Source organism: Crocodylus siamensis, chromosome 3, assembly GCF_052110815.1.
Source record: "Crocodylus siamensis isolate JL-2025a chromosome 3, ASM5211081v1, whole genome shotgun sequence".
Lineage (NCBI taxonomy): Eukaryota > Metazoa > Chordata > Crocodylia > Crocodylidae > Crocodylus > Crocodylus siamensis.
Window position 1 is genome coordinate 70,395,399 of NC_143397.1, and position 72,089 is coordinate 70,467,487.

Consider the following 72,089-nt stretch of genomic DNA (forward strand, 5'->3'; position numbering starts at 1 on the left):
CTGGTGGGCTGGGGAATAGGGGGATCCCCAGAGGGGAGAGGGAAAGGGAGGTGTGGACAGATAGCTCTTATTCCAGTCCTCAGGGCCTGAAGCACAACCCACTTCCTCACACTCACCTGCTATGCCTTGTTGGAAAAGAAATGAGAAGTCATTGGTTTGTAATCGTATGATGAGGACTTCAGCTTTGTCACCTGATGGGTCCTCTTCAAAGGGCTCTGACCACCCCTTTATCCTGTCCTCACAACCCCCATCAGTGCAATCAGAATCTTTCACCCATAATCCTCAAAGCAAGGGTCACAAGGTATTCCCAGAAATCTGACCTGTGTGTTCCATGTCTCATCCCCTTTTCTTCTTTCAGTTATCTAAGGGTGACTCCTCATCCAAACCCAGGTGAGGGTACTGCCCCTTCCCTCCACCTCTCTCTGAATATTTATTAAAGTCCATAAACAATCTTACCTAGGGCAGGTTAGGATCTCTGTCCCATGAATCCAGGTTTCCTACAGTGGTCTAGTGCTGTCAGCTGACTGTAGTCCTTTGGTGGCTACATCTCACTGACCCATCTCACTGTACCATTTGCCTTAGGTCCTCTTAAGCCTTCTGTTCAACTGTTTTGTCTTCTTGCTGTCACGCTCCAGCTGGACTCTGCCAGCTTTGCCCAGCAACAGATGCTGTCAGCACTCTCCTCACAATCTGGAAACCCCCTATTTGGCTTGCTGCATCACCCTGGCCATGTGCTCGGGAAGCCCCGTCCCCTGTGAAAAAAACCGCGAACATTTTAGTGCGAATATGTGACCAATTGGGGCTTGAAATTGTGCTTGTCATCTGGCCTATAAAAGCTTGGGTTGAGTTTCCGCCCAGAGAGAAGCCCGAGCATCCATTGCTCAGTGGGTAGGCCTGGCCAGCTTCCCACGGCTTCTCCTGCCTCCGGAACCATAGGCAATCATTTGTGCACTCATTCGTATCTCGTCACCAGTCGTATCTCGCATATCGACCGTTCGTATCTTTTGTTCATCGTTGGTTTTTTTGTTCATCGTCGTTTTCGGTCTCGGATTCAGATCCAAGTGTAACCGCCTGCGCAGCCACATCAACACCGGTGGTGCATAAGTAAGAGATCAAATAAAAATGTTCTGGAACCATTACGAGTCTACCTCTCCCTCTCGCAAACTAACATCAGGGGATAGAATCCACCGGGGCAACAGTCACAACCTGGCCCACACCCTGCACACTTGCCACTCAGTCTATTCCTGTGCCTCCGCATAGGCATGCACCACTCAGATTCTGGAGAACTGAATCCCTGAGGTTCTAATTTAAATGGACCCATATCGATATGGTCTAATCAGGCCCTGCTCCTGACACCACATGGTCTGCTGTAGCTTCTGGAGTTTAGTCACTTCCAGCTTCACTCCTGACTGCCTACTCTGACAGCCAGGTGGAGCTAGGGGTCTTCCTTGCCCTGATGGGTCTGCTTTACTTTGGAACCCCGGCTGGCTTCCCTGGAGAAGACCTGACTCCCACCAGCTTGAGGTAGGTCTTCCAGTGGGGTGTGGACTCTGCATGGGGCTCAGTATTGGGAAGCAGCAAGCCTAGCAAACACCATGTTCCTGCACATAACAGGGATTGGCTCCCTGTTACGGGGCGGACCCTGGAATAGGGGCGGTTAAGGATTCTTACCTTTCAGTCCTCAAAGCCCCTGCTTGCCTGAACATGTATCTACTCTAGACTTAAGTTAGCACTAACACTGATCAACATTTGAGATGTAAAGTTTAACAAAGCCCTTAGACACTGTGCAAGCTAAAACTTGGTAAGAAAGGTGTGTAAAGCAGTTTGATGACAAGAACTGCATTTTTGCAGTCAGGTCTTTTCTATACAAAAAAAATTAGTTAAATTTATGACATGACTCAAACCTGGTTGCTTAAATAATGAGCTCTTGGAATTCAAATGAAGGTTAATAGCATAAACTAAAAACATCTGCCCCTCCAGTTCTGTCAGTTTGGCTCCAGAACTGACGGGGCAAGTTGATGGTTCTGATGGTTCAGTTTCACAGAAACAAAGGCCCAAGATTCCAGCTATCTTATACCTCAGCGGTTCTTGGCCCTTTTTTGTCTGCAACCCACAATGTGTCTGAAACATCATCATATCTCAGTTGAGCCACAGGAAAATTTTTGGCAATTTTGTGAGTTGTAGATGGGGACTAGAACCCTGGCTGAATGATAGAAACTTTGATCTTAGTGACCACCATAAATTGGTCCCAGGCGATTCCAGCCATCTTTCAAGTGATAATATGTTTCTGTGTCAAGAGGTCACAGGCAGTTTCTATCCTCTGAAACTGTCATTTCAGTCTGTCTGCAGGCTCAGCCATACATCAGTAACACTAAAGTCTTGCTTTCATACCTTTATTCACATACATGAGATCTAGGAACACTTTTCAAAAATGAAAGCTCTCATTCTGATGGTGTGAGCTGGGGCCGGCATCTTAGGTAGAGACAGAAGTGCAGCTCCCAGCTGTAACACAGAACATTTTCTAAGAAGTATTACGAATTACAACCTTACCTCAGATCAAACAGAAGTTCACTGTTGAAGAATGTAGCTGTGGGCTGGGAGCCTGCAGCCAGGTTCCCACAGCAATGGCCAGGGCTCTCTGCCAGTGCTCACTGTTTTCAGAATGGGACAGGGGGAAGGCAGTGGAGGGAGCTCATCCTTGGGGCTCCCCAGCTGATGCTGAAGGATGGGTTGGGTGACTTGGAGCTCCCCCATCTCACAAAAAAACCCAGCCCAGACTGAACTCCCTCACTCCTGTTCCCCACTCCCATTCTGAAAACAGCAACCGACTGGTAGCTCCATGCAGAAGACGCTACATTTTGAAATGTCTTCATCTGATACCTTACACAATGAAGGGTCATATTTTCACCTGATTGGCCATTTTTAAAACTGTCTGCAGCTGTGCACTTCTGTTTGGTCACAGCTATAAACTGCTTTCTGTGGCCAGATCAGGTGAAAATCGTCACTTCCATCTGTGCTCTAGGTATCAATGCCTCAATTAATCTGTATGTGTGGGTGGGGAGATGAGGAGGAGCTTATGTTAGAGTGTTTTCTGGAAAGTTATGGACTATGGGAGGCTACTTCTATATAGTGGCTTGTGCTAAAGATGGAGCTACTAGGTTTCTGTCTCCTCTACAAGGCCTTCACTACCTTCCTCATCTTTGGTTGACCAGGAGTGGGTAATTAAATGACTTCCCTTTTCCTCCTCTAATTGTTCCTTGGAAACCATCACTACCTCCTCTTCTGTCCAGCTAGCAGGAGGAAAGTTAAGATTTTGCCTATCTCCAAATGTTAGCAGAGTCTGCTGCTGCCTGTGTTTCCCTCTCTGCCGCTGATTAGAACTCCACCTTCAGAGACTATTTGATCCAACAACAAAAAAGGGAAGCAAGAAAAAGAAAGAGGAAATATTGTAAGTAATAAAAAGGCTACATATATACACATATTTAAGAAGGAATTATATGTAATTAACTAAAATTCAGTAACTAAATTTGCAAATGTTCAGTACATTTTCTAAAGACTGATTGCTGTAACTTTGGAGGAAATGCACTTTTATTTATGCACAACAAAGAGCTTTAATACCTACTTAAATCTCAAATCTCAATGCAACTATAATGATAGAGCTATCTTGGAACCTCCATAATTTGCAAAGCATTTTGAGATCTTCAGATGAAAGGTCTTATATAAAAGGAAACTATTATTATCTATATAGTAGACAGATCTTGGCTCCATGGCAATACTCTTGTTCTCCCCAGGGGCTTGATCATGCAAACTGCTAAGCACTCTTCATTCCCATTAAATTCAGTTGGAGCTCAGAGCTCTCAGTACCTCCAAGACTAATGTCAGAAACAGAAAGTTACACGAAGATCCAAACCTTGCTGTTCTCAAATAGAGAACAAGTTCTCATTAGCACCGTAGTACTTTGGTGTTGGGGGTGAGGGGAAGTAATGAAGAAAGGGACAGCAGTAGTATTAAGAAAAGCAAAATATGATATAAACACTAAAGATGTAAATGAGTTAAACCATTAAAATGCTCATTTCTATTTGAGGACTAGATTACTGAAATTACTATCCTCCCATCAGATGCCTAAATAATGCATCACATGAACAAGAAACACTGTATTGGCCATAAGCCTCATATAAAATCATTAGAAACATATATTTATTAAATGGTACGTAAAATCAAATAATAATAACATTACAGTTAGATGTAAAAATAAGAAAGAATTTCTAACGTAGATGCGCAACACTTGCTTTTTTTTAACCAGAACAACAAAACCACAATGCATTTCATACACTGACAGTTTTGGGGTTTTCTTCTTTTTTTTTGCCCACTGGGAACAGCACAATTTTGAATCCTCAATATTTCCACCTCTAATTGCTAGAAGGGTTCATTATCAGCTGTCTAAAGTGCAATACATCAACCTCGCAAAGCTGATATACAAAAGACTTTCACACATCTGATGGGCTGCTGTGCTAAATACATCTTAATTTGTGCTGCATCTGCTGTTTTCTAATTTGTTTGTCATGCTGTGATTGCTACAGACTTTGCTACAGCAGCTCCCTGATTTTTTATTTGTAAAAATGCAGCAGTTACTCAGAAAAAAAATGGCTGAGTGCCATCATTGTTCCTCTGATCCATGGAATGACATCAGTTCTCTTATATGCAGGATATAACCCTTGATTATTTGCACACACTTAAATATTTCTGTATATATGCTCTCTGTCTATGTATGGGAAGTATATGTACATATAATATACATCTTTCTTGGACAAATACATTTTTAGCTCTATCTGTCATATTAGCATTCCCATCATAAACATTTTCAAGACAGTTTTCTTTCTCTTTAAAGAAATATTCCATTTACAGCATTAAATGCTTTATGTACATGCTGAATTTGCTGGCAATCCGTACTTTTTTTCCCCACAATCTCCAGGGAGGAGTACTGCCAAAAACCTGAATTTCTTACCAATTCTTTTATGCAGATAAAGACCAGTGGCTTTTTCACTTCCTGGAGTATATGTGTGACTCCATGTGTAGTCTGTGATGAAATGAGTTTAGGGTTCTCTGTTCAGTCCACAGTGAGCCACAAACCAAATGCACATGTAATTCAGCATGATTTACAGTGGATCAGAGCTTCTTTTCATGAGAATCCTAAACTTGGGCTGGCAGAAATATTAAGTTCCTGCTATCCCCTCTCAAAGGGAATAGCTTTTTCCAGGTACAGTAAGTGTTAAGGACACTGGTGAGATTTGCAGCGTAACAGCCTGTGCTGTCAGATCATTAACCTTCATGATCACAAAAAATCCCCCTTGCAATAATAAAGCAAGAAGGGGAAAAATACCTGTGCAGTGTACTTACGTGTTCCTGCAACTTTATGGGGCGTGAGGTTAAGAAGGCATCCATCTGACAATGATTTACGTTACTACCAAGTCCAAGGCTTGTTTGATCACTGGGAATCCTTCCCCTCAGGGGTCTATGATCAACCACTACCACCCAAATCAGTTTTCAAAGAAATGTAAGAGTTTTAAAAAACACGTAATAGGTACAAAACAGAATTCCGTTGTCAGTCTTTTGTGTTGTGTACACAAAATTATGTGTCTTATAACCCAAGCTATAAACGTTGTTACAAATAATTGACCCTTAGGTATTTGTTTATATTTAGCTACCCATCTTCCTCATCTAGGCAAAAAAAAAAGTGTCTCGTGCACAGTGGGTGAGATATATAAAGAGGATAACTCTCTTTGTTTATGCTCAGACTGGGCTTTACATGAGCAGCTGGAATGCAGATTTATTCCCCTTGTTTTTGCAGTGTGACTCCCTCAGCTCCAGACATGGAGAGCTATTTACATAATGCCAATCAGTCTCCAGTGTCAAGTTCTCATAAGAACACGCATCAGCTATTACTAAGGCAGGCTTTATGACTGGTGAAGTCATAGACAAATCAGAGCTACCGTAAAGGAGTATGTTTAATCAATAAGGCATATTGTTCAACTAGTGTTGAAAAAAACCTCGTAAAGTAACAGCATTTGTAAAGGTTAATCAATTCAGCTAATTGTAAATGCTCTCAATTGTCAGTCCCTAAACAGTTCCTTCTCTTTGTAGCTAGTAATTCACTGTGGGATGCAGAAACACTAAGCTGGAAAGCTAGGGAAGGAATAGAAAGCAGTCAAATTTCTCATTACTCTCCATGTTGTTCTCTGCCTGTGTCTGTAAACATCAATATATTTACCACAGGGAGATAGTCTTTTCTTTCCACTAGCACCACCTTACCTCCCCCATTACATACACAACAAAGTAAAAGGCCTAATTATCATGGTCCAGGCAGATGAAAAGGAAATCGGAGTATTGATCTTTTTGTTCAGTATCTTAAAGGCCGTGTGTATGACTAATCAGTGAGTAGTTGCTGCAGTGTTCCTTAATTCACAACAGCAAGGAAAATAGAATCGCTTTCTGTATACTGCATTGTCAAAGAAGGGAGGGCAAGCAAACCATTCTTGAGGGTGTCTCACCCATAAAGATGGGCTGCAGTGCAACAAATCAGATCCAAATAATAAAGTTTACCTATCACAAAAGTTCAGGGGCATTCAGTTATAGGACTCTTGGTCACTCTGCACTGAAGGAGTAGAGAATTGTGAAATTCAGTGGGGGACTCAGAATCTTTTTAAAGTTGCGGGCAGTCCTCCATATGTAAGGTTCTGGGGTCATACCTACTTCCATAACTACCCCCAAGTTCATATGAAAATGTATGGGGCAGATCATCAGCAAGTGTCAATGCACGACTTCAATGTACGTTCACCCATTTAACGAGATAAGAATTTGACTCATTCTGTTTCATTCATGTGAAATCTTCTCAGGGGATTCTAAAAGTCAAAACAAACGAGGCATTGGCTATTGTCATAGTGGCTTAAATAAGGAACAATACCATCAAAGTCAACCAATTTAAAACTGACATTAGACAGCAGAATCAGACCTATAGGCTAAGTACAGACAATCAAAAAAACCAAGGTTGTATTAATTCAACCTTTGCAGGTTAGTCTAAGCTGTGTAGATTGAACTGATAAGCAAATTAACAGACATTCACTTTTGATTTCCAACATGCAGCCACCTGCCTGCAGAAGCACCAGAGCACGCTTCCCCACTCAGCTGGAGCAGACTGCCAGGGCCAAAGCTAGCCTGCCCACCCTGTGGGGGAAGGGGGTTGCAGGAGAGGTGCAAAGCATCTTGGGATGCTGGGGGCCTGTGGTTTGCCTTGAATCTGGAGGGGATCTGGGACAGCAGTTCAGTAAACCAATTTAATCCAAATCACTTAAGTCTGATACTACATCCATCCAGGTTTATTTTAAACCAGTTTCAGCCATTTTGAAAGCAGTTTATGTTCACTAAACTTCTTTTGCTTTACAGATTTGAACCGGTTTCCGATCACTTATACTGGTTTATGTGTAATTTGTCCTTAACTGTAAAGGCAGACAGCATTTTGGTAAAAGATTTGCATTTTTCTCAATGCTTACATCACCTGATTCTAGCTCCATGCACCAGATTTTGGCTTCAAGATGTACCACATGGCATTCCACTCAGTTTGGCCTTCTATTAACAGCAATGTTGTTACAGGAGTTTGAAATCACTATTTGTTTTCTAGGCATCCCCAGTGTCAACAACACTAAAGAATACAAGAGCTTATTTGGCAAATTTTTGATGTCTTTGACTTCCCAAAGTCAACTAGAATTGAGGAAGCTCAGGTTCTCAGAGATTTGCCTCCATATATATTTAAATCCAAAGTAGTTTGTTTTAATTTCCAATACACATTGAAAATTAAATGTACATTCCTAACACACTCCATCACTTGAGGAACTTTTCTTTGTGGTTGACTTCCTATGAATTCAATAAAATACAGGACTACAGATTTGCTATTTGTTTTTTTAAGGTGCATGTTTGCCACAATGCCCTGCCTTCCCCTCTTCAATTGCTTCTTTTTGATTTCCATAAATTGTAGGAGAGACCTATTCCTCTCCAATATACCATTAATTTTCTAGCCTCTGATCCCAAAGCATGTGACAAAAGATGCAAAACAAAAAGTACAGCACCAATACAGGACAGGTTTCAAATGAAGCTTCTTCTCCTTAATGATAATGAAGGTTTCAAGATACTTTAACTACTGATTTTGCATGTTGAGTTATTTCATAACAGTAATGCATAATCTAACTAGGTTTGCATAAGAATAAGGTAACATTCCTTTTAGTGGGGAATGTGTGTTAGGTATATTCAAAATAATACTTGATTTTAAGTGCATTAGGGGTTTTGTTTTTGTGGGGTTTTTAACTTGACACTACACACCAAGACTGTCCAGCATATGGACAATACAGAAGAAGACACATACCAGCGTATCAATTGGATATCAGTACAGAGTAGCCTGAGAGACAGTTTCTTCATCAACTATGATGTTCTCAAGCTGTACAGATTCCTTTGATCTCCCACTGTCATATTGCTATAACTTTAAGGGAAACTTCTGGGACACATTTAAGCTACTGCTGTGAGGTGAGGATTTCTATTAACCCACTTCTTACAGAACAAAGAAAACTAGGAGCCTGTTACCCTTATGAGGTTTGGGGATATATTTCTCGTCTTTTTCTTCTTTTCCCTCCTCCCAACTCCCATTGTTACCCTCATATCTTCTCTCTCTCTCCCTCTCTTTTTAAGAATCAGTTTAATTTTCTTTCCAGATGGTAAATTTTTACATCAGTTTAATAATCTCTTGAAGTTATACTGGAGTATTGCTCAACTCACTTCTAAATTAAAGTACTTATTAAAAAACTTTGAAGCACTTTAACAATTTTAAATCACTCTGCACATTGCAATTTAAAATTATTGGAGCAGTTTTATAAGCACTTGAATTTGGAGGTGATCAGAGACCTGAAAATGTGCAATATAGAGTAATTTAAAATTATTAGAGTACTTCACTTTTTTTATAAGCTCTTCAGTTTGGAAGTGATCAGGTTCTGACTTCAGAGCTTGCGCAGTGTAATGTGAAGTGCTCCTTGGTCTCGAGGAGATTCAGTCTATTAAATCAAACTACTTCAATAATTTCAAATTGATGTACACCAAGCATGCTCAGAACCTTAACTTCACTTTTTAAATTAAAAATATTTTTCACTCCAAAACTATAAAAAGGCACCTATATGACAACAGCAATTTACCCTTTCAATTTTAGGCATAAAAAAAAGAGGGTTGTTCGAAGTTCTCCCTGCGTAAAAACAAACCAAAAAGCCCACACAAAAACTTACTTGTCTTGCTTCCTATTTTTTATATACTTATGGCATAAATCAGCAACAATGCCTCCTAAACTACATTCCCCATCTACATATTTATAAGGCAAATACACAAGCAAACATATTCTTTAATTTACAACAGTTTTATGAGTACAAGTTCTTGGATTTAAATAGAACCATATTATTAGAGCTTGTTAAACCCTTCCAAAAGGTCATTTATTCACAACAAAAGATTTTACAGTTTAGCAGTGCTGGTGTTCAAAACTTTAATTTCATGAGAAAGGGTTTTCAGAACAAAGTCACCAAGTAACACAAATCAAAAAAGAATTAAGTTACTAGAGGACAAAGTTCAGGTTATTTCATTGTTAAGCAAACAAATGCGAAGTCTATGGGTGGGTGTTAATGAATGGTGTATGGAACTGATGACTTATATATTTTCTAGAGCTTGAGTAAGTTAAAAATAGAATTTAATATATTGGTGTCATACTTCTCAGTTTTAACTAATGAAGTATTTTGTTTGGGAACATGGTTTTAAATCTAAAGCCACACAAGAACCCTGCCCTTGTAAGACAAGGTAGGTGTACAGGATTGCAGAAAACATTACTTTACTGGTACAAAAACTAAAAGTAATGACAAGTTCATATTATACAGGAAAGTGTTGAATTCTCAGGACCCAAAAACACTACTAACCACACATTGCATCCCTCTGAAAAAAGCAAATAAAATCATGTGACTCTTCATAAAATGAAACATTTAAATGCTAACTAAAAGGGTAATGGTAACAAAAGTACAACGCATTCTGGTAAATGAAAGCATTAGATCAGTAATTTAAGAGTGTTTGCATAGGTCTTTATATTTGCTGGCTTGTGTTGCTCTAGTACATATTAACATGTAAAAATAAAATGCTGAGGTTGATTGCTCCCATGAATAATAAAGATTTCAAACAGACAGGCAGGGATTAAATACTAATCCCAAAATAGCACAAAGATTAATTGTAATTATCAATTGAACAAGAGCACTAAATGCTCTAAATATCTATATCTACCTATCTATCTATCTACAAAGCAAGACAGGCCAGCCTAATGGGTCAGGCAAATGACAGTCTGTCAGAATTCCCCTGGGTTGCATTTAGCAAATGTATACATCTTTCCTTAGCTCTTAGGAATACAGGAACTGCCACTCAATTGTCCACCTCAAACATTGCCCTATATCTGAAAGTGAACAGAACCACAAACTTGCAAAAAAGGTGCAAGTTATTGCATAATGGACAACAATAGAATAACCTGTTAATGGGGAAGCTTCTTCCTCATCCCTGTATCAGTGGTCTCATATTCATATCATTTCCTAAAACCATCCTAATATAATGGGAAAATCTAGTTCACAAAATGTCTTCTTTAGAACCCCACTAAGCTATCTGAATCAATGATAACTTGGCACTGACTTACACAACTTATTCCCTGTATAAAAAACATTTATATTTATCAGTTTTAAAGAAAGACCATTCTACAGTAATTAATTAACCATCCTTTCTCCGCTATTTTTTTGTTCACCATCTTCATGTGTTGCCCTGAGGGGTCAGGCCAACACTTAGGATCTCAATATTGTGCTGTTAGACAGGAGGGTGTGGCACAATGTCAAATTGGTTCCCTTCCACACACACACACACACACACACACACACACACACACACAGCAGCAGGGGTCAGAGATGCTTGGTGCAGGGGCTGAAGTCCACTGAAGTCCAGGAGGAGAGAGAGAGAATGAGAAAGAGAGAGAGAGTCCAAATTGTAGGAGGAGGTGTGCAGGTAATATCTACCTATCCAGGCTGGAAAGGGGTTCTTGTCCAGTAGACATTGTCCAGAGGGGTGCCTCTGGGTGGATAAATGGTGTGGCATGGTACTGGCCCAGATGGAGAGGGCATCCAACTGGGTCTGACTTCACTGCCCCTTTTTATAGGGGCAGACCTTGTGTGACCTTAGTGACAGGAGGCATACACAGGAAAGGGTCAGTCCCTGGCATACTGAGCATGTGCACTCCATGCAGGGATGTGCAGTTTCGGGTGTCTGTAATGGTGAGAGTTGCTGGTTCTGCAGGGTCTTTTGTCTTTCAAATGCTGGTCTTGTCTCTGTTCCTGGGTGAGGTCCATGGTTCCTGGATGAATCAATGTGAGGTGATGACCCAGTCATTACAGGCCATTCAGTAGAGGCCTGCTACCATTGTATTTCAATTATTTCCAATCACACTTATTCATTGGGGAACCAATTTACCTGGGAGGGATGCGTGACTCATACAGTTGGGACACACAGGGGATGCCCATGTAGAGGACACAAGATGGAGACTTGACATATAAAATGGAAACTTGACATGACTTTGGTTCACTTACAAACACAGGCCTAAACCATACAATATCCATATGAAACAATAAAAATCAATAAAAATGATATGAATACAATATACAACAGTAAAATTAATACAAACCTAATAATAGTACAATATAAAACAGTGGATATCCAAAACCAAAAACATGCTACCAAAATAAAGATGTTTAAAGCTTATCCTACATTTTAGCTTACTTATACTTATTTATAGGGACTAGAGAGGGAGAGAAACAGTCAGAAATGGTTGGGGAAGGGAAGTGAATGCAATTTAAAAAAAAAAAACCTAGGGGTTTTGCTACACGTGAATGGCTGTCACACTATTCATGATGTGACACTGGACAGAACTTTATTCTCTCTAGTCGGCCTCAAAGTACAAACTGAGAGCATTCCAGGAAAATTTACACTGAGGCCCAGTACTTTTTCATAGAATCCTATTTTTAATGTCAAGAATTTCTCTCCTATTTTTTCTCCACATCTTTAGTGCCATGTACCAAGACTGCCTCCTCAGTGTTTACCAAAAAAAGTGTGAAGATGTTTCAGAAGATTAATTACTTTCCTATCCAGTAAAGAATGAATGACCAAACAGTTTTTAAACTCATCACAACTACAGCTACCAATATTTATCAGAATATACTTACCATCACCACAACCTTTCTGCCTTTGTTTCATACCAGTAATGTTCTATAATGACCTCTAATATTAGGGTAGCCAACCCAAGAAACAATTTTTTACTGATAACCTGCAAACTGTTTTTTACAGATAACCAAATGCTTTTACTGACATTAATTTTGTATTATGTAAATACCATATTTACGTCAATATAAAATATCCCTGACTATAAGACAAGCCCCAGTAATTAGATTCTATATGTGGAAAATGTATACATTTGAATATTTTTCCAGGTATTGAATCTAATTATTGGATGCTCACCTTGAATTTATCCCCCTCCCACTGCAACAGAAAGAAAAATAAATTGGGGGGGAAGACAGGGAGACCCTTTGCCCTCTACCCCGTACCACCTCAACTTCTTCCGCTGTAGCCCCTTCTCTCTCCTTCCTCCCAGACCCAGCTGTCCCCAAGTATATGGAAGTGAGGAACAATTTTGAAAAAACTGACCTTGAAATAAACATAACTACAGCAATTTTCACATAGCGCCCATAGACTTAGTTCACCCACAAATTATGCATTTTACCTTTAAAAAATGCTGCCAGCTTTAGCACAGGTATTCCATAAACACACTTTTAAGCAGCACTTTAGCACCTATTTAAGAGAAAATACAAACTATGCATGCTATTAGTCTAAAGTCAAAAGGCTCATAATTTACCATTTAGTTCACTGGGCTGGGCCCCAGCAGAGAAAGCAGCATTTTAAGCCATGGTGAAACAACAATGGATCGATGTCTAGCTAGCAGCTGGTGTCAAGTGGAGTGCCCCAGGGATCAGTCCTAGGGCTGGTTTTGTTAAATATCTTCATCAATGAGCTGGAAGATGGGATGGAGTACACCCTCAGCAAGCTGAGGTTGTCAAGCATGGATGACACCAAGCTGGGAGGAGTAGTGGATACACTGCAAGGTAGGACTGGGATTCAGAGAGACCTTGATAAATTGGAGGATTGAGCCAAAAGAAGTCTTATGAGGTTCAATAAGGACAAGTGCTAAATCCTGCACCTGTGCAAGCTGGGGAATGATTGGCTAAGCAGCAGTTCTAGAGAAAATGTCCTGGGGGTTACATTGGACAATAAGCTAAATATGAGCCAGCAGCGTGCCCTTGTTGCCAAGAATGGTAATGGCATACTGGGATGCACTGGTATGAGTGGTATGAGCCAGCAGATCAAGGAAAGTGATTATTCCCCTCTATTCAACACTGATGAGGCCACATCTGGAGTAGTGTGTCCAATTTGGGGCCCCCCACTACTGAAAGGACGTATACAAATTAGATAGTCCAGTGGAGGGCAACAAAAATGGTTATGGGGCTGAGGCACATGACTTCTGAGAAAAGGCTGAGAAGCTGCTGCCTATGGTTCTGGCCACACAGCTTCCCACCACCCAAGAAGGATCTCCCCTCCCCATCCCTTCTCATGCTGGAGGGGCAGGTATCTCTGAGTGTGCCCCACTGGGAACAACACTGACCTGAGCTCACTGGCAGCACCGAGCACTGTCTCAGAGCCCCCTGGCCCACTGGAGCCCCAGGACTTGGATTCCTTCCCCCAGCACCATCAGGTACCCGCAGGCACACAGACTCCCCCCCTCCCCCAGCACACACACATATCCCCTCCACATACCCCTGCCACACACAAACACATATACACACTCAAACATCCCACAAACAGCCCCCTGGACAGACCCCAAGCCCTGGCCTCCCAGCCTCTCTATACCATAGACTTACCTGTATCCAGCTGCCAGTGCTGCTCATGTCTCCCTGCCTGGCTGTATGCTGGCCACATGTGTATGCACACTGATGCTATGGTAGCCTCTGCCTCTAATCACCCTCCTGCCACTCCCCTGAGTCCCAAGAAGCACCTTGCAGGCTAGAACGCTGACAACCTGCAGGGGAAACCCACAGTTTCCCACTTCAAAGAGGAAAATCTGTGTTTTTCTCTTTCAAAGGGGAAAAATCTGTGATTTTTTCCTTTAAAAGATGAAATCTGTGTTTTTCCACAGGGAACAGAAAATCCAGATATCTGGGAATCACTAAGGGGGACTGCACTCAATGGGCACTACTGTATGACCTATTCAGAGGGGCAGCACTAATTTATTCTTGTGGTAGGTTCCCACCAGCATGTTTGTCCCCTATGGGCCGTATTGTTTATAATCATGCTCAGCATTGGCTGAATGTAATCAGCTTCATGGTTGGTTTCCATTACTGAGCACATGCTGCTTTTAGCAGTGGTTCAAAGACAGGTAATGCATTTAATGGGGGGGAGGGGGTTGTATACAAACAGAAAATGAGGTGCTTTCCCACTACATTGTCTTTGTCTTATATTCAAGAAAATACAGTATAACCTTCTTCCAGACCCTAGAAGGGCTAGTGGGATATAGCCTCAGCAAGTGGCTGAGGTGCAAAAGGCTTGCAGGGTACCAAGCTGCACTCCCACTGAGACACAAGGTGGTACATCTCTGTTTTGTCTGTCCATGAACACTTGCATGCAATCTCATTCCAATGATGGATCTTCAATCAAGCCTACAATTTTTTTAGCTTTTTACTGACAGCGCATTTTTTTCAGGTACTTTGGGGACAAGTGTTTTTAGAGGTTTTTTAAAATGAACTGTAAATTTATGGGCAACAGCAACCCTTTCTAATGTGAAAAATGAACTTCCTCAGCCCTTATAGAAGGTGAGTCCCAGCTAAGACTGCTTATTCTTCCATTTTTCCATGTTCACATCTTTATAAGACTACATTCTGTAACTGAAAGATCAGGTAAAACAATTTTAAATCACCAAACCCGTTTATGTTCCTTCATTTCAACAACTTTGGCTTCAATGCACTTGTTATGTACATATGTATGCCACAGGTATGTGCACACATATCAGGGAGGAGGCTGCCTCTGGTCTTCAACTGTGACTCTGACTAGGTTCTACCTTGTAGCAGTTTCTGCTTAATTCTTTAAAAATGGTTTATTAAACATATTTCTTTAAATTTATTTAACGTATTTTATCTATGTTCTACTAAACTGACCAATCTAATCCTTTGGAATCAAACATTTACTCAGTCCCAGTCCTATTTGTTCATACTCAGTCTCATCAGCTATTTTATTTTCTAAGAAAATCTGTACTGACTAGTATATATATATATAACGCACATGTGAATTGGAGCAGTTCCCGAAAGCCATTTATCCCCTGAGGAAACCACTCTTTAATTGTTTGTTATGCCCTTTCAGCAGGGAGCAGGACCTACACTGTACATGTGCACCGTTTTATTTAAATGACATCCTGGCTTGCTATGAAAACTGCCGGAGCTACTTGATCTTATTCTACTGATGCTGCCTACTAAAGAAAGTCTCCTGAGAACAAAGCAGCAGATGAAAAGAAAGTGCTGTTGGTAGAGGCTAGTCCTTTTAGTCAGAGCTGTGCAAGCAACAGTCTACAGCAGGAAAGTACACGTTTCATGGGTAATTACAGCTGCTGCTGCTTTACTTCAGTTAGGCACACTAGGCTCAATGCTGGCCATTTGACAGAGCTGAAAGTTCAAGTTGCTTAAGTTGCAAGGTGTTGCTGTGACCCAGAATTAACTCTCCTGAGAGTTCAGGTGGAATCTGAACAATCACCCCACCTCAAGTCAGGAAGGGCAACTCATTGTTGAGTGTCCATACAAGTGCCATCTGTAAGCTCAAAGGAGTATATTGAATCACCTGGGTTGGTATATTGAACCACCCTAGCCAGTAGACAGTGCTCCTTGAGGTGGCATTGGCTGGTATCCTCTATGTCATGACTAGTCACGACTTTTTTCCAGTTGAATTTTCAGCCATCTGGTCTTGATGCCCAAAGTTATACTACAGAAGTCAGTGGGAAAGAGGGTCAAATTAAATAATTCTTGTGCACGGTAAACTGAACAACACAACTCTTAAAAGCATATCCACTATAGAAAATTATGCAAGTTGGGTGGCTGTTTTGGTTCACTTTGGTTCACAGGAACCTTTTCCTCATTTTTAGTACTCATTATGTTCCCTGAGTTTTGCCTGATTTTCAGGTTTAAATGACATATAAATAAAAAGTCAAAGCAAAACTCAGATTTTCACTGACTCAACCATAAAATCAGCCCAAGTTTCCTCAAAAAGATTTATTAAAAACTTTCATTGAACCTAGGTTGAGTTTCAAATTTGTAAAGAAACACATAAGGTGGGTTTTTGGGTTTCATAATAAACTCTAGTTCCTGGGTCAGATACCACTGTAATATAATCAGCAAACACATCAGCTTGCATTGTGATCCTACACTGTGTATGATAAAAAAAAAAACTTATAGCTATCAAAAAGTTCACAGAGTTTTGATTTCAGCATCTTCAAAGGTAATGCAGAATCTTTAACAACTACTGTCTACTTTTCAGAGTCTGAAAGTAAAAATGCACAGATTTAGTATTAAAGGATTTAAGGGCATTCCCTACAGATTCAAGATCAAGCAAAACAAAACTCCTCTTGAGAATCCAAATTGAGCTTTATAGTAAATATGATGAATAGCGGGACAGAAATTTGGGAGTTCGGTCTACCACTGTGCTGTCTCAGTGCAGACACAATCAATCAATCGAGGTCATACCTATGTATCGCAATCTCCAATCTCAATAGGTTGGCTGAAGGAGCTTCTTGTATCCTGGAAAAAAGTAATAGTCAGCAGTCCTAACGCATTTCTGATCCATAGAAGAGTTGGCAATTGTATCAGTTTTTAAGTGGCTGCTAGTGCTACCAAACCACATTGCTAAAGCCTCCTGCTATTGCAGCAGATCCAACAGTAATGCCGGCTCATTTACATTAGACTGTTTCCAACATGAAGTGCCAGAGAAACACGGCATGGATAAAATGGATTGGCAGGAGTTGGTGAAGACCTCAAAGCAATCCAGACAAAACCAAATCCCATTAAGGTGATGGCTATTCAAAAGGACTAAACATCATTCCTGCCAAAGTTAGACCATTCAAGAAGAGTTTAGTTTGTCACAGTTTTTAGGTCACAAATCCGCTTCCTACTGAAAGCACCAAATGGGTGTTTATAAATGTGGTTTCTTCTGCAGATCTGCAACAGCACACAGAATTATGTACTGATTTGCCAAAAATAATCACTCTGGTCACTTAGTAAAGCAGAGGAACTATCATCTAGAAATTTATTGCTTAGCAACACATCTCTCGTTTTTCCGAAGCAAGGGATACTTCCCCGCCTTTTCCTTCTTTTGCTTTTATTGGTTTACTGGTTTCTAATAGAAGCAACTGTTCACCTTAATAGGGTTCAACTTCACATCTCCCAAACCCTTTGGGAAATATTAATGCAACTGGGAGACGTGTAAAGCCCTCAATGTACTGATGTGAATGTATTCTTTGCCAGTTAGGTTCCAATAGACATTAGATAAAGAATATTGAAATATTAACTGTTCGGAGAAGATGCCAAACTCCAAGCCTTTGCTGGACAGCCACATGCTGTATATGGCACAAACTGACTTCAATTGGAATCTCGGACAAAGCAACCATAGGCAAACTATGTTCCAAGGTAGAAAGAAGGAGGGAGAGAGAAACAGTTATTTCTGAAGCAAATAATAGTAATGTCAGATCAAACTTACTGCTACATGCTTGCTCAGAAGTTTCTCATTAGTGTGTATTTTCTTATTACTATAATGATTGGAAGTGCTGTTTATTTTTTTCCCAAGACACTATGTCGACATTGAGTTAGGGATAGCAGAATTTGTTTATCATCAGTTTATGTCTTCTAGTCGTGGATCTTTTTTTTCACAGTAATCAAAACATCTGTTCTACAAACACTTAAGGAGCTTTTGTAATTTTAGGCCCAAAGTCAAGTGATGAAATTAAAATGCTATAAATTATGCCTTCTTTGATCTTTTCTGCCTCTACCTGTAAGTTACATTTACAAGAGCCTCAGACTGTCAGATTTCCTTATTCTTAATAGCATTATGTATTTAACTGCCAACGCTTCCCAAGACATATAAACATCACTTTAACTACAACCTATAGCCATAGTAAAACAGACTAAAATACTTAATATTTGTGTGTTGTCATAAGCAGAGCTAACCTTATGGAAAATGGTGCCCTGGGTGAACCTATATTTTGGTGCCTCCCTCTCAGGCACCTTCCCCTTCTGGTTTCCCCCCCCCCCCAAGTCACTAGCATCAGGGGTGTGGGGTGTATGAATAGAGTGTGGGGGGTTGTGTGGGGGGCTGTGGAGGGTGGGTACAGGAGGGTGCATGAAGGGCAGACATGCCCCAGTGGCTGTGGGTGAGAGGGAACCCTGTGAGCTATTGTAGGGCAGCACGTGTCCACTCACCCTAGATGCTGGCCTGATGACAGACAGCAGGGTTGGGGGATGGTCGGGCTCAGTGCAGGGAGTCAGGAAGGACAGGCGGCCAGGCAGGACTGCCCACACAGAAAGCCCAGCCCCCCAGCCACCACCAAGGCTCCACTGGGCTCAGGCTCCTGCTGCAGGTGGGGCTGGCTGGGTGCCCTTTGGCTGTCACTGCCAGCCTTAGTGTCTTCACTGCTGGGCAAGGAGGGCAGCAGATTCCTCAGTGCCCTGGCTCCCTGCCCAGCCTCAGCATGCAGCATTTAGGTGTCCATTTAGACATGGGAGGGGTCCAGCAGGCTCCAAGGTAGTGGCCCTGGGCACCTGCGGTGCTCCAGAGCCCAGGCAGAATCCAGGAAGAGCTGTCCTGCATGCAAACAGGCCAGTGGTAGCAGGAGGCGGGGGTCCAGGTCCAGGTCCAGCCACAGCAGGCTGAGTAGGATGAGCACCAGCAGCAGCCCTCCTCACTGCCACCACCCAGAGGCTTTTTATCCCACTGCCCCAGCAAGCTGGCTCCAATCAGCTCCAGGTACAGCTAGGAGGGTGGGACCCGCTGCCCAGCCCCTAGGACTAGATGCCATCAAATTGGCAATGGCTTTTGCCTAGCATGAGCGGCAGGGCCGGGTATGTGTGCTTGGCGCCCTTCAATCACGGGACCCTGGGCAGTCACCCATGCCACTCACCCCTAAGGCTGCCTCTGGTCATAAGGTATTAATGACTGTACTATAATTGTAGTGACTTGGAATAAGCATAAAAATAGATTAGTATAAATTCTAAAAATTATAGCAGATGCTTGACCTGGATTAAGGATGTTAATAAAAGTATCTTTTCTAAGTAAATACTGTCCTCAGATATACAGAAATGCTTTTCAAAAGAGCAAAAGAACATTCCTGAAACTGGTCTAAAAAAGTTACATACATCTTTTGAATACTGCAGGACCTTAGTCCTCAATGTCACACCTCACAAAAACATGAGGTGAGCAAATCTTTCTTTATTTTTTCCACCCCTCATGTCATGTGCTAATGTTTAAACATATGATCATGATATGAAGTTATAAATAATTTTCTAATTATGAATGATGTAAGAACTAATCAAATACAAAGGTTTAGAGATGTCATTTGGTAAACAAAGATCATTTTGCAAAATTAGACAAAAATAATGAGGAAACTAAAAAAATATATAATAACATAATGCCATTTAAAGGAACAGTCATACTATTTTCATTTACCCACATTTTTCTAAAATGATTCAAATTCTGTTTTAAGGGACAACTAGCTTTTAATATAGTTGTTACTTTATTGTGTGTCATAAAATGTTTCAATCTGAAAATAAAATGTCTTTCCCTAATTTTCTTGTCCTTTTCCATTTGGCAATGATTTTATCTTCTGCTTTTAATGCTGTAAAAACTAACACAATGTCCTTGTTTATGTGCCAGCATCCTTGATTATGTCAGCTAGAATATGAACAGCTCTGGGAATAGTGCTTGTTAGTTAACTACTCCTGAAGAACCTGCAGAACGAAAATAAGAGCACAAATAATTATTCTTGAATAGGTTCTATAATTATATGGGCTATTGATTTTTTAAATACATTCCTTTAAACAAAATGGTCGTTCCATAACAAAGCAGATATTGAAAATCTTTTAGACATTCTCTAGCAGATTATAATCACCTTCAAATAGGTTAAAGCATTTGACAACTTCCCTTTTACTAAAGATACAATTTAAGACATACACTGTGGATATGCCCTAGGGAAAAAACAGTATAAATATGGAAAAGAAAAAATGAATGTGAAAAGCTATAGATACTCCAGTCCAAGGGAAGTTACTACTTTAGGAAGATTCACCATGTTTGTATATTCCAGCTCAGACATTTTCTAATAAAACCTTTTCATTTAATAGGCATCTGCTCATTAATTCAAAGGCACACAAATTATATGACACCCACATAACACGTATATATTGTATTGTATTGTATTGTATTGTATTGTATTGTATCTGGCTTCTTTACTACTCATTCCATCTAGGAAGAGCACACACCAACCACAGATGCTTCCTCCACCTGATGAAGGATATTTATACCCGAAAGCTTGCAAAGAACAATTTTTCCAACTATTTGAGTTCGTCTAATAGAAGATACCAGATTTACCCAGAGAACCTTGTCTGCCTTATATTGTATTACACATTTTATTGATATAAATTAAATATTTGCAGTTTAGGGCATTGCGCAGCATAACTGAAGTCAATGGGAACTTTGCAGTGGAATAACGGGAATGGAGTCATGTTTGTATATAGTAACTAGTCTACACAGAAATTGGAAATATGAATCTGATTCTGAACACAATAACACACTGAAAAACAACTGAATCATACTTTAAAATATTTTGCATTTTCATCTTAAGTGAAAAATGACAGTCCAAAAAATGAACTACATAAAAACCATGACGGAAAATAAGTGAATCATTTTTTCCCCAGTTGTACCTTCTGGGCATTTGGGCTTCTCTTCAAGGATATGTGATAGTAGAAACACCCAACACTGACACTCTGCAAAGCTTCAAAGAAACAATCCCTTTTCACTTTGGATAGCTCAAGCTGCATACTGGTCTAGATAAAGCAATAAAACACAGATGTATTTCTCTGCATGTTTTCTCACTACTTTGTGTGCTTTTTGGACTTAACATCTTCTAAGTACCCTCCCACTGCCCCCCTGTACATGGAAGTCTCTCTCTCTCACACTCTTGGCAGACAGTTTTTTTGCTCTCTTCAGCTCCTCATCTCCATCTCTCTCAGGACTTTTTCTCTTCAGCTCCCCTCCTCAGTGACTCAACAATCAGCCTCATCAAGTAATCAAAAAGTGCCTTTCTCTATCCCCCTTCCCTCACTGGTAATGTGCTCCTTGGCTAGCACCCCATCCTAGAAAAAACTGAGCTGCATTGTGATATAACCATTTTTAGTCCAAGCATACTTATCTGAATACAAGATCATCACATTTTAAACTATTTTTAATCAACTCTTCTAAGTACAAAACTGTCTCTTAATACTACTTCTGGGTATAAAGTCAAAATGACAACAGAAAAGGCAAACAAGCCTCACCTTAAAAATGGAGTTTGTAGTCTGACAAAGATGAATATAGACTATACTATCCTCAGTATCAAATAGAATTCATAAACTGTACACAGACAAATTCCCTAAGACATCATTTCTTAACTGAAAAGCCTGTAAGTATCATAAGTATTATGTTCAATTCACTTTTTACACCGAGCAGAATCATCTCTGATTCTACTATTGCTAGCAAGAAGGTAGACTCAGACAATCCCATAGATATCATTTGAGCTCAGCAGAAATCTTTCTGCTGATGCACAACAATTTGCAGGACTGGATTCTTATTCCACAAATAGAACCATTGCAATGACTGTAGGATGAGGAAGTGGTCATAGGGAGGTCGTATGGAGTCATGCCCTAAAGTTGAGAGTTTTCTTAAAGCAACCTAGAGGATTTAGATGTTTCCTTTATAAAAATCAATAAAGCTGTTTCTGAGCCTACAAAACTCCTTTGAACATCTGAATATATATTTTTATCAGACAAAAACATGACATGGGTCAAATATGACATGACCTTGTAGGTAAGTATCCAAAAGGAGCAAATTGATTAAGGTGCCATGAAGACAGATAGTTTGCAATACAATTGTTTGAAACCTGAGTCCTGAGGAAGACAGCAGGATCCGTTGTTTAAATTTGGTCCCATTAAATGGAATGACTAAGTAACAGTGCAGTCAAGAAACAGTATAAAATGCTACATGAACACTGTTTTGAGAACTTCACAACTGAACTTGTTGCCAAGGAGGATAATGGCAAATTGGGCTGTATTAGTAAGACCATTGCCAGCAGATTGGGAGAAGTGATTCTTCCCCTCTATTTGGCACTGGTGAGGCCACATCTGGAGTACTGTGTCCAGTTTTTGGCTCCCCACTACAGAAAAGATGTAGACAAATTGGAGATAGTCCAGCAGAAGGCAACATAAATGGATAGAGGGCTGGGGCACATGAGGCTGAGGGAACAGGGCTTATTTAGTCTGGAGAAGAGAAGACTGAGGGGTGATTTGATACCAGCCTTCAACTACCTGGGGGGAGGTTCAGAACAGGAAAGAGCTTGACTGTTCTTAGTGGTGGCAGATGACAGAACAAGGAGCAACTTCTCAAGTTGCAGCAAGAGAAGTTTAGATTAGATATTAGGAAGAATTTTCTCACTGGGAGGGTAGTAAAACACTGGAACAGGTTACCAGAGAGGTGGTGGCAAATCCATCCTTGGAGGTTTTTAAGACCCCAGCAAAACAAAGCCTTGGCTGGGATGATCTTTTTGGAACTGGCCCTGCTTTGAGCAGGGGGTTGGACTAGATGACCTCCTGAGGTCCCTCTATCCCTAATTTTCTATGAACTTTGCAAGATAAAAAAGCCCTTAAAATCCCCAAAATTATTCATAGAATTATAGGAAGGGATTTCAAATCCAACCTCCTTCACAGATGCATGGAATCATCTACAAGACCATACCTTGAATAAACATTTTAAGAAATAAAATGGTGCATGGTCTAGTGTAAGTGCTAATGTAAGTCAGATATAGGTGTTTTTACTATCAAGCATCTTAAGCCTAGACAGAGGTGCTAAAAACATGTTGTTTGACCAATGATAGCAGTAACAGCAATTCTAGTTCCAATGCAAGACAAATGTGGAAAATTTTAAAAAATGCTCAGTATTAACAAAGAGCAGAGAAAAACTAGCCTCAGCAAATTATTTGATGAGTCTTGCCCTTTCTCTGCTTACAAATTGTTCATGAACAGGTGTTGATTTTGTTCATTTAGTCAGAAAATGTTTCATACAAACAAATAGCCTAATGGATACTTCATGTTTAATAAAACATTAAAATTGCCTTCACTGGTCATCTGTATACAGGGTGAATGAGAGGTAGCAGTGGAGAAAGAAAGAAAACTGAGATGTTTGGGCCATATGGAGACACCAAGGGAGTTGGATACTGTCACTCAAGCTCCGTCACCACTGCCTTGCATTTCTGCAAAAATTAGCACCTTGGATTATTAAAACTGTTCAAGTTAAATGCCCAAACATACAGTACCTCAGTGACCTCCATCTTTATCCAAAATAACTGGAGTCCTCAATTAAAGTCTAATATTATCCAGGAGGATACCCCTTCTAGCTGCAACATCTCTAATCTCAAATGCCCATAGATCTTTTTGTTTTACTATCCTTTCCCAGTTACTGTTCTTGGAGACCAATTGATAAGGAGGCATGGGGAAGCAGTGAGGATGTTCAACTTATAGAAGAGTTGCAAAAAAATGTGTTGTTTGTAACTGAGACTGCTCATTTCAGTCTATGTTCATTTGGCATCTAGGCCCTCATTAAAAGTTACAGCCAACTTGTGAGCAACCATAATGCTATAAAAATAAATGGACATCACTGAGCTTTTGGAGATGTAATTTTGGGAGAAGACAGACCTCCTACATAGGAATGTCCATACAACTATCCCTGATTTTCCTGCGGGTAAAAAAATATGCCATTGCTAATCCAGGTCTTGGAAACATTCGTTCGGAAACAAATAAATGCATCCGCAGCTGCAGAATTTACTTTTTCCTCGCTGAACTGAGCATACGGGTGTGGGAAACACCTCCCACACTAATTTGACATCTCACTTCTAGTCTCCCACAGAACTGAACAATACAAAGTTATGTGCCCCAGATGGCTTTTGGTTTAATTAGTTGGCTGAGTACAGTACAAATTCCATGGGATTATGTGCTCATGATGGGCATAACATATTGCTTGATCTGATTCCCTGACAATCGATTAAATGTTGACAATGAAAGCTGCACAATGGAAATTATATTTATTTTTTTGAGTTTTCTTAATCACTTTTAAATTTTCAGAGACTCCTACATAATCTGAAAATTCTTACCACTAATGCTGCTAAATAGAATTGCTGTTATACAGACTTCTATTAATAGCATTATTTAGTACTTCTGTTAAAGCAGCCCTCCTGGGACTGGATTAGATTCCCACTGGAAACCCATTGCTAAGTGCTGTATAAACACACAGACACGCATGGTTCCTGTCACAAAGTGCTGGAAAAGGAAGCATTATTTAAAGATTACAGCACAGAAATGGGGGTCAAGAGGTCTGGTCTGTATTCCTGGATTTGCCATAAATTTGTAGTTTGTCTTTTAGCAACTCGTCACCTCTGTGTACCTAGATCACAAGAAAGATATTTGACACACCTACTGGAGGTATAGGAAGGTTTAATTTATTAATGGTTATGTGGTATTTTCAGATATGAAAGGTGCAACTGAAGTGTATTATTTGCCTCCATTCCATTTGAATGCACAGAGTCAAAAGCTATTGCTGCAACATACAGGCATGCGTTGCTTAGGCAGGAGTAATGGAGTGAAGTGAAGGAACCATGTCTCAGGGTCCTAGGAACATTGTTTATTCCATCAGGAATACATATTTACAACCCAGCAGCTGGCAATAACTTCAGCACATAAATGCTGTTATTTTCAGGAGTGTTGGTATACAGCTACTTATACCAACACTTCTAGCTGTATCTCTGATAATAAAATTCCTCACAGTACACTGAAGTGAAACCCAGGCATTGGAAGTAGCCTTTTGCATTCTGATGATGCACAAACTTTACCAGTGATTTTGTATATGGAGATTACGATCACAATAAAAACGGCATGTATGTCTGCCTACCTAGCAGAGGAATCACATTCTTTCCACTGACATCTAGGATTCCACCTAAAATATATATGCAGTTTCTAATATGTCTAGCTGGGAAGAAAACAGGTCTACCTATAGTAAAAACTCATTTGAACTTTCTCTACAAACTTAAAATGGTCATCATCTTTTGTTGCTTAAAACTATTTTAATATTTTATTTTTTCTTTCTCAAGCACAGACTCACAGTGGGGGCATACTATGTCCTTGTTTGTCTGGGATAAAAATAAAAAAATAAAAAAAATCACTGCTCACAGAAAAGAACTGAACCAAGGAGAATTTTAGCAATAGTTTCAGTCTCCAGGGACAACAAAATCGCAGGTCTAAACATTACTTTAGCAACTGAGACCTTTTTTGAAAATCTGACAGCCCAGAAGTGATTTAATACTTTTCTCATTTAATTCCTTCAAATCCTGTCATTCTGCTCCTTTAAGGCTTACCTCTCTTTTGAGATTCTCAGTAAGCTCATTTCTGTCCAAACTCATTTAAAACAAAAAAAAATTAATGCACTGCTTCTACAAATTAATGCACTGCATATTAAAAGTGAGGTGTGCATCTTCCACAGGTGCCAAAAGACACACACTAACATGGCTCTGAAGAGTAAGCTTTCCTGTGCTCATGTGTGCCAAAGTCCTTCCTCCATATTCTCTCTCCAGCCACCATGTTCAAAAGGAGCCAATGAAATAGTTGGCAATCCCAGAGCCAGAATCCTTTCCTAGATAGCAAGTGTGAGACTGAGTTGTCACAGCAGGCAGCAACAGAGGCCACTGGTCCCAAGAAAGAAATACCAGCTTCCTCAGGTGCTATATCCCCACTGTGAAACTAGCTCCAGCAAACATCAGCAATGCTTGAATTTTCACTTATGCCCCCTAAGAGGCCAGCCATCCTGTTTAAAAGCACCAGTTAACTTGAGCTAGCAATGTGTTTGTGTGAACCAGTTGGACTATGGCAACACTGGTAACACTACAAGAAAGGCAAAGTGTTGTAAGTGTCCCTGGCGCAGTGCTTCCACTTTTTCTTGAGCACAGTCAAGTAATGCACTGAGCGAGCTTCCTTAGAGTGAAGTGATGCCAGTTAAGTGGGTCAGTTCAACTCAGTCTGCTGCTGCAAGTACAGCCAAGCAAATTCAGGTATCTTTTCAACAACAAACCTGCTTTTCAGGTCTTACCCTAGCAGATGAACAACATTCTCTCTCACTCAGCACAATTTTTGTTTTTTACTAAAGCAGCAGGACTTTAACCTGAGCACTTCAAATAAGTCCAAAAGGAAAAATGTCACATGCCTCAGGCGAGTAACAAAACCTGTAGGGCTTCATAGAAAGAAACTGGAACCTTAAAATGCTATCTGGGAATCAACAGGCAGCTAAGACGAACAGCATCACAATAGCATGTGTGCACAGGAAAATACATTTCTTAAGAAGCAGGCTGCTTTCTGTACCAGTGTCAATTTCCAAATGGACCAACAGAGCAGGACTATTTAAAGTAAGCTGTAGTTATTTTCTTTTTATATCATAAAAACAAGAATGCTGGGAGCAAGGCCTACATATGAGAGAAAAGCTCACAATCCCCTGCCCTGGTAGAGAAGTGAAAGACCATCTTGGCCCTGGTCGCTGCTTGATTACCTTGCAGCAAATGAGAATCTCACTAGAGTTGCAGATGGCAAAATTTGACACCTAGTGATTAACACCCCAATGGCAAAGACATATGTGAAGGAACATCATCTTACAGCCTTCATAAAAAAGGCTAAAGGCTCCTATCACAGCTAAACAGGCATGCATATCACCAAAGACATACTGAAGTTAGGCCCTCAGATTTATCTGGAAAATAACAGATCAGAAGGGAAGCAAATTACACAAAGGGGGGTGCATTACATGAGGTATTTACTGCATATATGAGAGAAAAGCTCACAATCCCCTGCCCTGGTAGAGAAGTGAAAGACCATCTTTCACAATCCCCTGCCCTGGTAGAGAAGTGAAAGACTAATTAGCTGCACAGTAAATGTCCATGTCTACACATTAGATTGGAGCACACTAATTTACTTCACAGCAGGACAGTACTTGTACAAACTCCACAGCGCTGCACATGTAGATGCTGCTCCAGCTGGCTGGGACACAAGGGAGCTTCAGTGTGGAGGATGCCTACTGGCTAGCTCTGTATTGAAGCACCCTTGTGCCCAAACCATCTCCCCACAACATGTTGATAACTGGGCCAGCATGTTGAGCCTGGCTCAATGTGCTGTGGTCCTGGGTGCAGTTCTGGTAGTTTCAGAAACTACTACCAGAAGCAGTCACAGAATAGCTTGTAACCCAAAAACACCAAGCAACAGGTACATTATTTCAACTCCTCAGCCCTTACGGTGATCAGTATGATATAGACAAATTAAGTGAAGCAAACCTTGTACAACAGCCCCCTAGACACCTTTCCCAATGTACTGCTTTTACAAACAGAAAAATAGACAAGAATCTCTACTCACTGGCCTGGAAGATCATGATTTTGTATCATACTGAAACTGCCAAGTCACCAATACCTGTATTTCCAGGGAAAGATCATCTTATGAGAGAACACTACACTATTCCTGCCTGAATATATGGAGGGATAAACCAACTGAAAAGGTTCTAAATTAAATAATCACAATCCTATTTCCTGCTGGGATAATTTTTGCAAAGACCCAACATAAAATCTCAAATTGAATAGCTAAGGACTGGAAGGAGGAAACAAGACCACAAATTAAGCAAGTTGCTTGCTAAATTTAAGTCACTCTGGACATTTATACATGTGCTCCAAAAGCCACTCTAATTAAAGCACCTGGAGTGTCACGTGTATCAGTGTCCCAGTGCTGAAAAACGGTGCTTTAGTTAAAGTGCCCCCACCACCATTTTTCGTGTAAAGACACTGATACACATGATACTGGAGTCTGCTGGAGCATAGAAATTACCACACTCCAACAGACTTGATTAATCAAGTCTGATCTGATGCACTGTAATTGCAGTGCATCAAAGCAGCCTCAATGCCTGTGTATAGGCACCCTCTAAGGTTAGGAACAAATGTTACATTTATACCTGGATAAGTTGTGCCTGTGCTTGTCCCATAACAAAAATATCATGGGATTGGTAGGTACACGCATCACCTTTCTAATTAGGGTTTAGTGAGCAGCTGAATACAGTGCTGCTTTTCTGTCATTAATTCAATAGTGCAATCCCAAGATAACTGTACACCTATAATTTGCAGTATCCCAGAATAAACTGTTATTATTTCTTATTCAGGAAACATTTCTTAGGATTTGTTCTAGGAAAATGGATATGGATGTCCACATCATTGTACTTTGTCCTAAGATAAAATGTTTTATCCTAGAATAAATGTGACATCTGTTTGCAGCCTAATGGATCAAAACATTTTATCAAATGCAGAAAAGTTCCTTTGAAACTGGTAAATTCAGTGCTAGAGTCATTGAACTGAACACCGCCCAAGTCACTATAGTCTGTTATCCGTGCTTCTGTAAAGTAAAATAACTTATCTCATATTCATCATTATTCAAGGTGTTTTTCAGCAGTACAGTCATTTTTAAGAGAGCAATATTGCATGTTTTAGAGGATTAACCTTGCTTTATTTCTATTTATTTTTCTGATGAACACAAGCATAAAAACATCTGGTACTCAGGGAAGGCGACAAAGAAAGTAGTGCTATACCATTCCTGACCACCATTGACTTGTGTTGATTGGGTAACATAACCTCTTTGTGGGCTATTTCCACACACACATGAAATGGGGATAATGATACCTACATCACAAAGACATTGTTGGCACATCTCCACAGGCTATTAATGCAAAGTGTGCCCCAGAAAGGTCTACATGTGTGCAGGCTTGGGATCAAATTTGCTCCCAACCAGAGCAGTTGAAACAAGAGATGTTCCTGCCCTCCTGCCATGCTTGCAGCAACCAGAGGGAGCTCTGGGGCTGGTAGGGGGCACAGAGCTGGTCCCAGTCCCCAGGGGGCAGGGGGAGTGGAGACCTGTTCCGGCAGCCAGAACTGCATGTCCCAGGCACATGGGGATGAGACCCAATCCCCATATGGCCAGGACAGGCATGCCCATTCAGTGGAGACACTCAGCAGGGATGCTTCCTGGGAGCCACGTGCGGATCAGGTGGGTCAGAAGAGGTATGGATGCCCCCTACCCCCTGGTGGGGACACCTCTCCCAGCCCAATGTGGGGATTGAAAGGGCCCTGATCCCCATGTGGCTGTCCACCCCCAGGTGGGGACGCCTTTCCCCATCATATGGGGATCAGGTAGTAGAAAACTACATACTAACCTAATTTACTACACAGTAGCTGCTCCTTATGATTATATGGTGATGCCTTACTGTTCAGTAGCTTAGTCTACTGTGCAGTAAAGCATGGATGATTTCTCAAAGTGATACAACAAAAGAGCAAAAGAATTATGCATCACTGGCTTGTTGCTATCATTGTCTTGTTTTGTTTTTACCACTCAGCAGTGATGCCTAATAATCCCACACTTCAGGGTTCTTGCAAGTTGCCTGCAACAGCCAAGCCATAATGAATGCTACTATCTTTGAGTTGGGCTGGGTGCCCAGTGCAATCTTCTCTAAGCCACTGAGACAATGGCCACAACTAAGACTTGGGAAATTTTACCTGGGTGCAATGGTGTTCCAGCTGGTAATAAGAAAACTAAAAGGTTCTTGAATATGAGGTTTTACTCTTCCATTCAGGGTCATCCTGGGTTCATCTACATGTGTGCCGTACTGTGGAGTAGACAAATTAGCTCTGCAATAAAGCATCACCACCTCCACATGAGCCAATATTAGGGTGCAGCAAATTAATTAACTTCACTATAAGATAGTACATCACAGTATGTACGTGCACTGAAACACACTTGTAGATGGTGACAAGGGCTGGCTGGGACATGAGGGTGCTAAAGGACAGGGGCTACCTGAGGCTTAGCCCTGCAGTTTAACACCCTCATGCCCCAGCCAGCCCTCCACCACCTGATGCCACCACCTAGAGCCCAGGGCTCACCCATCCTTCCGCATCCCCCCACTGCCAGACCCTATCAGCCCAGAGCTGTTCCATCCTGGGTCAAAGTGCTACAGTCCTGGGTGCATGTGTACACTCATAGATTCATAGATGTTACGGGCTGGAAGGGACCTTACAAGATCATCAGGTCCAGCCCCCCTGCACCTGGGCAGGAAAGACTGCTGGGGTCAGATGACCCTAGCAAGGTGGACACCAAGACACTTTTTGAAGATCGCTGCAGTGGGTGACTGCACTACCTCTGTGGGGAGCCTTTTCCAGACCCTCAGCACTCAACTTACAGACAAGTTTTTCCCTATGTCCAGCCTGAAGCAATTTTCAAACAGTTTGTGCACATTGTTTCTCGTCTTTCCCTGGGGTGCCTTGGTGAACAGATGCTCCCGCACGCCCTGATGTACACCCCTAATATACTTAAAGGCTCCCACCAAGTCCCCTCTGAGTCTTCTCTTCTCCAGGCTAAACGGTCCCAAGTCTTTCAGCCTCTCTTCATATGATCTGCTCTCTAGACCTCAAATCATGCACGTGGCCCTCCTTTGGACTCTGGCTTCTCCACATCCTTCCTAAAATGCGGCGCCCAGAATTGGAGGCAGTACTCCAGCCATGGCCCCACCAAGGCTGAAATACGACATCCTTTATTTTGTTCGAGAGGGATCAGTAAACAGATGCCAGTGCTTGATTCACTCTGCCAGCTACAGTATCATATTGGTGGCTCACATTCATTCTGTGGTCTGTTACAGCACACAGGTCTCTTTCAGTTGTAGCGCTGGCAAGCATACCACTGCCAAGCCTGTAAGCGTTTTGTGGATTATTTTTCCCCAGATGGAGCACTTTACATTATTCCATATTGAATGTCATCAGGTCAAGATCTGCCCACCTCACAAGCCTGTCCAGGTCGGCTTATATTACCAGCCTGTCCTCAAGCGTGAACATGCTTCCCCAGAATTTGGTGTTGTCCACACACTTTGCCAGTTTGCTTTTAATACCGGAATCCAAATCATTGATGAACATGCTGAAAAGCACTGGTCCAAGTACTGAAGCCTAGGGAACACCACTGGTCATCTTCTGCCATGTTGACTCAGTTCCATCTATCAATACTGTCTGGGTCCTACCTCAGAGCTAGTTACCTAGCCACTGGACCATAAAGTAGCCAAGGCCACATTTTCTCAATTTTCCCTCAAGGATTAAATGCTGGACCCAGGAGCAGTTGACTCCAGCACAAACTGTGCCAGAGCTTACTGCTCTACCTTAATTCAATGTGTAGATACACCCCCTGACCACCAAATCTGAGGTGAGGCAGGAATTTTTTTCCATAGGATAGATTGGCAAATGCTTGATAAACAGAGAAGGATATTTTATGTACCTGGCTGAGGGCACCTCAAGGTTGATCCTAAATGTTAATGTATACATATCCACAGTGACTAAAAGCTTACATCTGAAAAGCGTTCAAATCCAAGACGTAAAACTTCACTCAGAGCAGTCTCCAACTTACTAGGCAAAAGGTCTGAAGCATCCTAGAAAGGAATTTGCAGAATTGCTACCTGGTCAAAACGTTTATATATGCAGGAAATGTTACATTTTAGATTTACACTACAAGCTTATGCAGATGCTTTCTTTGGCAGCAGAGCACTACATGCTGTAATTTCTCATTAGCAACAACATTCTCAACTACAGTCCAGCTCAAGAAAATGATAAATAAATTTTACATTAGGCATTTTGTTCCTCAATTATTTTCACATGCTGCTAGCAAAGCTTCCTGCTGCGAGGACTGTTGGACAAGAACATGCCCAAGAAGGAAAAATGTGTTACAGCCTTAACTTTCAGAGAAGTGAATTATCACATCCAATCCCAAATGCAATCAGCAAATATGATAAAATATATATTCCATTGCATATAAGTGAGCAATGGTATAGTGCTACGTAAGATGACATTTACAATATTCTCCCTGGCAGGTAAAAACAAATTTAAAACCACACCTAGACTTTTCAAACACATTCTTAAAGCCTACATCTGGCCAAACAGTCTCATCTAAAACTGGGGAGGCATGAAGGGAGCTGAGACTGAGTTGTATGCTAAACTCTATTATATTATTTTTTTCTTGCTCCAAAATTTGCTGCCTCTGCCATAGCTACCTATCCATTCAGGCTCACCGAAACTCTTTGAAAGAGGGTTTTTTCTTTATTATTTTACTTGTGCAGGGCCTGGCACAATGAGATCCTGATTCCTGAATGGGGTTCCCAGGAACTGTTGTAATTGAAGGTAAGAGCAAAGGTTTATTTAATGACAATTTATTGCTTCTCTGTATGTTATCATGCCTGAAATTACTATTTATCATAACTACTGCTGAGTGATGCTTATCTCCTGCCTTTCAGAATTCAAAGCAGTATTGCTCTCCAATTGAGAAGGTAAATGGTATAAGCAATGTCATTTTACCAGGTCTGTTGTTAAATATTCATGCAGAAATTAAAGCAGGTTTAACCACTGGGTTTTAAGATTTATTTTTCATTACTACTGTTATAACAAACCTGTATTAATATGCTGTGAAATGAAAAATCTACAGCATTACTAATAAAACCTTTTAAGTAGTAATCCTTCAGAATCCTTCCTTGTAATGGCTGAGCATTTGATGCACTAAACCAATGAAATTCACACATACTGCAATGGAGTGGTGGAACGATTATTACAACATTTTTTCCAAAGTACCTTAGGCTTTAGATGATTAGAGAATAGTCTTATGTTTTAAACTTCCTGCCAACAATGAGGCTTTAAGTTCAGTTGGATTGTGGATAAATTGTAGTATAATGTATGTTGACAGTTTAATAACATGGGTTACTATCCTTAGTTTGCTTTATGATGTAATACATCTTTATAGGAGTCTCTCGAGATTTCCACTAAGATTTTCAAGGCATAGAGAACTCAATAAAGTAAAATACTCTGAGTAAGGGTTCTATTTCCTGTATACTTTGGAAATTTTCCCTAAAAATAAATAGGTGCTACAACTTTTAAATGTTTTTCTGACATGACTTTTTGTTTTTCTTGTCAGGTGGTAGTTTTTAAAGGTACATTTCTTATTAAGCTACACATTTTTCAAAAGTTCCTTTCTCTCCATAAAATAAATGGCCTTATTTTCCAGATCTCTAGAGGAAGTTCCTTGTCTATTAAATGCTGTATTTTTTTCTCCTTCAATTCTCATTATATACTTACTTAGATCATGCAGCATATAAATATTTTCTGGTAAAAGTCACACACATTTGGACTAATTATTACTCATGTTTTGACAAGTATATACTTACTGTTAGTTAAGTATCTAGCAAGATAAATCCAAATAGCAAAATCAGATATAAAGAATCATTTACTTCTTGGATTGCCTTTTTATTTTTACAAGTGTTCAATACAAAAACTAACAAGAATGGAAACAAAACATTGTTTTGCAACAATCAAGACATTGTTATTGATTAAAAACTACAGTAATTGAAAACAGTCTTGAAGAGAGAACAATTGATGCATTTTAACATCAGTCTTAGGGGCTTCTATTAGTATACATTTTTAAATAATATAAAAGTATAGCAATTTATTTCCCCAGTATTAGACACTGGGAAACTATTCAAAGTAATTTATTCAATCACTAATCTTCTGCCCACAAATTACCTACAAGCAGATATCAATTTTTAAAATGTATTTGTTATTCAAATTTTTTTTTCAATAGAAGGCTTGCATGAATCTATTTCAGCCTATTTCTCCTCTACAGCTATGGTATTCTTTCCATTTCCAAATTGCATGACCACACAGGAAGCTTTCAAGACAGTGATATAACCCACTTCCAGTGTGAATGACTCTCATAAGCTATATTCACAAGAGCATATACACTTGTTCAAAATACTGTGCAAATAAAACATTGTTTGTTGGAATGTTTGGAGAAAGCACATAAAAGTGTTCACAAAAATTACTGAAATAAATTTGTGATCTTCAGTCAAACAAATGGAGTACTAGCCTAGCTGTATCTCTCTTAAAATAAACTCAACATAAAAATGCTCGTTATGAGCCACCAGAAGGATGGGTCCTAGGACAATATGGAAGACAGAGCAGTGCAATTACAGACAAAAACAGGAGTTGAACTAAGAGATCTAAAGGTCTTTTCTTTTCACCAATACTCTTTCATCAACTTTTTGCTGCATCAGGATAGATGCCATATCTAGTGATTTCCATTAAGCATTACATAGTAACCAGGCTTTCATATCCCCTGCAGGAAGACTGCTCACATTCTTCATCACCAGGGGCCACATTGGTACCCTGCTGAGTGCCCAAGGGCCCTGCCTAATTGACATATACATTTGCATGCAGTTTCAAACTGAAAAATAAATGCATATACACAACTATGACATTTGCTAAGGCTAGTACAACTGACAAGACATCCTGAGTGTCTGACTTCATTGGAAACAAGTACTTAGCTATATTTATGATCACTCCTTGTGCACACTGTACCTGAACAGGCACTAACTAATTCAGGATTCTCCAAGCCACCCTATCAGCAGCAATGCTCTAGAATTACTACAGAGAATAGAGGCCAGATTTTTAGGTGCATAAATGTGCAGGTGAGTACCTACTGACATTTTTCAAGGCACTTAGATACTTAACTGTCTTTGATTTAGAAGAGTTATCTTGACTTCTGTATTTCCTCTGCCCCTATATCTCAGCTTCCTTCCTTTGCCATCTGTCTGCTTTTTTTTCTTCTGCATTTTAATATGCTATCAACACACAGCTCACTTCTAGTACCATGTTAGGCAGGGCTGTGCGAAGCTTTGGGTGCTGATTTGATTCGGAGGAAATTTCGCTCAATTTAGTGGCCAAATCTCTGAATCCAAATCAAATCAGGAGACTAATAAAGAAGTCCAAATCAATTTGAAGCTCTCTGAATCAATTAGGAAAAGATTCAGAGAGCTTAAGAGATTTGGGCAGTCCCCACTCACCACTGCAGGGAGCTGGACATGGACTCCATGCTGGTAAATGGTGGGGGGAAGGAGGACTGGAAGAGGGGGGACAGGGCCATGGGGGGAACCCTACCTGGCCCCATCCCCTGCCTGTTCCCCCAACCCCCCTGAGTGCATCCCAATCTCCACCTGCTCTCCCAGCCCCCTCCCCACCTTGGCTGCCCTGCCCTGCCCGGCCCCAGCTCCTGGCTCCTTTAAAAAAAAAAAAAGCCCCCCACTCACCAGCTGCTGCAGCAGCCATCAGGGCCTCTGGAGCCTCATGACAGAGCCTCCCATACAGCATAGGGCAGTGGGGAGCAGCGGGGATCACCCCGCCACTTGGAAGAAGCCAGAGAGACTGGGACTTTTTTTTTCTTTTTTTTTTAAAGGGCCGAGAATCGGGGCCAGGCAGGGCAGCCATTGAGAGGCCTGGGAGAGTGGGCGGTGGATGGGGCCTGTCCAATTTGGAAAATTTGGCCGATTTGGCAGTGGCCATATCTCTGAATCATATTAGGCTGAATCAATTTGGGACAGAGTTTCAAATCACCAAATCGAATCACTGTCCCCCAAATTAGCCAATCTGAATCCAAAGCAAATACTAGCTGCTTTGCACAGGGCTAATGTTAGGTATGATTCAAATAGTTCCTACTGCTATCAGAGTTCTCTGGATTACCTAATCAGGTATGACTCTGAATGACTGACAAAGTTCATCATCATCTCTGTAGCTGTATCATCTCTCCAGGCTTGTGATCACCAAGAAGGCAACCAAAGGAGATGTATTACATTGGTACAGACTTTACCTGGGACAGCTGACTAACTTCAGTGATTATTAATACTAATAATTAATCACACACGTCCGCGCATGCACACGCGCACACACACACACACACACACACAGAGGACGCATCTACATGAGACATTTACTGCAGAGTTGACTAATTAGCTCTGCAATAAAGTGCCACCACCTACATGTGTGCTGCTATTCAGTCCGAGTAAACTAATTAACTCTACCATATGAAAAAACTGACAGACATAAGTCAAGTACTGCCTTACATTGGAGTTATTTACTCCACTGCAACACACATGTAGTTGCTGACAGATGCCTCTTAGCCAGCTCTGCTCCACCTCAGCTCAACACACTGCAGTCCTGGGAACATGTGAAAACATGATGCCCAGGAGCAATAAACTCCGGTGCAAACTGTGTCAGAGTTGATTCAATCATATTAATTGCATGTGTAGGTGTACCCACTGTATCCTACTTACCAATATTTATCCAGAAAGCATCTATGATGTTCATCCTCCTGACCAGTGTGCAGGAGGCATTGGTCTGTTAACCCCTAAAGCTAGAAAAATAGGAGGCCACAGCTTGAGCCAAGGAGCCAAAACTCCATAGACTGAATCCATAACAACTCATATCCTTGGCTAACTGGAACAAAGAAGAAACTACAATAAACACTTACCAGTAAGATATGTGTACAATTGTATTATTAGCTCTCTCTGTCACTGTGAACATGAAGATATATCCCAGCATCAGTTTCAAGTTTATGAATCAGGATAAAAAAACTCTGTTTTCCAAGACAGGACAGACTTTCAAATTCCATCTGGATTACAAGTAGGAGGAGAAAGGTTAAAAGCTAAGGTGGATAAAGCTGATACAATGAAACAGTTTCTAATATTTTTACATTTATAGAAAGGTTAGAAACAAATCTTAAACTTCAGCAAGTAATAGAACATAGTGGGCCTCTATAATGCCATTGATTAGAGCAGCAGTGCAACTAGGGCAAGGCCTGGATGCTGACTTGGAAGGGTGCCAGCATTATCCTGTCTCCACCAGGAGTCTTTTCCATAGCAGGGGCAGCCCTGCACAGCCCAGCCACAGAAAGCCAGGCAGATGCAGCCCAGTGCCCAGTAGTGTATCTGTGGGGGCCTCTTGAAGGCTCAGATGAAGCATAATGACTTTTTAACCTGGCAGGAGAAATACCATGCATCTGTGTCTGGGAGGGCAGTTTTCCTGAACCGCCTTGCAGAAGAACTGCTCTTCTGGCGTGGTTCAGTACCCACCAAGATGAAGTGCTCAGTTTATGGAAATGGGAGTCTCCCCCTTGCTTGCTCCAAAGGCCTTATGGCTAAGGGCAAGAAAATTTGGGAGCATTTGAACCCCAAGCCTCCAGGATTGGGCCTGCAAGTAGGATGCCCACCAAAGGTTTTGGAAACATCTGAAGCCCCAGGGGTGGGTGGAGGATGTTTGCTAGTACTAGGGCCACTTATGGTGCTGGACTCTTGGATTTGGAATTAGTCTTTGGCTAATTTGGCCTTGAATACAAATTATATAATATTTAAAATAATCTGTAAGGGAAGGGGAAGTAAGGAGAGTGAAATGCAGCCCCCCAAAGCTTTGCAGTGGGAGGTGACTCCCTGAACTTAGAAGCATATGGGTCAGGGGAAGAGAAAAGGGCATCAGGAGTGGTCCTGGGGAGACCATGCCAGACGTGCTACTGCATCAGTGTGCACCAAGACCAGCCCTCAGCTGCTACAGCAGTCAGCAGCCTTCAATATGTAGTAACCTTCAATTGAACCTTCAACCTTCAATAACCAGGTGCTGAAATACCTTGCTATGCCTCTGTATCAGATGATCTCAGAATAATCTACTAACATTAATTAAATGTCTTACCTTTCTGTTGAAAAAGTGAGGCGCAGACAAGTTCAAAATCAAAGTGACATGGTACATGGTCAAAAATAAGACATCCTAAACTCCGTGTTTCTTCAGCCTTTTTAATTCAGAAAATGTCTGGAACAACAGTGACAGAAGAGCAAGTGGAATATCCTTCACAAACGACAATAACAACCAAAAGCAGAAAAACAGAGTTTAATTAAAACCAGCTTTTCTCGGAAGGTAATAGTTTCCGCATAGAAATTTCACTTTGGCCAAAGCTTTCTAGTTTTTGAGGAAAAATAAAATCCAAAACATGAGGAAGGAGGGACAACATATACATGTTTCAGTAAAGTTATTCAGTTTTCCAAAACTGCTGATTTTGGCCAAAACAGTTTCTGACATTTACGTTTTGGGGTTTAGGATTTATTTTTCCCTCAAAATGTTCATGGGGAATTTCAACAAATACACCATGTTAAAAAAAAACAAAGCCTCAAAAAAGCAATTGACCTTTTACTGTTACCTCTTATCATAAGATCTGTAGCTCACATACAAAAAAGGGGAAAAAAAGCCCTAAACTCAAAATAATGCTTATTATGAATAAGTATTTATTATTTTAAAGCATATTCGAGTTAAACTATCATAAAATACTTCCAATAGAAGTCCAACTGTTTTCCAAACTGTACAAAAATATCAGCAGATTAAAATCAAATTCAATCAGTACGCCAGCAGCAGAAAGATTACAATACACTCTAAAACTTTGGCATTAGTATAGTCCTTAGAGGGTTGCAGGGAACATCATTAAAAGGAATTAACACATGTAGAGAGAAGACAAGGGCATACTACATGTAACTGTAGCATATGATTTTCTTTTATGTATTGCTAGACAAGTATGGGTCTTTTTCTCAGTGTGTACACTTGTACATGTGCATGTATCTATACGTGCATGCACACACACAAAAACAGAAACACACACATACTTTTAGACCATTAGTTATGGGCCTATTATTCTCCCATACCAGTTTTATTCTGGGGTATTCCCATGCAATGTAGTTGCTTTGATTTACAGTAAAGTAAGTAAGAGAAGCATAAAAGCATATTATTTTCAGCTTCTTTTGGTATTATCAACTCTATACTTCAGAATTAAGTGTTGCAGGCATAGTGAATCAATGCCAGATGCCTTACTTTGCCTCTTTTTCCATTCCAAATAATAACTTGGCTTTGCTGATGAATTGCTTTGCTGAGAAGAAATAAAAGGCAAGCAGTGCAAGACTAATTCGTTTGAAATATTTATTTGGACAGTAGAAGCTATTACTGTCACTGAGATTGAATCACCAAAACCAAAGAACTATTTGAGATAGCATATGGGACAAGTACAGCTAGCAGGTTACTTCCATAATGTTGGAACATTCAATCAGTTTCTTTGTAGGCTGAACCTCTTGAACTAAATGTAAAATGCTACATTTAGTAGGATGTTACTACACCCCACAGTTTGGCCTCCAAATAATGGCAGCATTCAATTTAATACATTATTTCAAGAAGATATATAAGCACGAAGAAGATATATTCCAGCAAGGAGCTGGAATGCTATACGATACCTAAGAAATTGTCTACTAACATTACCATGGCACCAAACTGCATGATTTTAGAACCAAATGGTGATGCACCAAATATGTAAATGATTAGATTACACATTTAAAAGCCATTGTAAAGCACTAAAGATATAATTGGCAGGGTTCCTACAAGTTAAAGTGCTAATCTCTAATACACATCAGCTCTAGTTTGGCTTGTCTTGTTAGGTAAACAAAATGTGTCTTGACTGTCATTGCCATAAAATATTAATGCACTGGAAGTCTCTAAACCTTGCTAAGCATAAGGCCTATTATCACACTTAAGAGCAAAGCAATCTAATAAATCGCTGGCTGTATAAAAACTAAGTCAGCTGGCAGAGACAATAATCTCCCTAAGGGATAGTAAGAGCCTAATCTTCAACTACAGCAGCTGCAGTTCCAGAGAAATTATGTTTCTACTGCTCAGTAGAAATACATTTGTTCTGAATTCTGTTATTTAAACTCTAATAGAATCATTAGGAATATCCATACATTACAGGCAATACAAAATTAACTAATAACATCATCTAAGGCATAGTCTTAACATAGGCACAATATTTTTTATTATCCTTGCATTTTAAGTTAGTTAAGTCCAAACTAAAGACAAGCTGGAGGCTCCTAATACATATTTTCTAAGAACATCAAGCCCCCAACTCATACATAAATAATCCCGTGTGTTTACTGAGCACTGAGCTGATGTCCTTAATTGAAAACAACTTACTTGTTTGGCACTGGTATGAGGTCCTTGAGGCTGTATTTAACCATAAACACAATATTGTCATATACTTTATAACAGCAGAGATAACATCATGATTATGTTATTTTTATGGTATAGTTAAAGAACATTTTGTTTGATCCAAAAAAAACAAATCAGTAGAGAAATGCAAGACTGAACATGCTAAAAATACTTCAATGCATGAAATATTTTGCACAGGACAAAATTTTTTTTCTTTAGGGATCTTAGAGATAAAAATGAATCTGGGACTGGCTTTGGGGTCATATAGGAATGGGTAGATAAACAAGCATCTTACAGTGTGTTCCTTCCTATAGTAAATGTTAAGTCTTGGCAAAACAGATACGTTTTGTTTACATTGTATATTGAAATCTGTATTATTTGGATATTTGCAAGTTGTGCTATATTAGCCTTTTTGCCAGTCTTAGGAAAATGTGAAAATTCCTTTCTTGAATGCTGGAGGCTAGAACCAAATTACTCAAGTCCTCTATTCTTTATGCATCTAAAACTGACCTAGGAATTTAGGGCTTGCAAGCAATATTCAGCTAGGTTTCTTAGGGACTACTTGATAAAGGGGAAGAAAATTCTTTGCATAATGCATACTTCATTCTGACTACATTATGCTAGGTTATCTTGCTACATGAACAAATTATAAAGCTGAGATTTTAATATTTGAAAGGATAGCTGGTTATGGCATAGATCTTTAGGCCCAATGTTGAGTTGCTAACATAATGTAATGTAATGTGCAAAAGCGACACATGCTTCCTGAGGCTGGGGCAGGGGTGCACAGTGACTGCACACGGGTGGCAATGCGGGTGTTGGCAGTGAGGGCGGGCTGAGTGGGGACCATACATAGGTGGCTGCAGTGGTGTCAGTGGCGGGGGGGCGGGTCGCCCTGCAACCAATCGCCAACTGGGGGGAATCCCGCCCCTCCGTGGCCAGACGTCAAGCCTGGAAGTGCCGGCGGTGCACCAGCCCCTCCCCTGCCCATTGCCTAAGCCGAGGGTGCTCACTCTCAGGGGGGGCACCAACACTCTCAGGCAGTGCACATGCACCTCCATGCACCCCCTCTGCATCCCCTATGGTAATATATAACAAATTCTGCTGTCATCAGGTGACTCTTAGAGCTGAAATTGTTTCATGAAGTGTAATGTACACTTGGCTGCCACTGAAGTATCCATGTGGGTCTTGGAACTGAAGCACAAAGGCTACCTAAGACAGGAATATCTAAATCTACTATGTAGGCACTCGAATGAAGTAACTGATAGCAGAAGTACATTGTGATTTGCTGTGATGTATTAAAAGAGGATGAGGCAAAACACTTTGTAATTTGGTTTCAGAGGGTGCTGGCACCAAAGGAATGGCAGTACTCGGGAACCTTGAAAAGCAGGTACAGTTGCCTACTTCACCTCACCCAAGTCTGTCTCTTCCCCATTTGCAGCGCTGATTTCTGCTGCTCTCTAGCCCAGCCTGCCCACAGCTCCACTGCTATGTTACAGACTTCTTGTACAAACTTCCTGCCCCTACTTCCTCCCCTGATTCTTCACCAAATTCCAGTGCTCCTCCATTGGCTTCCACTACTATCCATTCCCACCTGTTCATAGTACCCATCTACTTTCAGCAAACTATAAGCCAATTAAGACTTGCTTTTATTTATGAGGTAACAATCCCATTATAATTCCTAAGGGACTTCATACACCTTCCATTGTATATTGTGTTGGGCACTGCTAAACACAGGAGACTGAACTAAGAGGGTGAATGGTTTGGCCATGAATGGTAATCCCCATGATATTAACATTTGAATTTACATCCATACTTGAATTCAATGCAGCTGTTATCATGCAGATCAAATTTAGCAAACTAACAGTATTCATACTTTATCTGGAATGGCCAAAATAGAGTGATTTTATAACCTTCCTTGTTTTGTAATAATTGCACCTTTCTTAGGTGTATAGTTAAGTGTGTGAGCCAGGCAATGGCAGCATAAATAAAAAAAAATGTTCAGTAATAATACATTGCCTTCCCTATTACAATCCAGTCACAAGTCTTCATATCTTTCCTGTCAAGTAGGTCCCATGATTTGCAAGTGATGTTCATTTATTCATGTAGATTCCTAGATAGTCAAAAGTGTCAAGCTATTATGTAGCTTTCCAGTGAAGAGTGACCTGAAAAGAAAGAGACTTCAATGCCCTGATCACTTGATAGTTTTCTCAATGCTGAGATATACCCATCTAGATTTTGCTCTTCGTCACAGTGGTGTAAGTATAAAGTAAAATAAGTGAATTCACAGGAGTGAGCCATCAGAATCTTGCCCTTGAAAATAAGTCTGTAAACCATTAACTAATTATGTTTCTCTGACATATGAGCAAAATGCTGGCATCTGCCTAGACAAGGAAACAGAGGCTAAAAAAGATTATTAAGCAACACTCTACTAAAATGTGTTTGTGTTAAGCATGCAAAATGGAATGAATGTCAGAGATCCTGTCCTCCTATTCAGTACTTTTTTTCCCCATGAAGTAGAGGAAAAAATTCCATCTGTATGCTGTTCCCCAGATTGAGAGGGATGTAAGACAGTCACTTTAGTCTCTGTTTCAGTCACTGTCTTAAAGCCATGAAATAAAATAGCTATACAGACATCTGTGGAGCCTTGAGACCTCATTTATTTTTGGAAGTAGATGTTAATGATGCATAACTATTTACATTAAGGACTGTTCACCAATGGTTCTATGTGTCAAAGTGCAGGAGTGCTCACTAAACAAAGAACATATCTTGACAATCAGTTACCAGCATAATGCTTACCATACTAATCTGCTGCCTGCACTTTCTCCTTTTTTGTGCCACTGACAAGGTAGAAAACTTACAATTATGGGTATTGTTCAAGTAAGTTTCCTGATCTATAACAACTTCAGGAGCCAAACTGGGAAAAAATAAAAGCAAGCATTACTTGTCCAAACTCTGTTAGCCAAGCTAATGTCCATTTGAGCAGACCCAAATAAACCACCGAAGTCACTCAAAACAAATTGTTCTATTCTTTGAGGCTGTCATGCATGTAGCGACATCAGCTGTCTGTTGTGCTTTATAAAACTATACTCTGAGGTCTTCTTGGGACATATTTTGTAATAATTCTCACAGTAAGATTTGTAGGTCATCACAGACAGGCTGTTCCCAAAAGCTGGAGGCAAGAAGGTGCATTTTATGGTTTGTGGGCCTGACTCTTTCTTGAATTCATCGGTTAAACCAGGAATTGTTATGACTGCAGTCTTTGCCTTGAGCACTTCAGTCCCACAACAGTCTTTGCAGATTCAGGATCATTGAGCTAATTCTTTTTCATTTTTATTAGAACTCATTAAGATTGATCTTTCTTCAAAAATATATATCTATGTTCTCCAAAAATATATATCTATGCCTCCTGGCCTAAGCACTATAGCTTTTGCCAAGACATCAGAGACAGATGGAAAAGTGTTGTTTGCCCTTCTTGCCATCCATCAGAATTCCTTAGCATTTGCCAAGCTCTGGTAAAACCATTTAGTATGACTCTCAATGCATTTTCCATGGAACAATTACCAGTAACACCATGAAGTGACAGGTAGTGGTTGGTCTGGTTTCTCTCTTTAGCACACTGAAAAGGTATCAGCTGTTGTGTATCTCTAGTCTCAGTCTTCAGAACCTTTATTCTGATGCTTTTGAAGAGTAGGTTGTATGTTCTGGAAGCTGAAGGGAAGTCAGATTTTGCCTGATGGATAGATCTCTCTCATGCAGCTACCCAAAAGACATCTAGAATCTGGGTAGTAGTGCTGTGCTGTAGCTCCACTTTGGTGGCACAGGCAGTGATGTTCCTTACATTTTGGAAGGAAAGTTAAGGGCACTAAACTTTTCAGAGTACCAACAAGTCCATTGTTAAACTGACATTGTGGCTGTATCTCCAACAGTAAAGTTGAACCTGTGATTGCAGCTGAAAAGATTAGAAGTGTATGTTAATAACAAAACGCTAGCTCCAGATTTTTTTATCCAGAAGAGACAGAAAGACAGATTAAATCCAATTATTTAACAGTGATTGCACCTTGGATAATCTAAACAAACTACAAACTCAGGTGTTGAACAACCAGTCAGATGAATGAGTCCAAGAAAGAAATAGAACGGTGCTGAATCTGAAGAGTCTTACTGTTCACCAAACTCACACAATTCAGATTAAGTGGCTACCTGAAATTATAGACTCCTCTACCACACACCACATTTTATCTTTTCTTACTATATTTCCAGGCCTACATCAGTTTTTAATCCTAACGAAACACAGTGAACAGTGTCAATACACACATTGTCTTACTGAAGGATTCACTTCAAATGTTGGCTCCATTCATTGCCTGAATATCAGAATCAATCTACAAATATAAAAAAGGCCTGGGAAACTTTGCCACTTTATATGCTGCATGGAAGGTTATTTCATGTTGGCTGGAAATGCTATGGACCAATCTCTTTCATGAAGCTTGTTTTGATATTCCCATGACACTTCCTAATAGCACTATGGTTTTTTAAATAGTTGTGTTGCCATACTTTATGGATAGGAGTGCTTGCTTCTGTGATTTAGTTTTACCATATGGAGTGATTTTGCAGTTCACACATACTAGTGCTTGACAGTAGCATAACTAAGGCTGGTGGAAGAATGCAACTGGGTGGCAGTCCTGAGCACCAATTTGGGGTAAGGCTGCCCAGAGGATAGGGGGCAACTGGGGCAATTTGCCCTGGGCCCCTGTAAAGCAAGGGCCCCCTGCCTCAGCTCCTGTGTGTACCATTGGCTCCTGCCCTGTGACGTTGCTCACCACAATTCTTGGTATTCTGTTTTCATGAAAGAGGAAATTGGTGTATTAGAGTGTAAGATGACACTGAATCATTCTCAACATGTAATTGTGACATTATGGGACCCCATCCCCAACCAGGAAGTAAATATTATACATAGTTGTGTGCAAAACAGATGCTAATTTGAAGCTTAAGTAATTGGTGCATTGATGTCCAAGGAAGAGTCTAAAGCAATCACGGTAAGGGAACATCTTTATTTATCTCTGGGCAGCAAGAGACAAGATTGATCAGGTGGGCTTATGACTGGCCTAGTCTAGGGCCTAGGCCAAGTAGCCCCAGTTACAGAGTCTGTTGTGCGGAGAGAAGGAACAGGGAAGATTTAAAGAGGGATCGATGGCAGAGCCAGCCTTTTGTCACAGAAAGACCTCCAGGGGAAAGAGTTCAAGTCGTGAGTGAACGTCAGCTCTGTGGGTTCTTAAGGGCCAAAGTCAGAAATGAATTTGCAAGAATATAGTAATTTAAATTATATATATTTTTTTCTTTATGTTTGCCAAGGAAAATAACAACATTAGACATGGCACATATTCAAGTTCACATATTTCCCCACTTCAAAAAGTACTGAAATGCAAAGTGTCTATATAACTCTTGAGGGGGAAAAAAAATTAAAGTCCTTCTTGATTGAAGAAGCCTGTGCCCCAAACTGCAAATCCTGCTTTTAGTATTGCAAAGATGACTTGCTCTCTTCTGGTCCTTCAAATAGCAGCAGTTGCTTTCAAAGGCCCATAAGAATATGACCAGTCTGACAATGCCCTTAATCAAGGGGTTAAAGGCTAAATATACAAGTTTATTCTCCAGCAACAGTACAAAAACAATCCTCATTCCTCTATCTACTCTCTCTGCAGTTGCTTTCTTTTTCCTTAAACAGGGACAGGGCCTGCTTATCCTCTGCCACACCGACAAGCCTGAACCAAGTATGACCCAGCTTATGGGGGTTACATGAGCACCAGCTAAGATTTCCAGGCAAGATCCTACTGGAGAGTAATTTTCTGTGGCAGTTACCACAGGGAAAAGACCTAGGAGTGGTGCGAGGTGAAGCCTTAAGGGAGGGAGTAGTGGAGGAGGCCAGCCAGCAGGCTACAACCAGAAGACCTTTGAGACTGAGCCAGGCCCCAGGAAACTGGTAGGAGAGAGCAGCTCTGCCAGAAAAGGTTTGGAATTTGGAGGTGCTCAGGAGAAGTACAACCCTTGTCTTATCACCTTATCCCCATGAAAGAAAAAACTGAAGCACACTTTTCAATCTGGGGCATCAAGAAGAAAGGAGACAAAGGAAAAAAAAAAGCAAAAGCACTCGGGATGAAAAGGGGAGACAGACACTGGATCAGTTTGGATGGGTGGCGAAAGGAAATAAGGAAGTTAGAAGTGAAACAGGTGATGCAGATGGCACATCACTTGCAGGGGATGAAGAACATTCTCATCATGAAAGCAACACAAAGGAAGCAAGCAGTGATGTAGGAGGAGAATGTGAAAATGAATCAAGTTTGGTGGTGCAAGCTGAAGGAGACATAGCATCAATTGTGAAAAATGAGACAATCGACCTGGTTTCTGGCTCTGCACCTGGGCTTCACTAGGAACTGTTCTCTAAGGACCCAGCCACCTGGGGGCATCTCAATAGGTTGCAAAGGGATCTGATTTTATCCAAGGGCCCACCACCCACAAATGCAAGCTTCCCACGTGATGGTGATTCCCTACATCCATTTTCCTTCAAATGATCATTCCCTACATCCATTTTCTGCAAGACTCTGTCCAATGACAAGAGTGTGAAAAGGAACTGGCTCATCTGGAACCACAAGGCAGCTGGCCTGTTCTGCTTTCCATGCTTTCTCTTCTGATATCAAAACAAAAATCAAGCCCTGTACCACTGCAGATTCTGTCATGGGGGTGTGAACAATAACTGGAGAAAACTGTATGACAAAGTCAAGAGTTACAAGGCTAATTCTGGTCATCTTCAACATTATTTACAGTGGAAAGATCTTGCAAATGCTCTTAGTGGAAAAGGAGCCATTGATAGTGCTCTTGAAAAGGGTATACACTCAGAGAAGGAAAAGTTGCACAAAGTGTTGCGAAGTCTGGTTGACATTACCCTGTTTCTGGCAGAGCAAAATTTGCTGTCCGGGGGATCACATTCTAACCTAGAACATGACTGCTGGTTGTTCCTTTCTACTGTACAGTTCACCCTTAAATACAATCAACATCTGAATTGCCATCTTGAAACTGTTATGAAGCATCAAATGACTGGGGAGAGAATGCAAGCATACTACATGTCCTGGCATAGTCAGAATGAGTATTTGGAGGTGTGTACCAAGGAAGTCATATTCCAAACTAAAGATGATTCTTGAGAAGTTGAGAAATGCTCACTACTATGGAATCATCATAGATGGGATGCCCGATGTCTCGCAAACTGAGCAGTTGGTGTTTATCATGAGATATGTACATGAAAAACATGGAAAATGGGATGTGCAGGAACAATTTCTGAAAATGGTGGACTGTGTTAAAAAGAAGGGAGTTGACATCATGGAGCAGATAAAGAAAGTACTGGTGGAGCATAAGGTAGAGTTGCAGAACTGTAGAGGCCAAGGGTACAACAATGCTTCAAATATGTCTAGAAAATACCAGAGCATGAAAACTAGGATACAGGATGAAAATCCTCAGGCATTGTTTTCACCCTGCAGCGCACACTCTCTGAACTTATGTGATACCCATGCCATGGAGAAGAGCCCCGAAGTGAAAACATATTTCAGAAATGTACAGAAGCTGCACACTGTATTTTTACGCAGTCCTGCAACATGGAAAATTCTTCAGGAAACTGTAGGACGCTCTCTTCATTCCATGTCAACAACCAGTTGGAGCTCAAGAATCAATGCTGTTTGCCCCCTCATGAAAAATCCTAAAGGGATGCTGGATTCTCTCTTCAAAATTGAGGAAAAATTGGACTTGACAGTAGAAACCCAGGCTGATGTTTCAGGTTTCATTGAATGGATGCAATCATTTGAATTCATCCTTCTGACTACAGTGTGGTACAAGATATTGCAGCCCATCAATATCCAAAGCAAGCTTGTTCAAGGATCCAAGAAGGGGTGTAACATGTCGAGAGCCTCCTAAAAGAAATTCAATGGTTGAATGATTCCTGGTGAAGTCTTTTTACAGAAGCTAAGGTCATCACTGAGGGGCTAGGTATCACCACCAAATTCAAGAGAACACACAGAAGAATCTAAAGGACAAAGTGTTTTCATGATGAGCCAGCCAATACAGAACACACAATCTCTTCCCCTGAAGATAAATTCAGGGTTGAAGTGTTCATCACAGCCATGGATATGCTCCTCTCAGATATCCAAAGCCTAGCTGAGACCATGGGGAAATTCTCAAGCTTGTTTTCACCCATACTTGACCCACCAGCTGTTGCAGAGGTTGAAGAAATTGCAAAGTTTGCAGAGTCCCTGTCCACCACATACCCACAAAATGTGAACAAGGATGAGTTGCAAAAAGAATTTTGCCTGTTTGACAAAATTAGGAAAGACTCAAATTTGTGCACCTCTGGAGGAGCCCTGGGCACTGCGCTTGAGTTTTGAACCAGATTTATGGCAAAGGTGTAGAATCTGTGTTCCCTCAGATATGAGTTTGCTTGAAAATGTTTGTTGCCTTGCCAGTCCCTGCTGCATCCATCTCCTACACCCTTAACTGAAACAGTATGACAACTCATTGTGCAAAGAGTGGAATTAATATTATTCCACTTATTTTAAAGGTGAAGAGTTTGTGATCTGAAAAACTGGAGGGGTTGCCATGTTGCATAAGTATAACAGGGCAGTGCTGCATCCATGCATTTTTAGTAAGCTTAAAATTATTAAGAACTATCTGCTACCAGTGATTGGGGAGGATACGCTGAACCATTTGATCACGTTCTCAGTGGAGAACGCACTTGCAGAGCAAAAAAATTATGATGATGTAACTGATGACTGCATCCACAAAGGCCAGAAGGTAATACTGTATTTAAACTTTCCTCTTCTCATTTTGTTCTTAAGTTCCTAACTTTGTAGCATAAGTTTAATAAATGTTTCACTTGCAAACTATTAATGTCGTTTTGCTTTAGTAACCTGTCTCCAAGGTAAATTCTCTCTGCCTAGCCCTCGTTTCCACTTCCCAGGGCAAGGGAAGGAGGACCTGCATGTGAAAATTCTCACATGATATGTGCGTGCAAGAAGTCTCGCACGTGGTCCCCCAGCTTTGTACACACACACATGGGTCCTTGTAGGGGGCAGTGGTGGGGCTTCCAACATAACACCTGCCCCAGGCCCCAAAAACCCTTTGGGCAATCCGTGACTTGGGGACAGTGTGGGAAGTGGGGGAATGCAAGAGGTACAGCAGCTTCCAACGCCAAACAAATGTCCTGGCATGACAACCCCTCCAGTTTTTTCAGATCACAAACTCTTCACCTTTAAAATAAGTGGAATAGTATTAATTCCACTCTTTGCACAATGAGTTGTCATACTGTTTCAGTAAAAGGTGTAGGAGATGGGAAGAATGCCAATATAGAAGGTATATTCTGGTTTGGTAAAAGTGGGGTTTTCCTTTTTTTCACATTTTTAATGGACATCTTGTTCTACCTTTTGCTTTTGGGCTTTCCAAGGAGATGTTTCATCTAATTCAGTAAACTCTATTAAGAGCAACATAGCTGGAGCTTCTGACAAAACAAGTTTCCATTGAGTCAGTGAGATTGTATACTTCACAGGGCTGATTTGCCAACTCTGTCTCAACCTGACTATTAAAAAACTGAGCCTATCACTCAGACCCTGCAACTATTTTATATCTTTATTTTTAAAAATAGTTTTCTTGAGGGTAGATGAGGCAGGGTGGTGTTTGTTTGAGGGGAGTGAAAGAGGAGGAGATTTTAATTTTATTATTATGGCTTAGATGCAAAAGGAATTATTAGGGCTTCAAAAGCAAGCGCAGTCATTAATATAGATTATGGCTGTCCAGCTGGTGGCTTCTGGGTTAATCTGTGGGCTCTAAGCTCCCACTCAACGGCCTCTCCCCCACTGTGGCACAGTGCAGCAGGTGAGGCTGTGGTCAGGAAGCCAAGCATGAGGTCTGGAAGTCCATGCATACATGAGAGAGGCACCCACATAGCATGCAGACCAAGGGATCAAAGGCTCACACTGTTGTGGCTTGTGCAGTACACATCCCACAGCTTCTTAGAAATTGGGCAGCCCTGATATAGTACCAGAAGCTTTCCTACGACATTACATCTTCTACTTGAATAATTAATTATGGTGTAAAATCGCTGTTCAACGCAATGGACTTACTGGCAGGATCAGTTTAAAAAACAAACAAACACACATCTCTGTTTATTCAGACCTTTCAGATGCTTCCCAAAACACTCCAAAGCATCACACACTACTTACATGCTGATGCTGGCATAGGGAGGAAGTGTGAAGGCAGAATGAACAGCAGAAAAAGATTGACATGGAAATGTGAACATGAAGGAATCTTGGAAATAGACCCAAGCACAAGTTCTGGTCTTTTGTGGGTAGGGTTTTGCTACAAAAAAGAGGACTAAAAATGTAGCAGACTTTACAAGACATTTGGCATGCTTGTTACAGAATGATTGAGGGTTCCACATCTCCAGAAGTGAAGACTTGGCTGCATCTCTGCATCTGCAAAACCATCACACTGAGAGCTGTGGAACTAAGCCAGGTGCATTATCTGGTGTCTCTATGGCTGCACAGATGCATTCAAATAATCTAGAAGAATTCTCCCAGCTTTGTTCTCCTGGTAAAAAAATTTAACCAGAGCTTAAAGGGATTTTTTTATTGTCCCAACTAGCTACAAATATCAATGACAATAAAAAGTCCTTTTTTAGATATGTGGAGAGCCGGAGGAAAAGCAAGGGCAACACTGGACCCCTGCTAAACTAGATGGGACAACTGACAACCAACGCCCATGAAAAAGTGACCTTGCTTAATGGGTATTTTGTGTCAGTTTTTCACCAGTCCCATGGGACACTCCTGCCCACTGTGGGTCAGGGAGGCCTGAGTGAGGGAGTTTCCTTACCCTCAATTGAAGCTGACCTCGTGAAGGAACACCTTGACAGGCTGGATACCTTCAAGTCAGCCAGCCCTGATGGTTTACACCCAAGGGTACTTGAGCTGGCAAGCATCATAGCTCAGCCCCTGTCATGGATCTTTGAAAACTCCTGGTGCTCTGGTGAAATGCCCGAAGACTGGAAGAAGGCCAATGTGGTGCCTATCTTCAGGAAAGGGAGGAAAGTAGATCGGGCAAACTACAGGCCCATCAGCCTGACCTCTATCCTGGAAAAGGTCTTGGAAAAGATTATCAAAGAGGCCATCATTAACAGACTAGCTGACGGCAATATCCTGAGGGATACCCAGCCCAGGTTTGTTGCGGGATTGCTTGGCCAATCTCATTTCATCTCATTTAAAGCAAATAAAAAGCAAACCTACCAGTTTGTTAGATTCAGTCTGTACCTCAGTCTATTAAAATATCCTACATCCTTTGAGTTACAGAAATGCCTTGTACGCCTCATGTTATAGAAAAAAACAGTGTGTATGGATTTAATTTTGAAGCAGACCATTTGCAACAGCTCTGAGATTTCCACTTAATATGCAATATAGTTTTCCATTTGCAATACATACTGGTATTAGAGCTGAAATTAAGCAGATCAAGCTTTTAAAAAAATATGCAAGTGTACGTGCATCTGACTGGGCCATTTTGACTCTATTCCTGAGAATAGCAGTAGGTCATTACATTTTAGATAAGAAAAATAATACTGCTACAATGCAAGAGCCTGAGGCAGACTTCACCAATGGAGTTATGGTTTATGCCAGTTCCATTGTGTGCTATATTTTTATAATGCTAAGAAATGAGTCTCAGAATATTTATATAACCTAAATAAGATGAGATATATGTTGTAGCTGAAGCAGAGAATGGGCAGTCAGGAGGCAAGAGCTCAATACTTGTTCCATCTCCAATTTTTTATTTATTTTTTTTTTGGTGATTTTGGGCAAGTCACTTAAATGCTGCATTAGTCTCCTCATTTGCAAAATATCTATGAACATATTCGTACATCACTGTAAAATAATTTGAGATCTTCCTTGTCACAGTACTAGTGAAAACTCAGCAGCACAGAAATAGTGGCTAAGCTTCAGTTTTGGATATCTTGATATCAATCGACAAATCTTAGATATAACAAACAGTTTTAAAGCTGATCTGCTGTATTGTGCTATTTGCTCATTGATGACTGCAGGGCTGCCCAGCTGGTGGACCAAGAGCTGCATTCAGGCCATGAAGGGTTGATCTGCAACCCCCAGGGTTCCACCAGGCCACTACTCCCTCTGTCACTCCAGCTGCAGCAGCATTCAGAGATGCCAAGCTATCCCTCCAGCATCCACTTCCTGCACCTACCCCCGGGGACAAGGTAGCACATGGGGGCTTGTGGCGTGGTGCAGTGGGAGAACCCATCGTGTCACAGTGGGTCACAGGAAGCCACGTCTGGGAGTCACTCAGGGTCTGGGGGGAGAAACCAAGATCAGAAAAGACTGCATAGAATCCAGGCGCTGGGAAGCCAGGAGGCCAGTCCAATAAGCCAAGTCAGAGGGCTAGAAAATCCAACAGAGCACAGAAGCAGAAGGAAAACCAGGTTGGATAGCCAGGAGATAAAGCCAAGAGTCAGGTTGAGAAAGAAGCCGAGTTAGGAAGCCAGAGGGTCAGACTGAGTGTGGAGTCTGAGGGCAAGCCAGGTTAGGTAGCTGAGGGATCAAGCAGAGACCTGACAGAGGGACAAGCTGAGAGAAACAGCAAAGCAGCCTAGGCACAAATTGAGTCATGTTGCCTGAACATTTCCTGCTCCTTTGCCAAGGTTTATATAGAGGCCACTGGAGGGTCACCTGATCCTAACTGACCGTTTGGGTGGCAGGGAGTTGAGTGGATGGCTAGGCCCTGATGGAGGCTTCTGGCTACCTGTGTCCAGCCTGGGGGGTCAGCTGAGGAGGTGGCCTGCCATGGGGACCCATCTGCCACCACATATCCTGAAGCAGTGCAAGTACCCGGAGATGTAGCAAGTAGAATTTGTACCCTGGTCAAACCCTGCAGGGAAGAGGTTAGGTGCCACTAAGTACCAGAGGGGCAGGGGTTTCAAGAGCTTGGGGAGGGCTGGAGAGGTGGGGCGGGGAGCAGGTTCAGGAGTCTTACTCAAAGCTAGGGACTCCAAAATATTCTCTGCAGTGTGGTCTGCCCACCCTGGCTGTTCCTTCTACAGCAGCACCCAGCTGCTGCTGCAGAAGCAACTCCATAGGGCTGCTTCTGCTGCTGGGATATGAACACTGCAGGTGTAGGGACACAATTTTGGCACCCCTAAGGTACCCCACTCACTTACCCCACCATCCCAAGTTGCACTACTGGAAGCCTGTGTGTGGGTGGGGGGGATGGGAAAAGATGAGAAGGAAGACCTGTCTGCATAGTGCAGTAGAGAAGGGGTACCTGCTCGGGAGCAACCTGGAGTGGCCCTCTGGCTATAGACTGCACAGCATGAAGCCCCCACTGGTACAGTCTGCATGGGATGCAGCCTTCAGTGGCCGACAAATTGGACAGCCCTGGTTTACAGCTTCCTCTCAGTCTCTCTGATAGTAGTTTGACTAGTATAGTCCTCATTTACATTCACCATTAATTATTATTCCACATGCTCACGTGCATACGCACACTCCCCCATAATTAAATATATAAAATGCTGAATTCCTCCTCTCCAAAAAGTAGTGTAGGGATAACGCAGACAAACAGCAGCTGCTCCCTGATTAGATGAATACTAGTCTTAGAGCTTCTATCTACATACCAAGTGTGGACAGCATTCCAGAGGCACTCTCCTCCAGATAACCTTGGCAGAGAAGTGGAGGTTTTTTTATAGTGCTGTCTTTCTCCCCATCTGGCTTTCCTCATTCTTTCCATTTTCTAATTTCCTTTAATCTTTTCTTCTAAACAAGAGGATGGGAGTGAAAAGGATAAGAGAAAAATGTCACTGGACTACTGAGTACTTTCCTGCCCTGAATTAATGGCTGTTCTTATACAGAGCATTCTTCAAGTGAGCAACTTGCTGGCTAGATAACAGCAGATAGACTTTTTTAAAAAGCCTGCTTTCCACTGCTGCTATTCATTGCAAAGAAATTTAAAGCCAAATCCAACAAAAGACTTTTAGATGACTAACCCACAGCAGATTCCTGAACATTTTGCTAGGCATTTACCCCTCCCAGCTTAACATATGGCCTCAGAGCAGAATCAAAAAGAGTCAGCACCTTGAGCAAGGAGCCACCTAAAATCACCAAACATAGCATCTACCTGCCTCTACCTAACCAATGGGGAAACACTAAGGATAGAGGTGAGAAGCCTCACTCAAGACTACAGAGACCTGATAATATCTTCTCAGGGTCTGCAGCTCAGAATACGAGTCCACCCTTATTTTAATAGACAGCAAGAAAAGAAAGTGCCGCACTCCATATAATGGCCTAGTATTTCGAGCTTTTGCTCAGGAAGTCGAAAACTAGGGGCCAAATCTGCCTGTGGATTTAAACCTACATTTTCTACTATCCAGAACAGTGCTGCAGCCCCAGATGAAAACCAATATTCTACTGGGGTGGCACTAGGGGTGTGCAAAGTGGGCCCTATTCAATTTGGATTTGGCCCGAATCAAGGACAGTGATTCGATTCATTGATTCAGATCACTGTCCCTGATTCGATTCGGCCAAATCTAAATCTGAAGATTCAATGCCAATTCAGAGAATCAGTGATTCAGCCGTAGACACAGCTTTAAAAGTTTTTTCTATATACCTCGAGTTACCAGAGTGGCTTGTGATGACTGCAATGCTGAGGCACATTCAGCATCCCACAGGAGTGCAGGGGGGCCCTCCACATGCTTGGTGGTGAACCCAGAACTGGACCAGAAGTACTGCCCCCCCCCATGCCTCCCCTGGCTCAGCATTCAGCTGCGGGGGGACACCAGGTGTTCCCACAGATCCAGGAGGCACCAGTCACCAAGCTGGGGAGGCATGCTCCCCGGATCCAGAAATGTTTCTGGTTCACTTCCGGGTTTGCTGCCAAGTGTGCTGGGGAGCCCCCTGAGCTTCTGTGGGACATTCCATGCACCCCAGCACTGCCTCATTCACTTTTGATTCAGGAAATGCAGTCACGTGCCTACAGTGTCGCAGGCTAGAAGCTGGGGGGCACTAGACCAAGCCTTCCTTTTCCTTCCAGAATGCTGAGCTGAGGGAAGGGTGTGACCAGGCCCCAGCAGGATGCTATGATTAGGGAGGGGTTTAAAGCTCCACCCTGGCCTGAATAGTCCCCAGCAGGGGTGTGCTGGAGAGGGAGGGGAAACCTGCAGGGGGAAAGGGAAGCAGCCCTCACCAGGCTTCCCGTCCCCCGCCCCCCACTGCTCAAGGGGCAAGGACTGTTGCCAGACCCTGGCCTCTGGCCCCAGCTAGCACGCTGAAGCAAAGCATAGTGGGGGGAGGGGGAGAGGGAGGACTGCTTGTGTAGACTGCATGCATCTGTTGATGATACTGGACTTTTCAATCTCCCTCTCCCTGCTTCTTCATACTGTCTGCAACAAACTGACAGGCACTGCATTTTTTGCAAACCAGGTCATTTCTCACACCTCTCCCTGTTCCCTGTTGAACACTGACAGCAAGCCAGCAGGGAGCTTATTAGAACACAAAGCATATCAGCCCATCAAGAAAACAGAGCTTCTCTCTCATTAGTTCAAGCTCTTCTTAAACTGTTTTTTGTAATGTATTTTTAAGGAAGAACAGAGAGACATTACCAGTTGACCTGTTGATTAGCTCCAAAAAGCCCTAAGCAGACACTGTTCTGTCTGCCTTTGTTCAAGTAAAATTGGAGACACACACATAGACACCTCTCAGCATTAGCTAGCATGGGGGTAGCCTGACCATAACCAGATAGTGGCTGGGGTCCATGCTGCTGAGGTATGTGATGTGGGAGAGTGGGGGGGTCCCTGCTTGAGCAAGCAGTGAGGGGCGGGGGGATAGGGGGAAGCCAGGCAGATGCTGCTGTGTCCCGGCTACAGTCTCCACCTCCTTCTCAGCCTGCTGAAGCTCCAGCTAGGGAGGAGAGGGCTGGGGCCAGCCCTGCTCTTTGAAGCAGACACCCCAGCCCAGCCCAGCTGATGGCTGAAAAGCATGCTGGGATGCTGGGGGACTTTGATTTAACTTAAACCAGGAAGGGGTCTGGGACAGAAGTTTTATAAACTGGTTTGAATCAAAAAGGTTAAGTCTGATACGACATTCAACCAGGTTTATCTGGCCATTTTGAAACTGGTTTATGGTTTTTGTTACAGGTTTAAACTAGTTTTTAATCACTTAAGCTGGTTTATGTGCAACTTTGGACCCTAGTCATAGTGTCTTTTACTTTCCAAAGAATGTTCCAGACATATCTTTGAATGAATTTTAACTTGGAATATACTGCCCCACTTTGTAATCTGTTGTGCACCAATATAAACATTCTCTTTAAAAAATAAAGACAAAACTTGAAGGCATAAGTTGCACTCCATTCTTCTGCATGATGAACACACAAGAAATTGAGGTATCAGTTGCTGGGCCAGTGGATGGAAACCAGTGTTAACAGCCATGATAGCCAATTGCCTAGTATGACTAGTGCCACCAGAACACCTTCTGTAAGGATTTATTTGAAAAATGATGGTAAAAAAAGGCATGCAACAGAACTCTGTGGGATTCCATTCCCACATTTTGCAGCTTATTACTACTCTACTAGACTTTTCATTATAAAGGCAACAAAATACTCTATCAAGTTGTTCTGAAAAATAGAAGAGATCTCTGTAAACCTGGAAGATAAGACTAGTTACCTTCAGATTCTAAGTCATGTTTTTCTCTTTAAAATCACATTACTGTTTGGACAGTAAGTATATTAAATTAGAACTTGCTGTTTAAACAAAGATTTAGTAATTGAAAGTGCTGACAACAATTAGTTTAGTCTTAATAAAGAGCATTAATGGCAAGAGTCCCCTTGGCCAAGTGTTTGATAGATAATACATCTTAATATGGTCCCTGAAGCAAATTATTGTACTTGCTGCTGGGATACACAAAAACTAAAAAAACTACTACTTCCTACATCTTTGTACAAAATTCAATGTTATACCATTAGTTAAACAAGCATTTTCTACTTTCTGTGGATCCTAGCATGCTCAGCTAAGTTTTAAGTAGAACTTGATGGACAACAAAAGTGGATCAGGCTGCTGATGCTCACCTCCATGAACAGCGGTAAATATGGGGGGCGGGGGGATGCAGCTGTGCAGCTGTACCCCTTCTTTGATTCCTGGTTAATTCAGTTTAAAACTAACTGCCTGGCAGTGGAAGCAGCATCTCAATTCAAGCAACACTGAAGGAGTCAATGGACTTCATGATTCATTATAATTAGCTGCTTCCTTCTAAAATCCTCCTTCCATAGACATTAATTACCCTCTCTTGTGAATGGTCTTAAGTGGTTACACTAATTAAGCATGCTGTTGTCCATTAGCTGCTCCTGGTAATGTAACTCCTATTTCACAGTCCTGAAGACTGTTTTTAACTTTAGCTAGAAGCAATAACTTAGGTGTGGAAATGTTTTGTCATTAACTCAGATGGGAAAATAACTTTCAGTAAAGCATTGAATGGACAGTAAAGGTTCTCAAGAAGGTTTGATTTTTGTTTTATTAATCTGAGAGAGATGTAAATTTAATTGTAATGACTAAATGGCAAGTGAAATGGCTTTTGATTATTTTTCCATAATTTGTTGTATTTTTATATATAATATATCATATAGCAAAGTAATGCACATTCCAATAGTCTTTTATTGCTTTGAACTTAAACTGAATGATATAGCCCCAGACCCCCTAACATATTAATAAAGCTTCTAGTTTGTTTGCTTTTTTAACTGGAGAAAAACATGTGTTCTGTTATATGTAATGTTGTGCTATAGCATCTGCACTCCCCTTTTCAAGATCCTAGGTCCACCCAGGTCCATAATTATGAAGTTCAGTCACTGTAAGACCAACCCTATGATTGCCAGAGTACTGTTAGCATGTATGTACAATATCTGCATAACAGTAATGCTCCACCTGCACTAGCCTCTGTCTACACAGAACTGCTCCCCAGAGAAGAAGGGCCCCAATGTTCCTCCAAGATTTCATGTTCTTCAGTCTTGGTGGATGGAAAGAGGACATGAAATCCTTCCTGCTTATGTTATGAACTCTAAGAGAAAAAAAAATTAAAAGACTGCTTCAAGTGAGTATTGATCCCTGTCTCTTTTTTTTTTTAAATCTATACTTAATCATCTTCACAGTTTTTTAAGCTAGAAACTATTATAATAATGTAGTTTGGCCTCCTATACAACAGGCCAAAGAATTGCATCCAGCAGTTCCTTTTCAAACCAAACTTGTACCTCTCTCAGAAAGACAGACAATCTTGATCCAAAGACCTTAATCAAAAGGTAACTTTCTAATTCCTTTAGTAATTTGCTCTAATAGTTACTTAATCTGGCTGCTAAAAACACCTGTTAGGATTTATAAGAAAATACACTGTGGAATAGTATACACAAGCCCACAGCAAACCTATATTAAGCTACGCAGCCCACCTTTAAAACCCTGAAATTTGCCATTTTTTCCAATAAAAGTTCACTTGAATCTTTTCTGAACTTTGAATGTTTTATATTCTATTACATAATAGTGAACAAGTCCACCAATTTTGTCCCTACCGTTACACTATGTGTAAACCAGATGGGTAGGTTCCATCTGGGCTCTCTTCCAAAGAGAATTAAGCTGTTCTGGATCAGCTGGCAAGAATGCAGAAGCAATAACAGGAAAATTATCAGCCTTGCTCCTGGTTGGCCACCTCCAATTTACTATCACTGAGCCAGTAGCACAATTAGGGCAGGGTGAATGGGGCAGCCAACTTAAGAAGCAGGGCACAGCAGGGACAAAAATACTTCCACCACATCCACACAGTTGTGCTGGCAGCTTAGCCATAGACAAAAGTGACCCCTGCCCCCATGCGTCTCAGCTGCCTAGGCACCCGGCTGCCTTGTTATGCTTCTACACCCACCACTACCCAAGGACACTCGGACTCTTCCTTCCACACCACTATCCAAGGACACTAGGACATCTCCTTATTTCCCTTCTGCCAGTTACTTTATCATGTTATGATACCTGTTCTCAGATCCTCTTCTTGCTATGCTACAGTCCCAGAGCACACACTTATTTCAAACTGTGAATCAATTTTAAGTGGTTTTAAAGATTACAGTCAGCCATGAAAATGCATCAGTTTAAGTTTGTGTGTAAAATGGACTGAAATATAATGCCCCTAAAACGAAGAAAAAGCAAACAAAAACATGATAGAAATCACAACACAATCTTAGCAACAATGTTGATGAAATCAATGGAAGCAGGAAGTCAAAGGTGTTAACATGACTGTCTATATAACAAGATTAGGTTCTTGCATGGAAATGTTAGCTTTTCCATAGCAAACAGTTGGAAAGTCATAGTAAGCTATGGCAATTTGGAAAGATACACAAAAGGAAAAGATTCAGAACAAGACCGAGGAATTTGAAATAGACTTATTACAGAGGCATAGCAAGATATTTCAGGGCATAGGTGGAGGTGGCTGAAAGGGGGAATTATGCTGACCACTGGAGAGCAGGAGCGGGGGAAATGGGAAGGGAAATGGAAACTTATCTGCCGCTGGCCTCTGGACTCTAATGGCAGCTGCTAAAGCCGCTGCTATACTAACATGAGCTTGGCTACTTATGCAAAGGGATGGACTTGCTGCATTCCTGGTGCCCCATTCACTCCCCTTCCCCCCCTCCCCCCGCTCGATAGTGCAAGGCTGTATCTCCACAGCAAAGCTTGTGACAGGGGGGCGTGGATTCCACTCTTCTCATTTACTTCCCTCCCCCACAGATATGCTACAGGGCATGGGGTTGCCCTTACCCAACTCCCCATGGCTGGGCTACACAAGGCTGCCCCTGCCATAGAAAAAGACACCTGGAGGGCAGGACGTCATACCGGCACCCGCTCTAAGTTGGCACCCAGGGGTGGTGCCCCCTTCAACCTGCCTTAGTTATGCTACTGAATCATTATACAAAAGAAACCAACAACCTTTATGTGTTCCAAACAAAGGATAAAGTCTTGCATTCTGTCAAGCAAACTCCTTTGTGGAGATGGAACGAATTAGGTCTGCTGTTCAATTCTGAGCTGTAAATGATAATCATTTTTCCTGACCTTGACAAATCAAACAGATATCAAAAGGGGTAAGGGAAAAAGAAAAAAAAGATTCTTAGAGCCCAAGGTGGCTGGCCATTCAGAGACAAAAGTTCAGAACTGCCAGGTCAGCCACAACAGTGGTTACTTTGGCTTGCAGCCCTAGCCTGGGATGTCAGCTAGGTAGGGTCTGATCAGGTGTCTCCAGCCATTTATAGACATTACGGGTGCCTGCACATGAGCGTGAAGACTAATCCAAGGCACTGTGATTACAGCACGCTGGAGCAGACTTGATGTGCTGTAATTACCGCGCTCCAGCAGATTCCCTCTCTCATGTATCAGCATCCCCACTCTTAAAAATGTTGGTGGGGGTGCTTGAACTAAAGCTCGTTGGAACAAGCTTTAGTTAAAAATGGTGACCATGGCCCTTGAAGTGTGGGGAAGCTGATACAGGAGAGGCTGCAGCACTTTAGTTAGAGTGGCTCTGAGAAGTACTCTGATTAAAGCACCAGCCCCCCACCCTAGCCCCAGAGCATGTGTAATAGTGCCTGACATTTTTCTAGGTTTAATCCAGACTACAGCTATCACTATATACACATAGACATCTGTAATCTGAATTAAAATTGGCTCCACTCCAAATGAACTAATCTTCATTGAATGAGGATTAAAGTTCATGCAGACTAGGGCAGTCCAAATTAGACAATTTAAATTGTATTAATTAACATGTATATAGAGTATTGCTTTTAGGAAAAACAATCCTTAGGAATTCAGATAAGCATTGCAAATTGGGTTTGTGCAAGACAATAAAGGCTATCCTGCCAACTGTCCCCCTCCCCCACAGCCTTTATAAAGTTAAAGGTGCTAACAACACCGCATAGGGCATTTATACACATGCTTGGTGGGGGGGGGAGGGCATCCAAGAGACGCTCTAATTAAAGTGCCCAGAGTGTCTCATGTATCAATGTTCCCACACTTTAAAATGGTGATGGGGACACTTTATCTAAATGAGCTTTAGATAAAGTGCCCCTGCCACCATTTTTAAGCACGAGTATACTGATCCATGAGACACTGGAGTCTGCTCAAGCACAGTAATTACTGGATTCCAGCAGACTCAATTAATCAACTGTGCTCCGACACACTGTAATTACAGCACATTGGAGCAGCTTCTCTGCTCATGTATAGGTACCCATAGTGACTAAGTTTCGGTATCCAAAGCCCCCCCAGCTCTGCCCAAGCATTTGGGCTATTTGTCTGTGAAAAGGGAGTAACCCCCTTGATCGTCTATTAACCCTTAATTCAAATTGAAATTTGATTTGTGTGATACAAATCAGCTAACATGTTTTAGAAAAGGTAAACACATCTACAAACACCTTCCTTTTCTGGTCTTTCTTAAGGTGGGAAAAGCTGGAGGGGCTGTCTCATCCCACTGGTGTCATGCAGTGCATCTGGTTTCAGGACCAGGGAAAACAGATGAGAAAAAACAGGGAGAAGTCCAAGGGGGACAGGAAGAAACAGATTAGGGGAAGGAAGACATATCTTATACTGAAGTCCTTATAGATATATCCCCCTCAAAAAACTGATGGGTATAAAAGCCCATCCTCCCATTATTTTGTTCAGTAATGAGGTCTAAACTTCTGATGAATTAAATTGGTCCCACTGGCTTCTTAACCCCCCATTTTTCTCATCTACCAAAACAATCTTAACACAGATTGAATTATCCCTGCTGATTTAGTTAAAGACCTGTTTCCATTCCTTTTTCACCTTTCTCATCAACATTCATTGTTATGGTTTACTGAAACATTTCATGATTTTTTTATTTTCCCATTTTTAAAACCCCATTTGATATAGGAACACCAAATCTCAAGCATTACAAAAGGTACAGAATATCAGGAAAAATTATCCATCCTGCTAGCTATCATAATGCCAAAAATGTATTATGGTATGAAAAAAATTGTAGGAAGAATTTTATTTATGTAACAACTAGTGGAAAAAATGATCTATTAAGATTGCCAAATATGGCCAGTTTCCTGGCCACAAATTGGACATCCCATATCTCAACTTCTTAACCTCATCCTCACAACAGCTCTCTTTCCCTCACCCAATCCTAAATCCTGTAATTCTCAGCAGCCTGTGGTATAAAAAGGTACTTAGAAAGGTATTATAAGTTATTTTCAGGGACATGATCTCTCTGGACTGAGACAGTGTTTTGGCACACTTTTTTTTCCTGAAAGCTTCTGGGGCATGTTTCAGCAACAGCCATTTCTGCAGGACGATTTATGTTCTTAAATAAGAACAAAACCATGTTTCCTTGTGAGTTAACCCTCAAACTTTGCAGGTTAAATCTAAGTTTTATTCCTTGAAGCAGTTTTTTTTTTCCCTTTTCAGCACATCAGAAGACCTAAATTTATCATAATTTAAAAGATAAGACAGGAGAGAATGCTGTGGGTGGATAAATTTTATAGACCTATACATTTGTATGAGCCATTAGAACATTAATAGTGAACACTGAAACAGTTTTAAAAATCTAGTTTATACAGTTTTGACATTGATATACACAAATCTATAATTATAAAAATAGTGCTACTGTTTCAGTATCTTATGTTCCTTGCAGTACTGAGTATATAATTAAAGGTTCCCTGTTGGGAAGAAGCTTCGATATAACAAGGTATAAAAGAAGATTGTTTTTCACTTAGAGCACCTATACACATGCAGTGAGGCTGCTTCAATGCACTGCAATTACAGATTAATCGAGTCTGCTGAAGGGTGGTAATTACCGCACTCCAGCAGACTCCAGTGTCATGTGTATCAGCATCCCTGCACTGAAAAATTGTGGTGGGGGTGCTTTAGCTAAAGTTCATTTGACAAGCTTTAATTGAAGTGCTCCTGCTGCCATTTTTCAGTGCAGGGACTCTGATACATGTGACATTCTGGGGGCTTTAATTAAAGCAGATCTCCAAGTCTCTTTAATTAAAGCACCCCTCTTACCACCCACTCCTGGACTACATGTATAAATGCCCTCAGTGCTTGTCTACATGCGAGTGTTAACAGGGTTCAAATTACACTCTCACTCTTGGGGGGGGAGGGCTGTGGTGGTGGCAGCCAGAAGGAACTACCACCAAAACTGCCTGAGCAGCTTAGAAAGGTGTGGAGTGGGCAGGGGCCTCATCTCTTATGGGAGGGAAGACTCAGTCCTGCCCCCCCGCCACTGTATTATGAACCTTGGGTGTTGATAGTGGGGTTACTTTATTAACTTTACTTTACTCTCATTTAAATGACCTGCAATATCACAACAATTTTAGGGTGAACTAACTAGCCAGATAATATGCATTCTATATTTGTGGTTGAGAGGTTATTATTAAGTTTTGTGAGCATTGGGTTAGTGCAGTCTGAATATGCATGTGTGGGTTCACTTTTGCTCTATGCTACATTAACATATATCCCCAGTGACCATCCCACACTGCTTTACAACCTAATGGGATTGACTTGTTTGTTTACCTCGGTGCCCTATATGATTCTGTGGTCAAATTGTTGAGCTTTATATCCTTGTTTACTTACTGGCCTGAAGCCAGGATCAGGCCATATGCAGTTGAATATTCCAGGAATCTGCATCAGTATGAAATAACAGTCTTGTAGTGTTATTACATAGTGATGCTGATTCGTACAATATTCAACTGCATATGGCCTGATCCCTGCCTGGAGCTGGGCAAAGATTCTAGATGCCCTTGCCCTTTGGAGAGATATTAAGATTCAGGAAAGTTTAGCAAAGAATGGCCAGAAAAAGGATATACACAAAGCCATCACTGAAGAGGTGGCCAAAAAAAAATATTCACCCACCCCAAAAACACAAAACTACAAAAAGACTCATTGTCTGGGGGTTCCAAGACACAGCAGAAGTAAGATGAAAAACAATTCTATGGTTTCCCAATACCAGAAATAGCCTGCAAGTATCACATCTCAAAACTAAGGGGAAAATATTTTCTTTGATGCCATGGAAACAGAACAAAGAGCAATAACTGCCTATTAGTTTTCTCCTCTCCCATCTGTTCTGCACCTGAACCGATAAAACCCTCAGGGACAGAACCCTTATCAGTTCCCAATCCCTGAAAATCTGTGGGAAAAAACAATCGGAAAAAACAAAGGAAAATTTAAGAGACTTATAACAGCCTCAAAGAAGGAGAGAGAAACAATTTAGGAATAAATGGGGTTTTTTGGGAGCTGGTCCAACAAGTCTAAGAGATGCCTAAGCAAAATATTGCCCTGACCTGGAAAACTACAAAATACGACTGAAATGCAGAGGCAACAACTGGAGATTATGGAGAAGCTCCACTTGAAAAACATGCTGCAAGAAGTGTCATTGTCCTTCTCTAAAGCACAATAGTACAGTGTTTCATAATGTACCAGCAGAGTGACCAGGCAGGTAGCCTGCAGTTGCACCTGATTGTAGGCTGATAAAGCAAAAAGCACATGCATTTGTATGTGCACTTGAATTCTGTCGCATTGCTCATTTCAGTGTTGTACTTCCCCTCCCTCTGTCCTTCCTCTCCCCTGACCCCATTGTTGTAGGATTCAACTACCTGCAGTTTTCAGTAAATTAAGCATACTGAAAAATGTTCATTTTTATTTTAAAAACCTGGTTAGAAACCACTGTCAAGAAGAGGAAGTTGCGATGGATCAGCCATGTCAGGAGAATGGGAGGAGACCATACCCCAAGAATACTTTGTATAGCAAGATTCAAGATGGCTATACTATAGTGGTACCACAATGTGTGCAAAAATGATATGTTGTTCAACATCAATGTAGAAAGCTGGAAGGAACTTGCACAATCTCAGCCAGTCTGGAGGGAACATCTGGCACTGGGTGTAGCCCAGCATAAAGCAGCTTTGATCCAGAGAATGGAAGCAAAGTGTTGATAAAGGATGGCCCTCACCTATCTCCACTGGGGAGGAGGCTCTTCTCAGCCAGACTGGCTTGCCTACTCCACTGGGTTTTAAACTAAGCTTGCCAGGGGACAGGGGGACTACCACCACTGCTGGCCCACTGAGCAACCCTTGCAAAGCCAGCAGGCCAAGGCACTTAAGGGAACCCACCCCTGCCCAAGCCCTAGAATGAGCTATAGGTAAAAGGCAGGGGCCCCTAAAGGGATACAGCTGGCTGATCACCTTCACCATCCGCCGTAAAGCTGGCAAGTCAGTCAGCAATACAGAAGTCCTTGACTTGAGGAAAACTGACTTTGACACGCTTGGGAGGCTTGTCAGGGAGGCCCTGAGGGACCACAACCCAAAGGGGAGGAGTGTTTCAGGATGAGTGGTTGCTCCTCAAGGGAGCGATTCTGGATGCACAAGCAAAGTCTATTCTATCTCGGAGGATAGGCAGCAAAAGGGCACAGCAGCCCCCTTGTTTCTGCAGGGAAGTAGCAGACCTCCTGCGTCTGAAAAGAAAGACCTACAAAGGATGGAAGACTGCATCCACCTCCAAGGAAGAATACTCTGAACTGGGCCAGACCTGCAGGGAGCAAACCAGGAAATCCAGGGCTGCAACAGAACTCCAACTAGCTACAAGTATCAAGGACAATAAAAACTCCTTTTTTTAAATATGTGGGAAGCCAGAGGAAAAGCAAAGGTAACATTGGACCCCTGCTAAACCAGATGGGACAACTGATAACCGATGCCCAGGAAAAGGCCAACTTGCTAAATGGGTACTGTGCATCGGTTTTTCAACAGTCCCAAGGGACACCCTGGCCCACTACAAGACAGGAATGCCTGGGTGATGGTGATTCTTTATCCTCCATCAATGCTGACCTTGTGAAGGAACACTTTGAATGGCTGGACACCTTCAAGTCATCCAGCCCTGACAGTTTATACCCCAGGTGTTGGCTGGTAAGCATCAGAGCTCCGCCCCGACACAGATCTTCAAGAACTCCTGGCGCTCTGGTATAGTGCCCAAAGATTCGAAGAAGGCCAATGTGGTGCCTATCTTCAAGAAAGGGAGGAAAGTAGATCCAGCAAACTACAGGCCCATCCGCCTGACCTCTACCCTGGGGGAAAGTCTTAGAAAAGATTATCAAAGAGGCCATTCTTAACAGACTGGCCAATGGCAATATCCTGAGGGATAGTCAGCATGGGTTTCTTGCGGGTAGGTCTTGCTTGACCAATCTTATTTCCTTTTATGACCAGGTGACATATCACCTAGACAAGGGAGAAGAGATTGATGTCATATATCTTGACTTCGAAAAAGCCTTTGATCTGGTATCCCATGATCACCTCTTGGCCAAACTGGCCAACTGCAGCCTCTGGTCCACAACAATCTGCTGGCTGGGGAATTGGCTCCGTGGTCAGAACCAGAGGGTGGTGGTCAATGAAAGTCAATCATCATGGTGCCCTGTGACCAGTGGGGTACCCCAAGGCTCTGTTTGGGCCAACACTATTCAACATCTTCATTAATGATGTGGACATTGGTGTCAGAAGCGGACTGGCCAAGTTCGCTGATGACACCAAACTTTGCAGTAAAGTTTCCATACCTGAGGATGGGAGGGTGATCCAGGCTGACCTAGACAGGCTCAGGAAATAGGCAGACAAGAACCTGATGGTGTTTAACACTGAAAAATGCAAGGTTCTCCACCTTGGGAAGAAAAACCTGCAGCATGCTTATAGGCTTGGCAGTGCTACACTGGATAGTACTATGGACGAAAAGGACTTGGGAGTCATGATTGACCACAAGATGAACACAAGCCTTCAATGTGATGCTGCGGCTAGTAAAGCAAGCAAAACACTGGCTTGTATCCATAGATGCTTCTCAAGCAAATCCCGGGACGTCATTCTCCCCTTGTACTCGGCCTTCATGAGGCTGCAGCTGGAGTACTGAGTCCAGTTTTGGGCTCCACAATTAATAAAGGATGTAGAGAAGCTTGAGAGAGTCCAGAGGAAAGCCACACACATGATCAGAGGTCAGGAAAACAGACCTTATGATGAGAGGCTGAGAGCTATGGGACTCTTTAGCCTGGAAAAGCGTAGGCTCAGGGGTGATCTGGTGGCTGCCTATAAGTTTATAAGGGGTACTCACCAGGATCTGGGGGAACGTCTGTTCACCAGAGCACCCCAGGGGATGACAAGGTCAAACGGTCACAAACTCCTTCATGACCATTTCAGGCTAGACATAAGGAAGAACTACTGTCCGAGCCCTCAAGGCCTGGAATAGACTGCTGCCGGAGGTGGTTGAAGCACCTACATTGAACACCTTCAAGAGAAATTTGGATATTTATCTTGCTGGGATCCTATGACCCCAGCTGACTTCCTGCCCCTGGGGCAGGGGGCTGGACTTGATGATCTTCCAAGGTCCCTTCAAGCCCTAATGTCTATGAAATCTATGGAAGTGAGAAAAAAGAAAGCAGCATGCTCTAAACTTGGACTCCAACTCAGACAACATACGGATCTATGAAATTTGTAACAAGCTGTGTCACTCTCAAATTGAACTTACCAGCTACAAACATACTCATCGGGCATCTGATTAGACCTTTTATGTGGTCCAGAGAATCAACAGTTGCCTATATATTTGTTGAACTGGGACTAATAACTATATAACAGTTGCATAAAAGCAGACTTCACAGACATGGAAGTGGTGCTCCTATATACAACTATCCTCAACATTTCACAAAATGCTCATGCAAATGCATGAAATATTTTGTGATGTTGCATGAATTATGGGATATTTTACAAAATGATACATATTTTCCTAAGTATTCAATCCTTGTATGTAATCTCCACAATAGTTCAAAAAAATTTCACAAAATATTTCTCAAGTTTTCATTAAATCCTACACAAAGAAACCACTGCTGCCACCACCACTTCAGTAAAAGTATAGACAAAAGTAAATCTTAAATATGTAACCGATTCATACAAATATAATTTTCCAAACGTGAAAATGCACTTCCTATAAATTAACAATTCTACCAAATACCACACAAGCCCTAAATAAAACATCACAGCCACACATTCAATAAAAATACAGGCTTAAAATAAAGATTAAAAAAAAGAAGAATCAGCTCCTATCCTCAGAGTAGGAACAGAAGACATCCCTAATCACATGCCCCTGGCAACTGTCATTTTGGAGAGGACTTTTCACTGGCTGCTCATAAGTCTCTGAACTTTTGCCTTGCAGCCTTAAGTGAGCTCTCCCCCTTGTTTCCTCATACACTGGGCAAAATACAGCATAGTTAACACATGAGGCAGCCTCCAGCCTTGTCATGAGACAATGACATTTCCCCTTCAGTCTCTCAAATGCACACTCTGCTGACATTCTACAGCTGCTTAGGCAATAGTTAATCAGGTCCTTTGTAGGATTCAATTGCTCAATGAAAGAAAGGCCTTTTCTGCCATGGTAGTGGAAGACAAGCAGGGTCCTCCAAGAATTACAGAAGCCTGTCAACACCATTAATGTTCATAGTGCCCAAGGGTCAAATTCCCTTTTCCCCCGTCCCACTAAATAAGATGCCCAAATCTCCAAGGCTTCTAGCATCATGAGCCTTTTCAGTGCACCTCACATTAGTGAAGGTTATCAAACAGGCTTTAGACATGATGATGACATTTTTTTTTCCTGTTTATGAACTGAGAGGTCTTGTGCAGAGAATATTTGTTCCTTTGCCCTTGTATTTGTTGCCCCAGTCTAATTCAAGAATTCCATACGTGCAAAACTGTCAACCTCAGACCTCATTACCTACTTTCTGAAGAGCAATATATTGCAAAATTGGTTAGCTGTGGACAGTAACCAAAGAATGGTATGCTTCCATAAAGTAATGGCTATATATTTCTCAAAGTATAGAGGAGTTCTCATTTTGGCATGTTCCACGTCATTGCTTGGTAACCTCCGGGTAAAGCTTTATGGTAAACCTTTAGAAAGGTGCTTTTTATCATCTCAAAATTCTGCAGCCATGGACAGTCATCCTACATTGGCAGAATAGTCGTCTTCATCACTGAGCACATATCCAGCAATGAGATGGTTATCAAAAGTATGCAGAGGCATACAGAAGTGTCAACATGGCATGGATCTGCTAGGCATACTAGCCAATAACTATTTGAAAATGGCCATCAAGCAGCATCTGTCCCTCAGTACAAGGATCATAGTCTTTCAGTAAGTCATTGTTGAGTCCATAGATCTGAGCTCCTCATACTTATTTGACTGCAGACACAGTAAATAGTTCCAAGAAAAAGGAATCAGTCCTGGTGATTTTGGGTCACATCTCTTTCCCTTTGTCTCTCTTGACTGTCCCCCTCCATGGTGAAGCAAGTTTGCTCGAAATGACCAATGCCCTATCATACACCATGATGCCACTGGGGACAATTCAGTGCTCGACATCTCCAGGTATTGATGTTAATCTCACATTTCTTCAAATTGGCATTCAAGGTGTCCTTGAATCTCTTCTTGTGCCCACCTCGAAAGCAGTGACCATCAGTGAGTTGACAGTATTAGACCTGTGAGTATAGGAGTCAGTTGCCAGGCATCCTTATGACGTGTCCTGACCAACAGAGCTAGTATAAACATGTCTTCAATACTGGCAGTGCTTGCTTGAGCCAGAACGCTGGTGTTCATATTTCTATCCTTCCAAGTGATAATGGATGATTTGCTAAAGACATCACTGATGGTAATGTTCCAACGCGTTCAGGTGTTTCTGATATGATTTCCAAGTTTCATATCCATAGAACAGGGGAGGGCTAACAACAGCCTGGTAGACGAGAAGTTTGGTGCGAGTCCTGATGTTACGATCATGTCATGATTTCAGAGACATCCAAACACAGCACTGGCAGATTTTATCCCCTGTTGAATACTGTTGTCTATGTTTACTTGAAAATGGCCCTGTCCAGTTGAAAAGAGATGGATCATGGGAAGTCATAAAAAGAATGATGGGAAGTTGTGAGTTTACCCCAAGCTCCAAAATTCTAATTGGCTTCTAGTACTATGCAACATATAATGTACAACAAGAAAAGTACATACCACACTGGGTCTAGCTGCAGAGGCTCACCAAGGACGCACCATAAGGAAGCAACAATGTAGATAACTAGGAGACAAGGGATCATGTTGACATCTCTCTATGGCCATGCTCTAACAGCAAATGCTCAGCAGTTCAGTGAAAATAAGCTTCCCATGCAGACAGGCCTTTCCATACAGGAAAATACATTGTCTCTTATTTCTAGCACATCAGCACCTGCATGTCACCTCCTTCCTCCCCATCCCCTGCTGAGTTAAGCAAAAATAGGTATGATATCATTTATTCAAAGCACAGTGCCAAGAGAAACCTTACCAGAGCCACTACTTTACTATCGTTAATGTCTGACATACTTGACAAAAGCAGCATGTTCCTATGAGCAATATTATATTCCTGTCAGGTTTGTTATTGCAACCTGCTGTAAAATGCACATCCTCTATTCCTGTGTGTATTGTTTCCTTGATGTGCTCCACGCATTTCTTTATTTGGCATGCTCCGAGAAATTTGAGTAGACTCATGGAACCGAATTTTTATCCGGTTACTCCATAACCATAACACACACATGCAATAAACAAAACATGTCAGCAACACAAAACATACATTTTGAAAAAAAAAGCACTGCTGTCCACAATACTTCCCAGGCACATGTTTCAAGAAGAGAGGATATGTTAGTACTTGTTCCTATCCTACATGCTCACACACCCTAGCACTTCATCTGTGCTTAGGGAAATACTGAGCACACACCATTCAGCACCACTTTCCTCTTTTCTTGGCAAAACAATATGGTATGATGTATTATTTCTACTACAAATAGCCCCTGGAGGTTTCATTGTGACACAAGTAATGCAAACATACATTAAGAGAAAATTCCTGACCTGAAGAGTTCACAATGTAAACATGTTTTATTTTCTACCTATAAATAAGAGATGGAAGAAAAGGGCTGTTACCACTCCATTTATTCAAATGAAAAACAAGCGAAGGCTCAGACTTTCCAAGAATCCCAACTCTTGGTGATGTGCATGGAAACTGAGCCCCTAACTCCCTTAACATCTTTGGAAGTTCCAGCCCACAAGACCTGCTTCAGTCACCCAGGAATTTTGTAGTAAAAGCCGACATTTCCAAATGTCCCGAGCCCCTGTCCTCTTCCTGATCTACAGGGGTATAATTCCAAACTATAACAGCTAAATGTCAGTGGGCAGCAAATTACTAATAAGCATTTGAAGACAGCATGCCCTTTTCCAGTCTCATCAAGATTTGCCTGAAGCTCTCTCAGAAAGAGAAATTGCCCCTTGTAATCAAACAATTCTGCTTTTGCGGCAATTGTTTCCCTTTAAGTCTCCTCGGGGTTTTGTGCAGGAAGAGGGTGCTTTGTATTGAATCAGAGCACTGTTAACTATGGGATATTGCCTTCACCTCTTCTGCCCAACAAAGGATAAGGTGGATGGGTAACACTGTGCAACTTGTTAACACCACACATTTTCTGATCTGTGCACATTTCATAGTCAGGCAAGCTGCTAAGATGTTATGTTTGATATTTTTTGTTGTCACCAATT

The 72,089-nt window shown here is 41.5% G+C and overlaps 1 long non-coding RNA gene across 1 annotated transcript; it reads right to left on the bottom strand.

Moving 5' to 3' along the window:
• Window positions 1–19,824: 19,824 nt before the first annotated feature.
• Window positions 19,825–38,368, bottom strand: LOC149868379 (uncharacterized). Its single transcript, XR_016440984.1, has 3 exons — window positions 38,120–38,368; window positions 36,909–37,049; window positions 19,825–20,177 (listed from the first exon to the last, which is right to left on the bottom strand). It is a non-coding gene; the product is annotated as an uncharacterized LOC149868379 (long non-coding RNA).
• Window positions 38,369–72,089: the final 33,721 nt, after the last annotated feature.